Source organism: Durio zibethinus, chromosome 3 (genome assembly GCF_047325235.1).
Source record: "Durio zibethinus cultivar Kanyao isolate XHJ-2024 chromosome 3, ASM4732523v1, whole genome shotgun sequence".
In the NCBI taxonomy this organism is placed as follows: Eukaryota; Viridiplantae; Streptophyta; class Magnoliopsida; order Malvales; family Malvaceae; genus Durio; species Durio zibethinus.
This window is the reverse complement of record NC_143164.1, coordinates 31,700,582-31,772,670: the sequence shown is the minus strand read 5'-3', so window position 1 is coordinate 31,772,670 and position 72,089 is coordinate 31,700,582. Positions and strand designations below refer to the sequence as shown.

The 72,089-nt window shown below is 29.7% G+C and overlaps 2 protein-coding genes and 1 non-coding gene across 6 annotated transcripts; 2 read left to right on the top strand and 1 right to left on the bottom strand.

Annotated features, from left to right (window-relative positions):
- Window positions 1–1,727: 1,727 nt before the first annotated feature.
- LOC149519753 (small nucleolar RNA R71) lies at window positions 1,728–1,834 on the bottom strand. The gene has a single exon (XR_016341152.1). It is a non-coding gene; the product is annotated as a small nucleolar RNA R71 (small nucleolar RNA).
- Window positions 1,835–31,714: 29,880 nt separating this feature from the next.
- LOC111283736 (uncharacterized) lies at window positions 31,715–38,014 on the top strand. Of its 4 annotated transcripts, none has more exons than XM_022872336.2 (14): window positions 31,715–32,002; window positions 32,534–32,671; window positions 33,111–33,192; window positions 33,572–33,648; window positions 34,185–34,291; window positions 34,430–34,550; window positions 35,280–35,396; window positions 35,498–35,589; window positions 35,790–35,856; window positions 35,997–36,075; window positions 36,202–36,293; window positions 37,094–37,237; window positions 37,497–37,591; window positions 37,671–38,014. In XM_022872336.2, the coding sequence occupies exons 1-14, from the start codon at window positions 31,814–31,816 to the stop codon at window positions 37,786–37,788; spliced, it is 1,518 nt and encodes a 505-aa protein (XP_022728071.1). In that variant the 5' UTR covers window positions 31,715–31,813; the 3' UTR covers window positions 37,789–38,014. The 4 variants fall into 4 exon arrangements, with proteins under 4 accessions (XP_022728071.1, XP_022728070.1, XP_022728072.1 ...); XM_022872335.2 differs by having other exon boundaries at window positions 35,778–35,856; XM_022872337.2 differs by lacking the exon at window positions 37,497–37,591 and having other exon boundaries at window positions 31,717–32,002; window positions 35,778–35,856.
- A 26,567-nt stretch (window positions 38,015–64,581) lies between these two features.
- Window positions 64,582–65,517, top strand: LOC111283268 (zinc finger protein GIS3-like). Its single transcript, XM_022871711.2, has one exon. It carries the CDS (start codon window positions 64,794–64,796, stop codon window positions 65,367–65,369), a length of 576 nt encoding a protein of 191 aa, XP_022727446.2. The 5' UTR covers window positions 64,582–64,793; the 3' UTR covers window positions 65,370–65,517.
- The last annotated feature ends 6,572 nt before the right edge of the window (window positions 65,518–72,089 follow it).

Below are 72,089 nucleotides of genomic sequence, written 5' to 3'. Positions count from 1 at the left end.
ATTCTTACAAATTTTAGTTAAATATAAGTTATCTTGTTTAGCTTAGATTTAGTTTATATTGCATTTTCATCTTTTGTTCATGCTCATTTCATACATGCAGTAATTGTTAAAATTTTTTATTCATTTGTGTTCATTGTTACTCAAATGTATTTTCTGTTGATTTTCAAATCATTATATAGTTTTTTAATTGTTCATACACATTTCATTCAGATCTAGATTCATCTTTATATCTTAGAAAATGTAAACTTCGAAGGGTACAATATAGCTCACATAAATGTAGTGGGGTAAATCATGATTCATTATTTGCTACATCTTTTTTTCATTTTAGTTTTTCATGAAAATCATCATCTAGTTCTTCATTAGGTAAGTGAAGATTGAGTGAAGCTGCATATGGAGGCAATTTAGTTTTGTTGTTTCATTATTGTTTTAGAATTACAAAAATCAGTTTCTAATTTACGTTAGCTGCAAGTGTAGGTTTGTTTCTTGTTTAAAGCATTAATTTTTTCTTAACATCAATTCTTGCAATTTAGTTTTTATAACTATCTCTATTTTGTGCATCTCAAGTGGTAGGTTGTTAGCTTTTGTCCTTTTCATGTGAATGTAAACTGTCATTACCTATTTGTAAATTTTCTTCATTCCATGTACACATGTAGTTTAGACTCTAAGATTAAGCCCATTGTATTACTTCCACTTATTTTTTGCCATTGTATTCCCTTCTTTACTTTACTTTTATATTTCATTTGAATTCTTACTTGTTTTGCACTTTAAGTTTAGTTTGCTTGAAATCAATTGCCAATTAGACATAAGTTTGATTTTTATTTCACATTTTAGATTTTGCATATCATTTTTTGAAAAAATTAGTTAATTGTTTGTTTTCATGACTTTATTTTTTTTATTAATTGTTCATAGTTATTAATTGATCGAACTGACTTCAGATAGTGTATAGGGATCACTAGCAATTAGGCCAAGCATTTTCTTTAACTAATCCTTGAGGGATTGACACTCAAACTTTATAGTCTTTATTATTACTTAATGACCTATATGCTTGCAGAGTTTTATCCAATCAAGTTTTTTGCACCATTATTGAGGTTAGGTCTAAAAAGTTCTAGGTTAATGTCGACTTTCACCATATTGTACATACCTTAGGCTAGAAATTAGATTTGTTTCAGTTCTAGGTGTACATATTTAAGAGTTTTTTTTAAATGGTTTACTAGGTTTAGTGTTTGTAGGGCCCATTTATGCATTCTGTTAAGAATCATGAGTTAATCCGTTTAGATCTTGAGCTTAAGGCTACTTGCAAAAAGATTAGGAGGAAAAGACAAACCAATCCTACTACTATCACCACGGCTGAGCAAGACACAAGAGCTTTTAGGTATTATGTTGTGCACAATCTTCATGGTTTTCAACCAAGCATTAGGAAGCTAGCCATACAAGCCAATAATTTTGAGATTAATCTTATAATCATCTAGATGATAGAACAGTCGGTGTAATTTAGTGGTCATTCGAGTAAGGATTCGAATGTTCATCTTTAGGATTTCTTTGAGATATATGATACATTAAAACATAATGGTGTTATTGAGAATGCCATTAAGCTTAGGTTATTTTTATTTTCCTTTAAAGATAGAGCCAAAAGTTGGTTAACCTTGATGCCACTAGATTTCATCGCCACTTGGGATGATTTAATACAAAAGTTTATGGCTAAATTTTTTCCTCCAACTAAGATAGCTAAGCTCTAAAATGAAGTTACTACATTTGCCCTGCATGATTCAGAAACCTTGTATGAGACGTGGGAGAGATAAAAGGAGCTCCTAAGGTAGTGTTCACACCATGGGCTACCAAAATGGCAAGAGATTCATATCTTTTATAATGGGTTAGTACCTAATACTAGGATGCTTGTAGATGCTGTATTAGAAATGCTTTAATGAGTAATATTTTTGACATAATTTATGATATGATTGAGGATATGCCAACTAATAATTGTCAGTGGTCTAATGAGAGGTAACATCTTAGGAAAGCTTCAAAGGTATACAAGCTTAATGAGCTTACAGTGCTTAGTGTTAAAGTGGATTCCCTAACCAAATCTATTGAGTCTTTACATTGTAAGGTTACATCCTCAGAGCCTAGTCTTAATCATTCTAGGTTTACTTATACCTATAGTTCTATAACTATGTGCGAGACATGTGGGGTAGGATACCTAGAGAAGTCATGTTTGAATACTCATTTTGAATTAGTTTTATTTGTAAGACAGAACCGAGGTAGCCCAACAACCTTTTTTTTTTCACATACAACCTAAGATAGAGGAACAATCCTGCTTTATCTTAGAATCAGTATTAAAACCACCATTATACATTTTTCAACCTAGTCAGCACCATTACCACCAGTACCACCACCACACAGCATGCTCAGTTTTTTAGACCACCTTAACCACTTGGGTTTCAGCAGCGACCTTATCAGCAACAATTTTCATAGCAACATTACATATATCCATTTATGCCACCCTTAAATAAAGACCTTAATTGAGGATCTTTTAGGTTCTTTTATTAAAGTTTAGACTTCATTTATGTAGACTTAGAATACTATGTTTCAGAACCAATCTACATTTATAAAGAATTTAAAAACCTAGATTGGTCAAGTAGCTACTCTTTTTAGTACTCGACCCTAAGGCACCTTACCTAGTAATATAGAGGTTAACCTTAAGAAGGGGGGAAAGAACACTACAAACCAATCACCCTTAGGAATGAAAAGTAAATAGCTAATGATCAGGTCCAGATAGGTTCTCAAGATAGGGTAGATGAGGGGTTTGATAATGATGAGGCTGATAAGACTCTAATTCATGATAGGGAAAATGGCAAGAAGAATGATGAAGGTGTAGTCTATATTCATACCTAGTTACCACAGACACCATTTTCTAGTCTTATATCGAGCTCATCTAGGCCTTACATTCCTTTCTCTCAGTGGTTTCAAAAGCAAAATAAAGATAAACAATTCTTTAAATTTCTTGATGTGTTTAAGAAGCTACACATTAATATTTTATTTACAAATGCACTTGAACAAATGGCTATCTATGCAAAATTTATGAAAGACATTATCTCTCATAAAAGAAGGCTTGAGGACTATGAGACAATGGCATTCATTGATAAGTGTACATCAGTGATTTAGAAAGGACTACCTACTAAGCTTAAAGATCATGATAACTTTACCATTCTTTGTATCATAAGTAATGTGTACTTTGACAAAGTTTTATGTGACTTAGGTGCTAGAATTAATTTGAGGCTTTGGTCCATTTTTCAAGAATTAGGCATAAGAGAGGCTTAACCCATCTTGGGTACTCTGTAGTTGGCCAACAGATTACTGAAATACCCTAAGGGGATAGTAGAGGATGTCTTGGTCAGGGTAGAAAATTTTATTTTTTTTGTTAATTTTATTGTGTTAGATATAGAGGTGGATTGTGAGATCTCAATTATTTTAGAGAGATCATTTTTAGCCATCAAGATTGCATTGATAGATGTGCAAAAAGATGAATTGACTATACAAGTACAAGATCAAAATGTTTTGAAGTATCTGAATGATTTTAAGGAGTTTTCTAAGATAAAAGTAGTCAGTAGCTTTGTTCATGATGTTTTTCACCTAGAGCATTTGATCTTGCAATTTAAGGATTCTTCTTTCATCAATGAGGTAGAATATATGGATTTTAGGGAGAATGATGATGATGATGCAATTTTGATGATCTTTATCTATCAATATGCACCACCTTCTAATGTTGAACTTTTAATGGACATAGATACTCTCTAGAGTATTTAAAACTTCTATGGTGGACCCACGAATTCTTAAGCTTAAACCTTTACCTTCAGATCTTAGGTATGCTTAGTTAGGTGAGAATGACACTTTGCTTGTGATCATATCAGCATCCTTAATTAATGATCAAGAGGCATGGTTTCTTTCAATTTTACGTGATCATAAGCTAGTTATAGGTTGGTCCATTACGGATATTCAAAGCATTAGTCTGTCTTTTTACCAAATAAAATTTTGATGAAAGTTGGATTCAGGCCGACCATTAAGATGCAACGAATGTTGAATCAACCATGAAAAAAATGATGAAAAATGAGGTTATTGAATGGCTAGTTGTTAGGATCATATATCTGATTTCAGATAATGTATAAGTTAGCTTGATTCAGTGTGTGTCTAAAAAGAGTGAATGACTATGGAACAAAATAAGAATAGTGAAATGATTCTCACTTGGACTGTTACTGAATGACGAGTTTGTATAGATTACCAAAGGTTAAATAAGGCCATAAGGAATGATCATTTTCTTCTATCTTTTATTGATTAGATGTTGGACCAAGTATCTGAACATGACTATTATAATTTCTGGGATGGATATTCTAGATATAATCAGATAGCTATAGCACCCAAAGACTAGGGGAATATTACTTTTACCTACCCTTTCGGTACCTTTGCTTTTAGAAGAATGCCTTTTAGACTTTGTAATGCTCCAGCTACCTTTCAAAAGTGTATGATAGTGATTTTTTTATATGGTAAAAGACTTTCTTGAGGTGTTCATAAATGACTTTTCGATCTTAGGTGATAGTTTTGAGGATTTTCTCAATCATTTAGCTCATGTTCTAACTAGATGTAAGGAAACCAACCTAATGCTAAATTGAGAGAAATGTCATTTTATGGTTAGAAAATGAATAGTGCTAGGACATAAGGTTTCTACCATTGAAAAGGAATAGTGCTAGGATATAAGGTTTCTACCATAAGTACTGAGGTTGATAGAGCTAAGATCAAAGTGATAGAAAGATTGCCACCTCTAACTATAGTTAAGGGTATTAGGAGTTTTCTTGGACATGCAGATTTTATAAGAGATTCATTAAAGACTTTTTCAAGATTTTCAAACCTTTATACAGATTGTTAGAGAATGAGGTGTAGTTTAAATTTGATGATGATTACTTGCATGATTTCCAAGTGCTTAAAGAGAAATTAGTTTCTACTCCGGTCATTATAACACTTAATTGGTCTATACCATTTAAGCTTATGTACAATTCTAGTGACTATGTAATAGGAGTTGTTTTAGATTAGAAGATAGGAAAGCGATTTCATATGATATATTATGCAAGCACGACTTTGAATGGTGCTCAGTCAAACTATGTTATTATTAAGAAAGAGTTGTTAGTAGTTGTATTTGCTTTTAATAAGTTTCACTTTTATCTCATAGGCTCTAAAGTCATAGTTTACACTGATCATGCTATAATTAGATATCTTATGACTAAGAAGGATGCAAAACCTAAGTTCATCAAGTGTATTATCCTTTTATAGGAGTTTGATTTAAAGATTGGACATAAGAAAAGATCGAAAGACCACATGATTAACTATCTTTTTAGGTTAGACAATGGTAGCATGAACAATAATCTGGGCATTGGTGAGACTTTTTCTGATGAGCAATTGATGACATTTTAGCATGATACCTTTTTTTGGTATGCTGATTATGTTAATTTCATTGTTGGTGGAGTTTTACCTCGAGATTTGTCATTCCACCAAAAGAAGAAGCTTTTGCACATTATTCGATATTTTATTTGGGATGAGCCTTATTTGTTTAAGCAGTGTAAAGATCATATTTTGAGGTTATGTGTCTCGGAGGAAGAAGTTGATGATATACTAAGATATTGTCATGCTACTAATTATAGTGGATATTTTGGCAGATAGAGAACTGTAACCAAAGTGCTTCAATCAAGATTTTATTGGCCCATTTTGTTTTGAGACACACATTTTTTTGTTCAAAGGTACGATCAATGTCAAAAAGTTGGGAACATATTTAGGACACACAAGATGCCTTTGAACCCGATTTTAGAGATTGAGATCTTTGATGTATGGGGTATAGACTTTATGGGACCTTTTCATTTCTTCTTATGGGAACCACTATATATTGAGGGTAGTGGATTATGGTTCAAAATAGGTAAAGGCAATAGCTTTGCCTACTAGTAATGCTAAGGTAGTACTTAACTTTTTGAGTAAGAATATATTTTCTAGATTTGGAACCCCTAGAGTAATCATTGGTGGTGAGGGATTCTAATTTTGTAATAACGTGTTTGATGCATTAGTAGCGAAGTATAGGGTCATTTATAAGCTTGTCATTGCTTATCATCCATAGTGTAGTGGTCAACTAGAAGTGTCAAATCAAGTTCATACTTGAGAAAATTATGAATTTGAGTCATAAGGATTGGTCTAAGAGATTACATGATGCATTATGGGCATAGAAGACCACATTGAATACTCTAATTAAGATGCCACCCTATCAACTAGTATATGGGAAAGCTTGTCACTTGTCGGTAGAGTTAGAGCATAAGGCATATTGAGCTATTAAGAGTTTGAACTTTGACTTAAATGCTACAGGTGAGAAACGACTTTTACAACTTTATGAGATTTATGAGTTTTGTTTGCATGCCTATGATAGTGCTTGGTTATTTAAGGAAAATATGAAAAAGTGGCATGACAAGCGAATATTTGATAGGACATTTGAGCCTGGTTAGCATGTATTGCTATTTAATTCTCGTTTAAAGCTTTTTCAAGGGTAGCTTAAGTCAAAATGGACGGGCCCATTTACAGTGACACGAGTTTTTCCTTATGGCACTATTGAGATTATGGATGAGGTGAAAAGGTTCTTTTTAAAGTGAATGGGCATAGATTAAAGCACTATTATGGAAGAGAAGTTAGGGGAGGAATGGAAGTGATTCATTTTTTAGATTGATTTTCTTGAGTTCATAGTCTAGACTTTTAACTTCAAAGAAAGCACTGCTTGGGAAGCAACCCAAGTTTTATGTTTCATGTTATTTCTTTTTATGCATGTTTATGTATAGATGTGTTTGTATGTTTGTTTTCTTATACATAGTTGGTTTTAATGATTTGTACATACACTACAAGAAAATAAAAGATTAGTGGCAGTTTTGTAGTGGCATTTCACTTAAAACGCTGTTAGCTTTTGTGCTTTTATAAAACTTATGGTGTTTATTATCAAAACGCCACTAAATATTCAAATAACAGCATTTTTACTTATAAATGCAACCCAAGATAAAAATTAGCGACGTTTTTCGACTAAAATGCCTTGAATAATCTTTTTTAAAAAATTGGAGTGATTACTGAAGGCATTTCTAATAGAAAATGCCTTGAATAATCCTATTAGAAAAATGGGTAGGAGATTACTGAATGAGTTTTTTTACAGACAACGCCTTGAATAATCCCTTCATAAAAAAATATAGGTGATTATTGAAGGCGTTTTATGTAAGAAATGCTTTTAATAATTCCATTAAAAAATTACAAAGGATTATTGAAGACGTTTTTGGTCAAAAATGCTTTCAATAAATATTTTATCAAAATTTAAGGATCATATGGTTGTTAACCATAAGGTCACAGGTTTGATCCCTCTCTTTAGCTTTTTTGAGTTTTTGAAGGGATTATTTGTAAAGGATTATTTTAGACATTTTCTGGGTAAAAACGCCTTCACCAATCCATTTAAAAAATTTTGAAGAAAGAATATTAAAGGTGTTTTCGGTAGAAAAAATGCCTTCAATAATCCATAAAAAAAATTTGAAATGGATTCTTGAAGACATTTTTAGCTGAAAGTGCCTTCAATAATCCAATTAATAAATTTTCATAAGGGATTATTGAAGGTGGTTTTGGTAAAAAACACCTTCAATAATCCATACAAAAAAGTTGGAATGGATTCTTGAAGGCATTTTTAGTTCAAAACGTCTTTAATAATCCACACAATAAATTTTTATGAAGGATTATTAAAGGTGATTTTGGTAAAAAACGCCTTCAATAACATTTTATTAGAGATTATTCAAGGCATTTGACGGGCCCATTTACGGCGACACGAGTTTTTCCTTATGGCACTATTGAGATTATGGATGAGGTGAAAAAGGTTCTTTTTAAAGTGAATGGGCATAGATTAAAGCACTATTATGGAAGAGAAATTAGGGGAGCAATGGAAGTGATTCATTTTTTAGATTGATTCTCTTAAGTTCATAGTCTAGACTTTTAACTTCAAAGAAAGCACTGCTTGGGAAGCAACCCAAGTTTTATGTTTCTTGTTATTTCTTTTTATGCATGTTTATGTATAGATGTGTTTGTATGTTTGTTTTCTTATACATATTTGGTTTTAATGATTTGTACATACACTACAAGAAAATAAAAGATTAGTCCCAATTTTGTAGTGGCATTTCACTTAAAACGCTATTAGCTTTCGTACTTTTATAAAACTTATGGTGTTTATTATCAAAACGCCACTAAATATTCAAATAACAGCATTTTTACTTATAAATGTAACCCAAGACAAAAATTAGCGATGTTTTTCGACTAAAACGCCTTGAATAATCCTTTTTAAAAAATTAGAGTGATTACTGAAGCCATTTCTAACAGAAAATACCTTGAATAATCCTATTAAAAAAATGGATAGGGGATTACTGAAGGAGTTTTTTTATAGACAACGCCTTAAATAATCCCTTGATAAAAAAATATAGGTGATTATTGAAGACGTTTTTAGTAAAAAATGCTTTCAATAATTCCATTAAAAAATTACAAAGGATTATTGAAGATGCTTTTAGTAAAAAATGCTTTCAATAAATATTCTATCAAAATTTAAAAATCATATGGTTGTTAACCATAAGGTCGCAGGTTTGATCCCTCCCTTTAGCTTTGTTGGGTTTTTGAAGGGATTATTTGTAAAGGATTATTCTAGACATTTTCTGGGTAAAAACGCCTTTACCAATCCATTTAAAAAATTTTGAAGAAAGAATATTAAAGGTGTTTTCGATAGAAAAAATGCCTTCAATAATCCATAAAAAAAATTTGGAATGGATTCTTGAAGACATTTTTAGCTGAAAGTGCCTTCAATAATCCAATTAATAATTTTCATAAGAGATTATTGAAGGCAGTTTTGGTAAAAAACACCTTCAATAATCCATACAAAAAAGTTGAAACGGATTCTGAAGGCATTTTTGGTCCAAAACGTCTTTAATAATCCACACAATAAATTTTTATGAAGAATTATTAAAGGTGGTTTTGGTAAAAAACGCCTTCAATAACATTTTATTAGAGATTATTCAAGGCATTTTCTTGCTAAAAATGCCTTCAGTAATCCCATAAAAAAACTTTAGTTTAATTATATATGTGTAGTCAGTTGCAAGTTTATACCTAGAAAACATTGAAGGCAGATATAGGTTTATACGCATAAAACATTTGGTTTATATATGTGATACTACAAATTACATTTTAAAATTTACATAATGAACATCGTTGTGTTTCAATAAATTGACCACACATCCAAATTTAAAACTGATAACGTTGCCATATTAATATACTTTTCTCAAATAATCGTACTCAATATATGTGTATTCATATAAAACAAATATATACCAATAATATTAAACCATTACCCCAATTCATAAACTTAAATTATCCATTCAAAATGGCATGTTAAAAACATTATAACAAGTGATCCTCATATATTTCCATTCAACCAACAATGTCTAACCTTAAGGTTTATAAATAAATGATAATACATACTCACACCACTCTTTATGGACTTTATCAAGTTCTTTTACTGTGAAGCTTTCTTTACTCTCCCACTAAAAAAAATATTAGAAGTAAAAGTTAATAAACGAGAACATAATTAAACTTTTTTTTTTTTTGAAGATATAATGACTTTATGAAATTTATACTAACCTTGAATGGTGTGGTCATAAAATCATATAAAACTATCTCCTACATAAAACAAGGACATAATATCCACATTCAATATATCTGAGTTGATGAGGTACTTGAAAATTAAATTTAGTGGGTTTAGCAAATATTTGTCTACACAAACCCAGCATAAAAGAATAAATTTCACATTTATTGATAATGACATCCATTTTTTCTTTGCTTTCTTATCAAATGTAGATATTACCCTAAATTGAAAAAAAAAATTACTTAATACATAAATAAAATTACTTATGAAGAAACAAAAGATATATAATATAATAACATGTAATACCTCTTTATAAAAGTTTGACTTATGGGGTTAGGCATTGCCGTTAGTTGAGTTGAATTAAGTAAGTATGACGTTAAGGAATTAGTATCAATCACAATAAGCTGCCAATGACAACTGTAAAATAATAAGAATGATATATTCAGATTAGGCATCATATCGGATTCGAGTAAGGTTAGAATAATTATTTATATGAATATAACTTACTACCCATTATACGGGAGCAAATAATAATCAACCGATTTTTTCATGCATTCAATTACATGATTAGCACATAAAGTGACCATGCCACTTTACTCACTAATGAAGTTAGGGTCAATGAATCTAAATCTATAGGTCGTTTGTCTTGCCTTCACCTCTTTATATAGGAAGCTACAAAATAACAATCAACAATACTAGTTAGTAATACACCGTAATATAGATTAGTACATATTAAGTTTATATATTTGTATTTATAAGCTAACCTCATATAAGCAACAATATCAACGGTTGATATTTCATCCAGTTTACAAAATTCTTTAACCTTATCCACACCAATGTAAGAAAATGATGGTTTATCAAATAACCCTTCCTCAGACTCAATGGTTATGTAGTTTCCTCCGAATATGTGATTAAGTGAATAATTAGATAACTCATCCATGGTAACCTGAGAAAGGGTCATACTCTGAGTCTCAACATCTTGCTACAATATATAATGAAATATAAGTATTAAAACCAAATCAATAAATATAATAAACAAATTAATATTAAACTTATAAATAAAATCATACTTCATGGCTGGTAGCGGAGGTTAGGTTCCTTGCCTGACTTGCAATGGAAGCTTGTCCTAGGTGGATGATGCTATCTAACTAGCCTACAAGCATGCTATGCTACATTGTTGCCAACATGACCTTTAAAGTAGCTAGTCTTTGCTGTTGCTCATTGAAGCATTATTCGTGGTCATCAAGTTATTGTTGTTGTTAGTCAATGATTGCTTAATATTGTGCATTTATCATTCGAGGGGTTTTGGGTTGAATGCTAAAAAACTTTGATGACAATACAAATTTACCAATTCCACAAGCTCGAACAGGCTTTTCTTTAGCTCTTAGTGCTAAAGACAATGGGTTTTTGCCATACTTGGTTGCCACTTCATGGGATTTAACTTTGGTAGCATAATTATTCTGAAAGACAATAATAAGATAGGCTATAACAACAAATCTATATAAGTTAGTACAGAGTCATGCATACAACCATAATGCCAATCATACATGATATTAAACAAGCAGTTATACATACAATCTTTTTAGCTAATTCTTCGATTGGTTCATCTGCAAAAGATTCATCATTCCATAGATGTCTTTGTTTTCAAATGTCTTATCTGAAAACTTTAGTGCCAGAGTTCACTGATTTCTAATAAATTACCATAATATAAGAATCAAAATCTATGAAATGAATGTCCATAAATATTCATTTATGAGAATAAAATAAGTGTGCTCATACTTACAAGCTCATACTTCATATTTGTATATCTTTTTCTCGTTGTCTAATGGTGATATATTTGTTTGGCTCAAATGTTCCTTTGTTTTTTTTTTTTTTTACAAAAGAAAAAAATTGCATCTATGACATATGAAGATATCAAATATATTGCATAAAATCTTATAAACAAATTTTTTGATAATGGGTTTGAGTACTGAAAAATCTTCTGATAGTCGATCTCAAACAAAATTTCTTCAATCTTCAACACTTATAATATCTGTATATGACACAGGTGGAATAGCCAATACATCACCTTGATAAACGAGTGGTAAAATATATTGGGTTGTCAGCCTGCTTTTAAAGTCTCTGAATGCTTTCTCAGTAGATTGCAACACAAGCTGTTTATATTCAATTGGGACATCGAACCGTTCCTAAATAATTTAACACAATTAGTATGAACACATTGAATTTCAATTAAATGATCATTTAACAAATTTTATGAAATAGTTGAATAAACATACCACAACTGATTGCCATATACCATCTTTTAGATCATCAGGAACTCATTGCCAATTGGTGTATGTAATAGAAATGCTACTACAGATGATGGCACTAATATGAGTAGCCAACTTGGCAACTCCATCAGACACATATTGCCCACTTTGATTGAAGTCTACGTGAATTTTTGTGTCACTCACTTTAATTTGTTTATTTTGTCCCCTTCCTTTTCTTTTTTGGCCTACATGTGTGTCTTGTACATGTTCAGTAAAAGGAGAATTATATTGTTCGGAGTCTATAATACTTGGGATTTTGACCATAATTATACGAAATATACCAAAATGACTGTCTAAATTTAACACTGTAGTAATAAAATACAACCAATATCATACTACGTATAGAAACACCATTCAGCAAACCAATCAGTAATATCTTCAAAAACACCATTCAGGAAACCATTCAAAAACACCATTCAACAAACCATTCAGCAAACCAATATCATACAATACCATTTAGCAAAACAATATCATACAATACCATTCAATAAACAACAATATTTGAACAAAACTAGACAGAAACACCATACATGTAATGAAAGGTGCTTGGATGACTAAGGTTACAGTGAAATGAATAAAATATTTATGCATATGTAAATGGTAAGGAATTGAAAAAAAAACCTCTATCGAATAATATAAATAATACAATAAACAAAAAAAATAAGGACATATCGGTAAACAGAGAGGTGCATGACATTGAGTTATTAAAGGTCGATGGTGACGATAGAGATAAAAAAATGCCTAGTCAAACTAAAAGTGTTTATGGGGTTTGGTTTAATTGATTAATACAGCTTTTTAATTGTTCTTTGTACTAGCAGTTTGTGATTCTAAAGTTCAAGATAGGGAATGAATATAAAAATTATAAGTGAAGGCATTTTTCTTGCAAAAATACCTTTAATAATCCCTTTAAAATTTGACTACGAGCTTATTGAAAGCGTTTTTACTAAAAAAATGCATTTAATAAACCTAAAAAAATTTTTAAAAAATATTATTGAAGGTATTTTTTTTAGAAAATGCCTTCAATAATTTGGTACAAAAATTATTGAAGGCGTATGATGCAAAAAATGCCTTCAATAATTTTTTTTTTTAAAATAGAGTGAATTATTGAAGGTGTTTTTAGTAGAAAATCGCCTTCACTGATCTTCCCCTGATAAAATGGAAGAAATTATTAAAGGCGTATTATGAAAAAAATACATTCAATAAATTCTTTCAAAAATTTTGAGGGAATTAGTGAAGGCATTTGTAGTAAAAACGCCTTTAATAATCCTCTTAAAATTTTACTATAAAACAATTGAAGGCATTTTTTACTAAAAGATGCCTTTAATAATCCCAAATAATTTTTAAAAGAAATGTATTGAAGGCATTTTTTTTAGAAAATGCCTTTAGTAATTCGATCCATTTTTTCAATACCTTGTTTATTAGAGGCGTTTTATGCCAAAAATGCCTTCAATAATTCTGCCCACAAACATTACAATGATTATTAAAGGTATTTTATAAAAAATGCCTCCTATAATTTTGAAGATGAGATTATTGAAATTGTTTTTAGTCAGAAATACCATCAAAAAATCATCTCGTTAAAATTTAAATAGATTATTGAAGGCGTATTATGCAAAAAATGCCTTCAATAAATTCTTTTAAAAAATTGAAGTGGATTATTGAAGGCATTTTTGATAAAAAAAACTATCTTTATTGATATTCTCAGATAAAAATAGAGGGGATTATTGAAGGTATATTATGCCAAAAATGCATTCAATAAATTCTTTCAAAAATTTTGAGAAAATAGTGAAGGTGTTTGTAGTAAAAAACGCCTTCAATAATCTCCTTAAAATTTTACTACGAGATTATTAAAGTCATTTTTTTACTAAAAGATACATTTAATAATCCCAAATAATTTTTAAAATGAATTTATTGAAGGCATTTTTTTTAGATAATGACTTCAATAATTCGGTCCATTTTTTCAATACCTTGTTTATTGGAGGTGTTTTATGCCAAAAATATCTTCAATAATTCTATCCACAAACATTACTAGGATTATTAAAGGTGTTTTATAAAAAATGCCTTTAATAATTTTGAAGATGAGATTATTGAAGGCATTTTTAGTTAGAAACGCTTTCAAAAAATCATCTCGTTAAAATTTAAGGGAATTATTAAAGGTGTATTATGCAAAAAACATCTTTAATAAATAAAGTATTAAAAATTTGAGGTAAATAGTAAAGACGTTTGTAGTAAAAAATACCTATAATAATCTCGTAGTCAAAATTTATGACGAGTCTCGAAGGTGTTTTTGGTAGAAAATTGCCTTCGGTGATAAAAAATAAGTGAAGGCATTTTTCTATAAAAAATGCCTTTAATAACAAATTATTGAAGACATTTTTAATAAATGATACCTTTAATAATCTAGTCCAAAAATATTACAGAGATTATTGAAGGCATTTGTTTATTAAAAACGCCTCTAATTGTTAGATGTATAAGCGTGTGTCTTACAAATTCCAATAAAATTGTCCCCAAACTTAGGCATCCAATCACCAACTTCAAGCTTCATTTTCATTAATCTACTATTTCTTTTTCTAGACCAACTGCAATTTACTTTCTTTTTCTTTTAGCTTTTAATATTTGAGTTTTATTTTTTAGAACCCTATTTCAGCTGTTCCTTAGCTATTTACTTTAGCTTGTACTTCATTCTACTATTCTTTCAACTTTTGCAATTTGTGATATTCTTTTTGGTTTAAAAATTTTCTCCAAAACTCACCTTCTTCAAATACCCATTTGGAACCCATCATCTACTTCCCTTTTCCTTTCATTTTTTTTTCTGGGTTTCTTCTAAACTAGTTTTAACTTATTTCATCCTCAACCACAAATACTCTAAGGTAATGTTTGGGTTAGCAGCAGAGTTTTAAATACTTTGTATTAGGTAGATAAGAAATTATTTCACAACAAAAAGTTTTGGTCTTTTGTAAGTACTGGTCTTGTTATTATTTTTTGTTTAAAATATAGTAAACTTAAGTATTTTGCATGTTCGTTTTCATATAAATTATTTATATAAATTTGGTCTGATAATGAGCAAGTACTAAATGAATAAGAGTTGAATGCAAAAGTCAAAATTAAGTCAAGAGTATAGAAATGGAGTGGAAAATTTTCTCAATCTTGTATTTGAGAATACAAGTGAAGATAATATGATATTATACTCATGTGTGAAGTGTGCTAATATCGATTGGCAAATGCATGAAGTTATTTTCCAACATTTATTTGTATTGAATTTGTCTCGGGATATGTTAATTGATATTTGCATGGAAAGTCTATACCGTCAAGGTCTTCCACTAGAGTTCTTTCAACTTCAAAGGCTCCCTAACACCAACATGATCCTTTTATAGTAGATGACATTCAAGGCATATTGCGAGATACTTTTAACATTCATAACTAACATTTCCATAATCCGTTTCCAAAAAATGATGGATTTAATCAGTCCAATGTTGAAATGAATGAATTTGGTGAACATGGGATAGGTGTGGGTCACCAATAACCTAGAGGAGAAGCATCAAAGTTTTATAGGTTGCTTGAGGATATGAATGAAGAATTTTATGAGGGATCAAAGCATTCAAGGTTATCTTTTTGTGTTCATCTTTTTCACTTAAAATGCGTATGTGGATGGATGAGAAACTCTCTGACTTTATTATTAGAGTTTATGAAAGAAATGTTTTCTTTTACAAAAATCTTTAATTCTTATAAAGAATCAAAGAAGATGATCAAGGATTTGGGTCTCGAGTATGAGAAAATTCATAGTTGTCCCAATGATTGCATGTTGTATTGACGTGATAGAAAAAATAAAAAATCTTGTCATTTGTGTGGTTTTTCTCATTGGGTGCATAAAAACCTCGATGAAAGGTTGAATGAGGATGGGGATAAAGTCTATGTTAAAAAGAAGCTTCTTAAGGTTTTACACTATTTTCTATTAATACCAAGACTTCAACAACTCTTCATGTCTTCCAAAAATATAGATTTAATGAGGTGGCATCATGAGAAGTGGATGAATGATAGATCATTGAGGCATATTGTAGATTTTTTTAGCATGAAAATCATTTTATTCTAGGTTTTCAGACTCTGCATTTGATCCTTAAAATATTATGCTTGGACTAACATCTGATGGATTCAACCCGTTCAAAATGATAAGTACTTCTTATAGTACCTGGTCAATTGTATTGATTTTGTATAATTTGCCACCATGGATTGCCATAAAGCAACAATCATTTATCTTATCTATGATAATTCCCACGGAAAAAGGTCTAGTAATGATATAGACACTACTTATAACCTCTTATTAAAGAGTTAAAGCAATTATAAGAAAGAATTGAGACCTATGATGCATAAAAAAAAAGAACTTCAATATGCATGCTATTTTATTATGGACTCTTAATGATTTTTCTACTCCTGTGAATTTATCTAGTTGGAGTACAAAAGGTCTTTATGCTTGTCTATGTTATGCTACACAGACATGTTCAAAGTGGTTACCTAATGATATGAAGTTCTGTTTTATGACACATTGTCGATGGTTAGATGATAATCATCGATTTAGATTCCAAAAACATCTCTTTAATTGAACTGAAGAGTTGAAAAGATCGCCTTTACCAATTAGTAGCTTTAATATCTTGTCAAAGTTAAAAGATATTAATTTCATTTATGAAAAAATAATTCTATCAAGGAAAAAAGTGAGGGATATCTTTGAAGGTGTTTAGCCTCATATTATTTAAATTGGTGATACTGATACTCAAGTTAGTGATGTTGATGTTCAAAATGATGAGGAGGATAATGAAGAAGATGACCCCAATAAGTTTGAGTTATGAAAAAAAGAAGTATCTTTTTTGAGTTGCCTTATTAGGAATATAATTTATTACGTCATAACTTTGATTTGATGCACATAGAAAATAATATTTGTAAAAATTTTATCGGGACAATTCTCAATATAAATAGAAGATCAAAAAATGACTTAAAGAGTCAGTTTGACCTAGTTGATATTAGAATTCGCCCTAATCTTTATCCGAAGTTGCTTCCTAATGGCAAATATCGATTGCTTCTTACCTATTTTAGGATTTCTAAAGCTGAGAAAAATGTGTTTTGCAAGGTTTTGAAAAATGTCAAAGTTTCAGATGACTATGCATCAAATATATCGAGATGTATGAATCTGAAAGAGCAAAAACTTTATTGATTGAAGTCACATGATTATCACATTTTGATGTAAGACTTACTTTCCATTACTTTACATTCATCAATGTCAAAGCAAGTCACTTCTATAGTAATTGAATTGAGTAACATATTTAAAGCTTTATGTGGGAAATGTCTGAATGTGAAAGAGCTTGACAAACTTGAAGATCAAGTTGCGATTACTTTATGCCATTTAGAGAATATTTTCTCTCCAAACTTCTTCATTATTATGATACATTTGTTTATCCATCTTTCATATGAAGCAAAAGTCAGTGGGTCATTTTATTATCGATGGATGTATCATATTGAAAGGTATTATTTGTTAATAGCTTGATTAGGTTGTTATTGTTGATCATGCTATTCTAGTTAAAAAGATATATGACTAATGTTTTATACGATAGGTTTTTGGGGAGGTTAAAGTTTTATTGTCGCAACAAACACTATTTGAAAGGTTCTATTGTTAAAGGATATTTAGAAGAAGAGTGTATGACATTTTGTTGTCGCTATTTGGAAGATGTTGAAACAAAATTTAATAGACTATCGAGAAATATTGGTATGCAACATACTGACTTTGCCTACAGTTATCTTTTTGAAAGTTTTTTGGATAACCAATAGGTAAAGCTAAAATGGTAGAGTTAGATGATAAATCTTGGGCACAAGCACATCAATATGTTTTTTTGCATCATGACTCAATTGAATCATTTTGCACATAAGTTTTTTTGTAAAGACATAATTCATTCCTTTAAGCATAATTTATTGTAGTTTTTGTTATTGTTAATACTTTATCATGATGCTTTACAGTGAGTATAGAAATAATTTGAGAGCTCGTACACATTATCAACAATCAAACCCTCGAAAGCTTGATAAGTTGTTTGCCAAAAACTTTCATGAATGGTTAAGAGTAACTGTAAGTAATGCCATACTTCTTATTATGAGAAATCTACATAGAATGCTTACGGTATAACTAACACTAATAACATATATATATATATATTTATTCTACCTTTATAGGTTTGAAGTGGAAGGCTTGTTAGTGAAGAGGTGAAGTGTCTTTCATAAAGTTTGAACAGGATTGTGAAACAATACAAAGGTTTCATCATCAATGGATTTAGATTTCACACTAAATCCTAAAAAAGATTTAGAAGTACACAAAATTCAAGAGTTATTGTTACTTCATCAACTACTAACTATGCTAGTGCTAGGGACACAAACCCTTTATTGGGAAATGTTGACTATTATGGCATGATTAATGACATCATTAAGTTGGATTATTATGCTAAGTGGAAAGTTGTCTTATTTCGGTTGATAGGATTGATGTGAATAGTGCAAAGGGTATTAAGAAAGATCAGTTTGGATTTACACTTATGAATTTTTCTCTATTAATTCACAATGGACAATAGCTCATCGATGAATCTTATGTTTTTTCATTTCAAGTCAAACCAGTTTTTTATTCTAAAGACCCCAAAGAATTGGGTTGGTTTGTTGTTCTTCGAAATACACTTAGGGATTTATTTGATATAGGGTTAGATACCAGAGATGATGTTGAACATGGAACTGAATGTTATTCTTTTGCTTAATAAAACTTGGATGAAAATATCAACAGTACTTCTGCTCAGTGGGTCTACAAAGATGTTAATGTCGCATTCGCTATTGTATATTTCTTGTATTATAAATCATAAATTATCTTTTGATTTAATTAAATCGATATATTCTTTATATATCATAGGTTATGATTTCTTAACTTTTCAATATCTTTATATATGTTCTAAACTAATATTTTTTATATATTCGTTTTTATGATGCAAGTAAGCTTCAATGTAGATAAGTAGATTGAAAAGAATACATATAAAAGATATTAGTTCAGAACCATCTGTGACACCTGTTGATATTGGCTATGAACTAAATCTTTTGGAAAGGAATGAACGTATTGTCAGTTCTAACTTAGTCACTTCTAACCCTTTAACTGTTATTAGATCTGGCAATACGGGAGATTCAGGTTTAGATAATATCCCATCAATTAATTTTGCTTTAAATTTCAATACAGGTATCATATACTCCATATTTAGAATTCAATTATAATGATTAAAGTATTAGCATTTTACAAATTGATTTTTTATTTTTTACAGTTGATAACAATGGTCAATGGAGGACCAAAGGCCGAACAACTTTGAAGGAATTATTTGCACTACCTCTAAATGAGTGTATTATAGTATCTGCAAACTCTAATAGGCAACTAATTGGTGAAGAGGCTCAATTGTTGGCTGGATTTCTAGGCATGCTTACCCGTAATGGAATGAAATTGCCTATTCATAATGAAACATGGCATAAATTTTTAGTAAAAGTTAAAGTCGATGCTTTAAACTTTATTGAAGTATTAGTATAATTAATTACATATAAAAATATATTTATTTTACATTTGGTTTACTTATTTGAATTTTTCTCATTATATTATTACAGTTAAGATTTGTACTTGAAATACCAATTTCATTTGTGTTTAAGTTATTGGGAAAGAAATGGAAAGACTATAAGCATAATTTGAAAAATAAGTATTTTGATTGAAATACTACTATGGAGGCAACAATGAAAAATCTTCCCTGTAATATAATTAGGTGGTAATATGAAAAATTAATTAGATTTTGGTTCTTAAGAAAAGAAGAGGTACTAATTTATAACTTTGTATATTATAATGAAATAATTAAAGTGTTTTATGCTTTAAGTTGGTAATATTTCTATTTCTACCATATACGTAATTATTTTTTATGACAAGAAAGAGAATAAATTGGGATTGGTAGTAGAAAGCAACAGAAATATAGCCACACAAGTGGATCGAAAAGTTTTGTAAGAAAGCATAAAGAAATAGTAAGTTTATGATTTTAAACTTGTTCGAATGAATGAACTTTTTATGCCGTTAAAAAGTAAAAATGCAAATTAACAGTTATTGTTCTATTTTAATAGTTTTCATAGTTTCAATACATGATGTTAAACTTATCCAAAGTATTAAACTTAGTTGCCATAGTTGATATGTATGAAAAAAGTTATTGTTTACATCTATTTAGGACTTTTTATGTTGTTAATTGGTAAAAATACATAATTGTTGTTATTGTTCTATTTTAACAATTTGGATAGCTTCAATACATGATATTAAACTTTTCTGAATGATTAAACTTGATTTCTACGGTTGATATGTATGAAAAAGTTATCGTTTACATCTATTTAGGACTATTTTTGTCTTTTAAAGGCAAAAATACAAATTAAACTTTTGGATGGCTTTTAATAGTTTGGATGGCTTCAATCCATGATATTAAACTTGTCTTTGGTTTCCATGATCTATATGTGTGAAAGACCAAAATGCTTTTATTATTTATGTCTGTTTAAGACTATTACGTTGTTAAAGGGCCAAAATATAATTTTACGGTTATATTTCTATTTTAACAATTTAGATAGATTAAATACATGATATTAAACTTATTCAAAAATTTGAACTCGATTGACAAGCTTGATATACATGAATAAGTTGCAGTTGATATGTATTTAACAATAACATATGTTTTTATATAGGAGATTGAGATGGGTAATAAAATTGGACGTGTGAAATTTTTTCGCTTAACATACACAAAAAGGATAGATCTTACCTACATGTCAAAACACAAAAAATTATGGTAATTTGTAACATCTATTTTAACAGAAAGTAAATATTTACTCTTTTTAAACATATTATAAATTAATCATTAAACTTGATAGTTTATATGATTAAATTACAAGAGAAAGTGAAAGAGAAAATGGCTACTGAGATTGAAGTAGCATCTGATGGTTAAGTCGATATGCAAGAATCAAAAAATCAGATTTTCACAGAAGTTGATGGAAAAAAAAGACATGGACGAGTCCGAGGCCTTGGATTGGGTCCAACACCATTTACCTATTATAGACGTAGCTCTCAGAAATTTACGTTCTTAGCAAGTCAGTCTTTGTGAGACATTTTTATATTGAGAGAAGAGTTGCAAACTATACAACAATGTTTCCAGCAAATGGAAGCATAAAGAAAATATGAGCATGCCAAAATTAAAGAAGAATATGCTAAAATAGACCAAGAGTGTGCAAAATTTCAGTAGTTGCATGATCGATTTAATCATCTTATAATTTTGTGCAACAATAATTTTTATGAACTAATCTCGGTGGTCCACCAACTCAGATATTATATTTAGTAAATATTTATATTTTTTAATATAAAAAAGCTTATTATTAAATGTTAAAACTTGTATTATATTATTTAGTAGGTTATTGAGCATGCTAGTGACCAAGGTGAAAAAATTCCTTCATCAAATGGCAGTCATCCAAATGTATGCAGCTGTTAATTTCATACATTTTAAATTTTTTGATTAATGTATTAAAAAAATTTGAATGTTATTACACTAATTATTAAACTTGTGCTAATTATATGCATATTTGAACATGAATTAAGTATTTATTAATTTCAATTTCTGAATTTTAGTTCATTTTTATTTCTTTTAACATTTATTGTTAATGAAAATAATAAATATTAAAAGAATTTTTTTTAAAAAAATAAATTTCTTAATTTTGCAACATTCGCGTTCAAAAATGCTGCTAAATTCTAAATTTGGTAACATTTGTACCATAAAATATTACTAAAGGTAGCGGCATTCTTATAAAAAAAAGATTGCTAAATTAATGGTATTCCTATCATAAAAACATTGCTAATTTAGTAGCATCTTATCATATAAACGCTACTATATTAGCAGCATTTTTTTATACAAACACCACTAAATTAACAGTATTTTTTAAATACAAACGCTGCTAAATAGTGACATTTTATAAAAAAATGCTGTTATTTTTTTCGAGGCATATATGGTCGACACTCTTAGTGGCGTTTTTTGCAAACGCTGCAAATCTTTTAGTGGCGTTTATAAATGCCAATAAACATTGAAAAAAATGCCATTAAAAACTTAAACCACTGTAGTGATAGTTGTTTTTGTGTTCATTTGATTTTTGTACATATTGATATAGTTTCTTTATGTAGTTTTTCTTTGTTTTGTAAGATTGAATAAGAGCTTCAAATGGACACACTAGTTTCAGCTAAAGCTTGGATGGGACATTCGACCACCATACCTTCATGTTATTGGGGGAGTTTTCTTGTTCGTCTCTTTATGCTTTATTATTTGATGCTTACACATTTAGGATAATATGTTATTTAAGTTTAAGGGTATTTGGGAATTTTAAAAAATTTTGTAAAATTTTTTAGTTTTCTTTGACCTTGTTTTAAAATTGAGCTTAACATGTAATATCATTAAATCTTTATTATGCTTTCTTTGAGTAATTCTTCATAAAGCCAATGATAGGTAGTGATTGAGAATGAATATAATTTTAGAAAATGATTAAATATGTGTGAAATATGAGATGATGCTTCGGTTTAACGAATTCTTAAATATGGTATTCATTCGTGAGTGATGTTTTGAATACTAAATTACATTTTTATCTAGCATTGATTATGTGAGCATGAGATTACTTTTGCATTGATTTTTAGAGTTATGCTTCATGATTCTAAAATTTGTTTTGATCGTCTCTCAAGGTGAAATCTTAGAAGACACATGATGATTGAAATGATATAGGCCATCATTGGATCGTTTAAGCCTTTCAAGCCAACCTTGACATATTATTTCCATAGTCACCCGATTTGTGCTTTATGATTCCTTTTTTTAATTTTGAAACCACATTACAAGCCTATAGCCTTAATTTGTATATTTTCTATCTTTTTGGTTTGTTACCTTATATGCATTAAGACATTTATGTGCATTTGTGAGCTATGCATCATTAAGGTGGAAGGGCAGAGCTTGGAAAGTTTGGGAAATAAAAAAAGTCAAGCTAAAGAAATTTAAAAAATAGCACAAAAAAATAGCAAAGAAAAGCAAAAACAAATAAAGTGGTTAAAAAGCAAAGAAAAGAAAAAAGAAAAAAGAAAAAAAATGGGTGCAAGTAAAGTTTAAGGGGGTGATTCCTTATTCAAGCTTACCTTTATTGCCTTAATAGCTCATTGATGAATGATTCTAGACATGTGATGCATTGTTGGTGTATTTGAACCTATATGACTTTTATCATACCTTGACTTTAGCCTTACATTACAAGCTTAATAAAGTCTTAAATGATCTCAAATTATGTGTTTATCTACATTAGTGAAGAGAGAAGTGATAAACAAACTTATAGAACATGAGCATGCTTTTATTGATCCTTGTTATAAAATATTCATGTTTTGCATAACATTACTAGATTTCATCATAACATTACTAAATTTTATGCAAGGATGTGTAAGAAATGTTACATGCTTATGGAACCATACTTAGGAATGATCTTAATCTAGGTTGATTATTGTATACTAATAGTTATTCATGATTTTACTTTAGTTATATTTATTGATCAATCCATGAGGCATTTGTGTACAATGAAGCATTGACAGTATAATGTGATTCTTGCTCAATCTTATTTTGCTTGAAGATAAGCAAAAGCTTAAGTTTAAGGATTTGATTGCATTTAAATTTTAGCTTTTTCATGCTTAATTTTAATGCAATTTGACTTATATATTAGCTTGTTCTTTGGCATTTCTTGGCAAAAATACTACCAAAATCAAAATTGTCTTATGTGTAGGTGCAATCAAAGAAAATGAAATATTTTGATTAATTGTGACACAATGTGGAGGACTTTGGTACAAATAGTGTCCATTGGTCATATTGACACTTACGGAGTTTTTTTTTTTTTTAATCTTTTCTTGCTAGAATTTTTTTAGTTTTATTTTCATAGAGTTCATTTAGTAAAATGCATGATAAAATTGCTCATTAAGTGGAATTTTTTTTACAATATATATATAGTTGAAAAAGCATGAATTATGGACGTGTTTGAAGTGAGAAATATGAAAGAGAATGATGTGGCACATTTGAGTGAGTTGGCTGGCTACTTGAAGTAGATCTGGATAGAGGTTCAAACCAACTAAATAAGAAACAAGCATTAAAGGAGAAAGAAATGGCCCTAACGCACCATAACCAGCCATATAAAAGCACCTAGTGCACATCATCAATAATCATACAGTGGCCCAAGCATGCACCTCAGAACCTAAAATTTTTATGAGCAAAAGTGTTGTGGCACCAACAGAAAAGCAAAAAGATTTTAAAAGCTCAAACGTACACCATTGGTAAAGGCTCTAGAGAAATTTTTTATGCCTCAAAATCCTTCCCTTTTACATATAAATAGGGGAGAAAACCGACTATAAAGAGCTCTTAATCTAGGTTTACATTTTTGTTTTTTTTTTCTTTGCATTTTTTTCATGTTCTTAAATTTTTGTAGCTTCTAAACACTTGTTTTTCATATTTTATTGGTGAAACTCATTGCCAATTTACATGTTGTTATGAATTTTCTTAAGATCTTTTCAAATCTTGTAATGAAATTTGAATATTCAACCATTTTTTAGCTCCAAACAATTTATCTTCATTTAATTTTTAACTTATTTGTGAAATTGATTAAGTTAATATTCAATTGGTTTTTGTATTGAATCTATAGCAATTCTTGTTAGTTTTTGTCCAAATTTTTTCGTAGGTTCCTAAGCTACTGGTCTTCAACATATATAAAATTTAGATTGAATCTTGAAGCAAAGAATTTTAGATCAAAACTGGAAGGTGCGGTTAGAGTAAGAGCAAGTGCCAAACACGAACATTCCTTTTTGGCATCCAATTGCTTTTCTTATAGAGTTTTGTTTGCTTTTTTTTCTTTTTAGATCTATAGCTTTATGTCTCACTTGATAAATCTGGATTGTTTTTCTTGATTTCATTTGAAGTTAGATGTTATTTGGATCAACTATTCATGAAAAGATGTTGTTGATGCATATCAAAAAATTGTTTTATATTTCACTTTGATGAGTTAATTTTACATTTGGATTTGGAGATTTTCTTATGTATTCTTGTGAGATACTTGTTAATATTGATGCTCTTAATTCAGTTGATTTTTTGCTAAATTTTTTTTAAGGATCATGCAATTCAGTTCATGCATGAATTGAATATTTTCTGTTTGTGAACATTGCACCACTATTTTTTATTGCATTTTAATCTTGCATTTTATCTCTTTAATTGTTCTTATAAATTTTAATTAGATATAAGTTCTCTTGTTTAGCTTAGATTTAGTTTATGTTGTATTTTCATCTTTTGTTCATGTTCATTTCATATAGTAGTTGTTAAAATTTTCTATTCACATGTGTTCATTGTTTTTTAAATGTCTTTCTTGTTGCTTTTCAAATCATTATATAGTTCTTTAGTTGTTCATACACATTTCATTCAGATTTAGATTCATCTTTACATCTTAGACAATTTAAACCTAGAAATATACAAGGCAACTCATGTAAGTGTAGAGGTGTAAATCATGATTCACTATTTGCTATGTCTTCTTTGCATGTATTTTTTGCATTTTAGTTTTTCATGAAAATCATCGTCTAGTTCTTCATGTAGGATAAGTGAAGATTGAGTAAAGTTACATATGCAGGCAATTTAGTTTTGTTGTTTCATTATTGTTTTAGAATTACAAAAATCAATTCCAATTTACGTTAGCTGTAGGTATAGGTTTGTTTCTTGTTTAAAGCATTTTTTTTCTTAACATTAATTCTTACAATTTAGTTCTTATAACTATCTCTATTTTGTGCGTCTCAAGTGGTAGGTTGTTAGCTTTTGTCTTTTCCTGTGAATGTAAACTATCATTGCTTATTTGTAAATTTTCTTCATTCCATGTACATGTGTAAGCGTAGACTCTAGGATTAAGCCCAATGTATTACTTCCACTTGATTTTTGCCATTGTATTTCATTCTTTACTTTACTTTTATATTTCATTTGAATTTTTACCTGTTTTGCACTTTAGGTTTAGTTTTCTTGAAATCATTGCCAATTAGACATAAGTTTGATTTTTATTTCACATTTTGATTTTGCATATTTTTTCTCAGATAATAGTTCATTGTTTGTTGTCATGATTTGATTTTTTTTTATTAATTTTTCATAGTTATTAATTGATTGAACCAACTTTAGATAGTGTATAGGGTTCACTGGTAATTAGGCTGGACATTTTCTTTAACTAATCCTCAAGGGATTAACATTTAGACTTTATAGTCTCTATTATTACTTGATGACCTCTGCACTTGTAGATTTTTATTAAATCGTTAGTTCATATTGCAATATGCTTAAATTATTCATAAAGGTGGAAGACAAATGTACCCTTAAGCATCAAGGTCGTTTAGAGATTATCATTACATATTTGGTGCTAAGAAAAAGAATAAAATGGGTAGATGCAGGAATGAAATGTGGTGTAATTCTCTAACACCAGTGAGAGTCAAGCTTTTAACTTTAAATAAGCGCTTCTTGGGAGGCAACCTAAGTTTTACTTTTCACATTATTTTCATTTGTTCATTGTGTAGCTTTTGTTTAGATTTCTTTATAAATATTGATGTTTGTTCTTGTTGTAGGCTTTTTTTTTTTTTGTTGGTGAATAAAAGCTTAAAGCCAATAGCACATGCTTCAGCTACTTGCACTTTACATTCAATCACCATGTTTTCAAGATGATATGAAAGTTCCTATGTTCTTCTTATGTGATCTATTTCTTTTTGTTTACACATTAAAAACAATGTGTTCTTTAAGTTTGAGGGTATGAAAAAATCACTCAAAATTTTTGCAAAAGTTGTCGAATTTTCCTTGAGTTTTGCCTTGAAATTGAGCTTGACTTGTTGTAACTTGAATCATAAGTATACTTTATTTGATTTGTTCTTCATCAAACCAATGATAGGCAAAAATTGAGAATTAATATAGCTTTAGGAAAAGATTGAATATTATGTGAAATATGAGATGATGTTTAGGTTTAGTGACTTTTTAAATATGAGTTTCCAATTGTGAGTTAATATTTTGATAATTGAATTGCATTTTTTATCTAGTGCATAACTATGTGAGTATGAGCTTTTTTTTTTTTTTTTGCATTGATCTTTGAAGTTATGTTTCATGTTATAGAATTTGTTTTAATCATTTTTCAAGGTAAAATCCTAAAGGACCATAATTAGGGAAATAATATAAGCCATCTTTGGATTATTTGAGTGTTTCAAACTAACCTTGATTTGTTCATCCATAGTCAACCTGTTTTAGCCTAATAATACTTTTCTTGTTATGAAACCACATTATAAACCCAAGCCTTGATTTGATATTTCTTATCTTTTGGTCATTTACCCTAAGTGCATAGAGACATTTATGCATCATCTTTGAGCTATGTGTTATTAGGGTGGAAGAGTAGAGCTTGAAAAAAGAATGAAACAAAAGAATGAAAAAGAAAATAAGAAAGCAAAAAGAGCTTGTGTTCTAAAAAAAAAAATAATAAAGTGGTGAAATAGCAAAGAAAGAAGAAAAATAAAAGTATGCAAAAAGAAAAGTGTAAAGTGATTCTTTAGAAAAGCTCTTACCTTTTTTCACCTTGGAAGCTCAATATTGAATTATCCTAAACAAAGTAATGCATTATTAAGGTACTTAAGCCTCAAATGACTTTTATCATACCTTAACCCTAGCCTTGTATTACAAGTTTATAAAAGACCTAAATGATCTTTGATCATATGTTTATTTACATTAGTAGAGAGAGATGTGATAAGTAAATATATGAAACTTGGTCACACTTTGTTGATCTTTGTTTTATTTTTTTTGTTTTTGATCACCTAGGTTGATTTTTGTAGATTAGCCCATGTTTATGATTTTGCTTCAGTTATATTCATTAGTCAATCCATAAGGCATTCATGATGAATGAAGAGTTGGAAGTTAGTAAAAATTTTTGCTCAATCTTGTTTTGCTTGAGGACAAGCAAAAACTTAAGTTTGGCGGTTTGATTGCACTAAAATTTTAGTGATTCATCATACCTTTTTAAGGCAATTTCTAGTGAGTATTTGCTTGATCCTTGAGAAATTTGGCAAAAATATTTCTAATTTCATAAATATTAAATGTGTAGATAAAAATATGGAAAATGAGGAAAATTGGAACTTTTGGACGCATTGTGGATGCATTTTGGCACAAAAAGCTCTATTTAGCCAAACTAGTGTGTATTTGCTTAAATGCCATACTTGGGAGATTTTCCTACCTTTTTCTTCATGATTTTCTTAGCTTATTTGAGCTTAATTGAACTTTATTTCAAGCTTTAATTTTCATATTTTTATTGAGAAAATATTTTTTTTAGCTCACTAGTGCTTTGTTATTTTTGTAGTAATTTTTACATGTGCTAGTTTGGTGACTATTGCATTAGTGTAATTTTAAAGCCACATTTGGAGCTAGAATTTTCCAAAATTTTTCATAAACAAATTGGCAACTAAATGATCCTCATTTGGTTGCAATTTGAAGAAGAGAATTAGTTACAATTGGCTTCTAAAATAAGAGCAAAGGAATTAATCCAAGCTGTGTGATGCATTGGTGATGATCAAGGATGATTGGCCCCAATTCTTAGATTCAAAAAGGAAGCAATGGGTAGCTACATAGTTGGCAATGTGGAGGCTTGTAATTGGTTATAATTCTGACTTTTTGGAGCTTATAAGATTAAAAGAAGGAAGATTGAAGTAAAGTAACAAGAAGCAAGCATATAAGCTAAAGGAGTTAGATAAATGACTTGGAAGACTCTAGAATATGTGGCAGCTTAGCTAGCATTTTCCTGCAATTTTAATGGTTGAACCACCTCACCCTTAGCCTATAAATAAAAGGGTTGGCTGGCCATTTAGAGAGACTTTTTTCAAAATTTTCTTTTTTACTTTCTTGCATTTTACTTTTTTTTTTCTTTCTAAGTAGTTTCCTCATTTTTTTAGAGCGTTGTTTGCAAGAAAATTACTTTAATTTTCCAACAAAATTTACTTTTCTTGCCTTTATTTTATATAACTTTAAGATTCTTTCAATAAAAGTTCAAGTTCTTTATATTTTTTATGCAAGTTCATGCAATTTTCATTGAATCTCAAATTTGTTTGGCTAATCTTGCATCTGACCTAATTATGATTTTTCTATTGGATCTAATTCAATTCTTGCAACTTCTAATCCATTTTTTATGCATTCTTGATTCATGTTTCTTTAAATTTAAAAAAGATCACACTCAAATTCATTTTACAAATTTTCAAAAAATTCTAGAAAGTTTCAGTTAGATCTAGTAGTAAAGTTGAAGCTAGAGTGAGTGACAGCACTTGAAAATTCTCTTTCCAAGCTAGGCAATCAATCCACTGTTTTCTTACTTTGCACTTCTTAATTCATGTGTTTTTTTTCTTAGATTCATTTTCTTCCCTTAAATTTCATGTTGTCCAATTCTGTTGGTTACATTTTGCTTAACTGGTTTGTTTTTGTTCTTCACTACGTACAATTTTAGATCAAGTTCATTGAGCTTGATTTTGTGTTGTTTATTGTGATTTCTTTGTTTATTTAGATAGTAATTTTGTAGATCTATTTTACTTCCAGTTCATTTGATCTATAGAAGTGTAGATCTATATTTTTCTCTTAAATTTTGATTTTTTCATATTTGAAATTTTTGTTTCGATTTGAATTCTTATTGTTGATTTTGCGAATTTGATCCTTTTATTGTTCCTCAATTATGTTTTTATCTTTGCTTACTTACTGTTCTTGAAATTTAGAAATTGTTTGGATTAAGTTTTAGGAAGTTTTTAGATCTAATTTCATGTGGAAGTTAGGAGGTGGTTAATTCGGTTACTAGTTAGTTATTTTCAATTATTACCTGAAAGCTACTGTTTAGTTGTTAATTGAGCTTTTTATTTTTGGTTTCTTAGTTTAGATTTACATTCAAAGCATGTTAGATTCAATTCAAAGTACTTTAGCTACTGTTTTGATAAAATTTTCAAGAATGGTTATTTTATATTTAGTGAATTTGCTTCTAGTTATTTGCATTACTATTTTTTGGTTTTCTATTCTTGTTATTACTAGCTCACTCTTGTATACTTCTTTCAATAAATCAACTTTAGATTGGGTGTAACGATAATAGGCATTTAAACTAAGCCTTTTCAGCTAATCCTTGTGAGAGAATATTTTAACCTTTGATCATTATTATTATTTGTCCGGTTTATATATTTGTAGATGTTGGAGATTTTTGGAGAGGTTTATAAAAATATGAAAAACCCTAAAATTTTAAAACCCAAAATCCTAAACTCTAAAATCTTAATCCCTAAAACCTTAAAATTCTAAACCATAAAATCTTAAACATTAAAATCCTAAGCCCTAAACTCTAAAACCCTAAATGTTATACCCTAAACCATTAAACCCTGATCAATGAAATAATTTTTTTTATATCTAATGACAAATATCTTAACAAATTGATCATTTTCAAAAAATCAATTATAATTATTAAAAAGGATCAATTAAGGCATTTGGTACTTTGAATGCCTTAATTGATCCTTTTTCTAAATAATATTTACCCTATTAATTGAGGTGTCTATGTTTGCAAACACCTTAATTGATGATGTTTTATAAATTAAAACAATAATTAATTAAAATATTTATTTTTTTTTGCTACTAAATGTATCATTTGTCGTTTGAGTATTTATTATTAATAAAACAAATTAAAAAAGTATCATAATATATGTCAATGAGATTATAATAATTATATAAAAATTAATATACGTAGATTTTCTTCAACTAAAAAAGTGAATTTGAACACAGAATGCCCTAAAAATAAAAGAAAACCTTAGATATTACACTTTCACAAGTATCACACTTTATCTTTAAATCCAAGATTCCGTAAACCAAACACTCCCTTAAATTAAAAAATCATCCAATGCCTATCCTTTCTCCTTTGTTTTCCTTACAAGGAGCTAATTTTTACCATTAGATTCAACCCTTCAAGATCATATCACGGTCAAGACTATTTATAGCCAAATGTTGCATTTTTTAAAAAAAGTCTATTTTACCCATTATTGAAAGTTTTTAGTTTTTAGGTTTTTTTTTTATAAAAAAAAACAATGTTTCTTTCTTCATTTTTGTGATTTTAAAATATAAAAAATCTTGAAATATTATGAAATTATGATTTAAAAGTTTTTGTGTAAATCCGATAATGAAAAAATCAAATTACAAAATTATCTCTAAGGGATATTTCAATGAATTCACACTTCTCGAGATGCAGCAAAAATTTTTAATGCATACAAAATTATTAAATAGGATAACAATATGATTTAAAACGTTTCGTGAAAAATTGATCTTAAAAAAATTAAATTAAAAAATACTAAAAAAATATTTTAATAATTTTACAATTTTCAATACAAATAAAAAATTTTAATATTTCAAAATTCATCAAATAAAATCAACTGAAACTTTTCATTAAATTCTGATCTTAAAAAAATTAATATATGAAAATATTTTTTAAAATATTTTAATAATTTCGTAACTTTCAAAATTCGAAGTTTTAATGCACTAAAAATTATTAAATAATATTTAATCTTGATCTAAAAGTATTTACATCCCGCTGCGGCCAGCTGTTCTTCCAAGCCCATGTACAAGCTACGGTAGCTTTAACTATCGCAATCCGAAAGGGGAAAGAGAGCGCGGGAGAAATGTCTACCCTAATCGAGATAGGTGAAGAAGAACGACAACCTCTTCTCCACAATCCTCGTACCCATGGAAACGAAGAAGAGATAGTCGCTTCCTCATCATCCATCGAACCAGATGCTCTTAAACTTACTCTCAACGACTCTGGTCAACGGCTTCTATCTCTCGACGTATTCCGTGGCCTCACCGTCGCGGTATGCTCCCTAAAAGAAACCTATTATTCAATTTTGGCCGAAGTATTATTCATATTTGGTGTGCCAGTTGTTCTTAGGATTTTTTTGAAACAGTTATAGCAATATGAGTTGTATTTAGTAGAAAAGCACTGTGATAAATTAGCAGCAGTTTGGGTAGGAAAAACAATTATTATTATTATAATCATCATCATCATTATCATCATCATGGGGAGGGCGTCGAATAATAATGGAATCGAAGACACGTGGAAAGTTTTAGCATTTGAAGTTTTGCATTTTTTGAGAATTTTGAATGAGCTTTCTGAATATGATTCTATATTTTACTGATTACGAATTTTAATAGTTTATTTTAATGCATTTGTTGGACTTTTTTGCCCTTTTTGGCTGATCCTAGTTTTTCTTTTTCGGCATATGTTATTGTTTAGTTGATTAAGGAGCCGAGGGTACAATAATGTGACATTTTTTCTTTATTATGTGATTATGATTTTACTATTACTTTTCCTTTCCACTCAATGCTCAATATTGCTTTTATAGTTGATGATTTTGGTTGATGATGCTGGAGGGGCTTTTCCATCTATCAATCATGCTCCATGGTTCGGCCTGACTATTGCCGATTTTGTGATGCCATTTTTTCTTTTTGGTGTTGGGGTCTCTATTAGCCTGGTCTTTAAGGTATGCAAAGTTCGCAAGCTTAGAACTGAATCTTATGGGGCAGTGTTGTTTAATGAAGTTATAGGTGTGCAATTGAGCACACCATAATTGACATTTTACTGTTTATTTAATTCTTCTCCTAAAGTCTTGTCTTATGATGTTGAAAGTATTATTGTGAAGTCCTCTAGCACATATGAACTTTAAATTTGTATGCAGTATTAGTTTTTATCTTGTTCTACTATCACTTTTTTTTTCATACTACTATTTTGATTAACTTTTGTTCTTTTGCATGGACTAACGAAAGCTTCTAGCTGTGTTTAATGCCCAGTTAACAGTAAAAACAAATATGCATTCTGCAGACAATGCACACAAGCATGCATATATCTTCATAATATAAAGAACCAACTGTGGAAGCATGTCAAAATAATTACATATGGTCATTATTTGTTTCACAATGCAGAAAACTTCGAGCAAACCTTTGGCTACAAAGAAAGTCATATTGAGGACCATCAAGCTCTTTCTGCTGGGCTTGTTTCTGCAAGGTTGCCACTTTTGCCTATTGTATTCTTGACAAGTCACTGTTTTATCACTTTCTTACAAGTCTAGACTGGAGTGATCCACAACTCATGTAATTTTGGGATATCTTGATGGGAGATTTTTAGCTTATTTTGTGATGGTTCTTATTTTATCTGGGATTTTACCTCAACTAAGTAACCTTTTGGTCGTTAAAGACTTAAAAGTAATTCCAAGCTCTCAGTTAATATTGTTATTTATGCATGTTTATGCTAGTTCAAACTTCAAACATCCAATTTTTTTGCCTTTTTGATAATTTTGAAGCAAAAGGTGATAAATGTGCATATTTTGTGTCTAATTAGTAGAGCTTGGTGCTGTAGATTTTGATCTTTTGGAATATGCTTATAGGTGGGTATTTTCACGGGCGTAACAATTTAACATATGGAGTAGATATGGTCACGGTACGATGGCTAGGTGTACTACAGGTAATACTTTTTAATTGTAAATTATCTTGATGTTCTCTTTTGTTTTATTTCTTAATTTTATTTAATCAATGATCTCCACCAAATTATTCATGTGAATTGTGCTATGTGCTTGATAAATGCTAAACTGGAGCTAAATATATTATTTATCACAAAGAAGACCTTATAGAACTAAATTTGGAATTAATGCAAAATTATTGTCTTTCCAATGTGGAGGGCAGCTATTTGAATCATTTTTCCAGTCACATGCTTGAATGTTTATTCAACAAATTAAGGCATGCAATGCTCCTTACTGTTTGTCTAGTGCATGCTCATTGACTTTTGCATTGCACTGGAGCACTGCACTCAATGATATATTTCATCAGCTGAATTGTTAAATATAAGTTGCTTTTGCCTCCATAAATTATTTCTTCTATTATTGTTGGCAAATTCATTATTGGAATATTATGTAATCTGCTGCATTTACTAAATGTATGAATATTGACTTTCATGGATTTATTAGGCTAATTTGTATCATTTTCGTGCTTTATTGTCTACAGAGGATATCAATTGGATATCTGCTAGCTTCAATATCAGAAATCTGGCTTGTTAAAAATGTCTTGGTTGACTCTCCAGCAGCATTTGTTAGGAAATACTTTGTTCAGTGGTTAGGAAACACCATGCTTATTGAAATCTTTGTAGAGATTTTCCCTCCTTTTGGTTTTGATTTATGTTGACGTATCTACTTTGATTTATAGAATTTTGAAAGCTATAATAACAACTTTTACCATTTCTATTTGTGCAGGATTGTTGCTACCCTACTATTATCATTTTACATGTGCTTGCTCTATGGCCTTTATGTTCCAAACTGGGAATTTCAACCTCCAAGCCTGAACCTGTCCACGAATGGATCCCATGCTCAAATTGTGAGTTAAATTATGTATTTATTCTGTGGCACTTACTGTCAAGGTTTTGTCAGTTTGCAGTTTAATGTTTACAATTGAGATTTTCAAGTTGAATATCAGTAAGTTGTTTGACGTGACTACTTGCATTTTTTATTGGTGAATATTGTTGTTAGGATTAAGATATATTTTATTAGTGGATGTGCTGATCTGTAGATGTTACTTTCAGTTGAAGTGCCCTATCTTTTACTGTGCTATCATATTGCCATGTACTCTTTTCCATAAATGCAAGAAAATAGTTTTGTTTAAACATGCCTTCTATAATATTCTTGTTTCAGGGGCTATAGAATTAAACACTAATTGAACTTAACTTTTATAGCAAATGTTATGAACATATCTGGTAAACATTTCATATATTATTGGAAGCCAAAGGCTGCTGAATTGTATTTCAATTTGCCTTTCTTTTATAGAGAAAAAGAAACAAATTACGTCATTGGAATATAAATGTATGATTTGAGAATTTACTACTAGATTTAATCTTGATAATAGGTAAATAAGATTATGAAGCAAACTTATTGAAACCATAGCTTTTGGGATAAGAAAATTAGTAATTTTGGATGTATTCTGTTGTAGTCTTGTGAATATATCTATCAGAAGCTAATAAACTCTGTTATCAAGCTTAAATTCTAGTTTGTACTTGTGCCTTTCCTTTTCCGCATGGAACTTACTGAGACTATGATGTTTTTTCAATAGGTACAGTGTGGAGTCAAGGGGAGTCTTGAACCTCCATGCAATGCAGTTGGCTATATCGATCGGTATTTTCTGGGTGAAGAACATCTATATCGGCATCCTGTGTACAGAAGAACAAAGGTTATTCCATTATTGCTCTTTTGTGTTGTACTTCTGCTGCTGACTTTTGGAACACCCTGTTTTAAAGTCTAAATAGGTCAATTACCCTTTTTCATTCACAGGAATGCAGTGTTAATTCTCCTGACTATGGGCCTCTGCCACCAGATTCACCTGAATGGTGTCTTGCTCCGTTTGATCCTGAGGGCATCTTAAGGTTAGATGATCACCTTCTTCTTTGATCTTATATTTAATTTTTCACAATTGCTGTTAATTATGATCATCAATGATGTAAAGACTACTCCTTATGTAATTTATTCTCAACGTTACACACAACTGAAGATCTTTAATATGCCCTTCTTATTACTCGGTAATATAATTGCAATTCTTGCTTTTTCCCTTGAGGAATTTCTGCAGTTCATTAATGGCTGTCCTCACTTGTTTTGCTGGATTGCATTTTGGACATATACTTCTGCATTGTAAGGTATCATTCTTCTTATTGTTATGTAGGATGTCTGCATCTATCGGCTAATCTAATCATGAACCTTGCTCGCCACAAAAAGGGATTATGCTAATGATATTGTGTGCTATATTCTGAATGAGCTTTAAAAATATTTTCTGCAGGGGCAGATGCATAGAGTGCTTGTGTGGTCTATGTCTTCCTTTACGTTACTAATTTCAGGATTGGGTTTGGAAGTGCTAGGCAAGTTGTCTCACATAACTAGCTGGTTCAATATATGATTTTCTCTCATATGAAAATACAGTCAGCATATGATTTTCTTGAAGTTTCCAGTTTGTTTTGTCCAATTGCTGACTGGTAGTGTAACAGGCATTCCTTTCTCCAAACCACTGTACACGTTGAGCTATATGTGCATCACTGCAGGAGCATCTACCTTGATCTTAACCATTATCTTTTACATAGTAAGTTCATCTTTTAGTGATTTGCTTGTCATCCTAATGTTTAGTGCTACAAAATCCCATTTCATGTTTGTAAAAGATATATTTTACCTGATTCATCCTGAAGGCTATTGTTCTTATCAAATTATAAAACATTTCAATCCAATCATTATTGAAGGAAGCCATCACAATTGCTTTCTAAAATGCTATTCGCAAGACTGAAGGCAATCTTGAAGGAAACACAGATCCATCCATCTTGGATTTCTTTCGGTCAGAATTTAAAATTTGAAATAGCTTAGACAGTTTAGAAAGTCTGAGTATAAATGACATCATAGCAGGTTCTCAAATTGATTTTATTGGAAAACTTAATTGATGTGAGAATAGGCAATGCCTGGTTATAAAAGGAAAATTCTTTGACTAGTAGAAGGCTATTATGAGCCAAATTTCCTTCTTCAGTAAATCAATATTTTGGCTTAGTCACTATACATCTTTGGAACCTGCAAAAGTTTTTACTTACTGAAACCTATTAATGTGACCTAGAGATTGATTTTCTCAGATCCCCTTTCTATTCCTCTTGGAAGTTCATGAAGGTATATAGCCAAAGCAATTCTAGGCCTTTTTTCTTTGTTTGGTTTTGTGGGCTTTTCAGTGCTATATAAGGTTTGTTGTAAGTGCAAAAGATATCTTAGTACAGTTGAACTATGTTTTATGCTAATAACGTGAATGATTGCATTGCTGGCCTAAGGCCTTCTGTAAACGAGATTATATTTCTGAAGTAATAAGGAATGCAACTAAGGGCAGTTGTTTGACTGTATTTGTTGCAGGTAGATGTCAAACATTTTGGAAAACCTGTGGTGTTACTTCAGTGGATGGGAATGAATGCTCTCATAATATATGCTTTGGCTGCTTGCGATATTTTTCCAGCAGCTGTTCAAGGTTTCTATTGGGGTTCACCAGAAAATAACTTGGTATCTCTCTGTTTTCTCTTCTGGGTTCCTAGTTTCATATCCTTGCTCTCTTTGCAATAATTTACATAAGGATAGGTAGAAAACTGCAAGCTTGACAGAGCTTTTACTTAAGAATGCACTACTGAAGATCTGCATTATAATTATCATCTCTTGACTTCTTTTAGGAAGTCATGGTGTAACTTGAAAACACTGCTTGCACATTGCATGCAATTTCTACTGAACATCTGCAAGCTAATGTTCTTTTTCTTTCATGTGAAAGTTGTCATCAAGCTTGACGCTGAAAATATGTATAAGTTACTGGATGAAAACACTGCTTGGACATTGCATGCTATTTCTAAAGTTGATATTTCGAGTGTAAGACATAATCAGTGCAATGGTTTGCTTTGTCGATTTATCTGTTTGATAGACTTATAAGTGTTATCATGAAATGTAGGTTGATGGCATGGAATCATTGTTACAGGCCATGCTTCATTCAAGCAAGTGGGGTACCCTCGCATTTGTATTGCTCGAGATCTTATTTTGGTGCCTTGTTGGCGGTTTTTTGCACATGAAAGGCATATATGTAAAACTCTAGGAAAAAAAAAATGAAATATAGAGTCAAAACGTCTGATATGTTTGTTACCCATGTATATATTTTGCTACACTTGTGCTAGGATACATTACTCTTGAACATCAACTGCACTTTTAAAAATTTCGAGCATAATTTTTTGTTTTGGCACTGTAAAAATTTATAGCAGCCTTTCCCTGATCTGATCAGGTGACGGAACTCTGACCTTCGATTGGATGTTTTTCTAATCTGTAAAATAAACAAAGGATAGGACGAGCACGAACATGGCGGGAACTACCCACAATTGAAAGTTGGTCTCCAACCTTATGGGATTTTACATAAAATTTCTCTTGAAAATGTCTAGCTATATGCTGCCAAGACTGAAGGTGCTTGTGCTGGGCTGTTGGATTGTAGGATTGGAACATGATTATGTAGGAAGCCATTTCATCGCAAGCTTAAAAGGTGTTTCGAGGTAGAGACAACAAAAATCTTTCAATAATAGCTCATTCTTATTTCTTTTCAATAGGAAAAAATGGGTGGGAATCATAAAGCAAAAGCTTTATGCTTGCGGGCTGCGGCTTCTTACTATTCATGTTAGGCGACAAAAGTGTTAGTCCAAAAAGCAAGGAAGTTCACATGGCTTAAGCTGAGGAACATTATTTCGTCTGATATTCACTGTAATAGCATTAACAAAGATTTACCAAAGGTTGATTTGCCGTACTAGAATGACTGACTTCGGACCAATCGTTGAATTTTTGGGATCCCTTGATATTACCTTTGTCAATCATTGGATGATATGCAGCACTGGATTTTTCCTTTCAACATGCCTAGCAAATAATCATTAAATATTTTCAATGAATGATGATTGGTTCAAGTGATTAAAGGTTTTTCTACTATGGTATATTTATTTTCTTCCACTCAAAGACACTAATAACTTCTTTGTTGGTAAAAGAGATTTTCTCTCTTTCGGCAAAAAAAATGTTTGCTTGAAGCATTTCTTTTTCCCAGCCTCAGATTCCATCACCATCATCAGGGGTAAGCTCTCAAAAAGACAGATGCGCTCTTTAGTCATCTTTTCTTTTTACTATACTCTATAAAAAACCAGATGCTTGCCCTATTTCCATGCATCTTCCAGCTGCCTTTCTTTCCTCCCCAAAAACTCGTTCCCATCATTGAGAAAGGAAAAGCATAAAATGGCAACTGAGAAAGCCAATGCTGATCAGACCTTGGACACCCAGACTTACAGCACTGAAGAGAATTCCACAGAGCGATCAGCATCTAGCCATGAATCAGCTAAGTTCCAATTCAGTAAAGCACTTGCACATAGAGCAGTTTATGGCTCAAGCAGCAGCCGCGGCACAGGAAGCAGAAAGGTCAGAAGCAATGATGCTAGATCATTACCAAGCAGGCTAAGCAAGGTTTCATTGGCTGATGATGATTCTGAGAACTAGCTAGGTTAACAGAATGTTTTATGTTCCTTATTAGATCATGTACTCCAGCTCTAAGTTAGATGCAGAAGTTTCATTCTGTCCCATGAAAATGCTGATAAACTTGTGACATTTTGATTGTTTGTTTTATGAAGCTAGAAGTAGGGTGCTGCAATATCTCAAAACCCAATTCCTTGGTAAAAGCTAATGCCTTAATAGTTAATTCTAGATCCTGAATCTGCAGCTAAATTAATGACAGAACTTGTAGATCCATACTCTCCGTGTCTTTATCAGCAGAAGCTTATTAATTCTAAACTAAAGCTAATTGATTCATGGTGTCATTTCCTCTTTTCGGCATTGCGAAAAAGATTGGTATATGAAAAAGTTGAAACTTGCAGTAACAAAAACATCCTTATTAATATTACAAAGTAGCTACAAATTTCTGCAGAAAGAGGAAGGAAAAAGTGGAAAAATTAAGGCTTGACAGTCCCAAGAACATCATGTTTAAATCACCCAAAAGAACTATGGCAATCTAGTCCACATCAAAACTTCAACCAAACTTTAAGAGGGCAGCGGCGCCAAATATTGCATGGGGATTTCAAGCCAGCGTTACAGTCTAATTAGTTATAATAATCTTATAGAACACAGATACTTTTTTGAATTCTGAATTTAAGTAAATTTCTGTGTAACACAGGACATATTAAAGAGGACAGGTAACAGTGGGTAAAAGATGGAGAGAAAGCAGGATCAGGCTATCGTTGATTTATTAAGTAATGAAAATTTATGGGCCGAAGACATGTGACATATTAAAGAGGGCTGGCAACACTGGGGAGAAGGTGGGAGTAATACGTCCAGTTCAAGCCTTTTGTTTTCCCGTGGGTCCGAAATAGAACGTTTCTCAACCCATAGGACAATCTTCATCGGCTACAGGCAAACCATTGAACCCAAGTTATCCAACCCCACATTCTTGATTGGGCTCCTTCTAATGTCTCGTCTCGTCTTTTTTTTTTTTTTGGTTATAAGAAGATAATACAAAAATGCCTCGTATTAGTTCATAGAACTTCTATGTTGAAAAGAAAAGTTTGAGCAAATAGTAGTAATTGGCTAATTGTATCATAGAAAAATAAAAAATAGCGATAATATATAATATGAGGTGGGATTAAAGGTTTTATGAATTAGGAGGTAAAAATGGAGAACAAGATAGTTGGCCGTCGATAACTTGCAAATTAATATTGTTGAAATAATAGATAAAGAATAGAAAAGTTTGAAATTAAAAGAGGGGTTTTTATTTAGAATTTATATTTGTTGCATTGTTAATATATATATTATACTATCAGTGAATTAGATGATTTTATCTCATTAATGAGGTGGATCAAATTATTTCACTTCATTATTAAGTTTTTAAAAGAATATTAGTATTTTATATATTTATTTTAAAAGTTAATATTTACTCATTAATAAAGTGGTATCATCTAATTCACTAATAATATATAGTGATTTGTACACTAACAATGTATTAAATATAAATTCTTTTATTTATCTTGTGTTAATGTTTTGGAATGTGTTTAGTCCTCATCCATGTATACATATAAACTTGCATGTGGATGGCATTATTCAAAAGTTTTTAGGGGCATTTGGCTTGAAGAAAAGTAAGATTTTTGTCAAAATTTTATTTTTTGTAGTTTGATTCCTCAATTTAGTTCACATAATGTGATTTATGATATTTTTTAATATTTCCAACAATATTAAAAAGGAAAAAAAATAAGGTGAACAAAAAAACTTTCATCTTTCAAAGGTTTGTTTTTTAAATTCTGAAAGGACAGTGAAAATTTTACCCTATTTGTTCTTACTTAATTGCACTTTCAGACTATATTATCCTTTTTAATCTCCTAAAATTACAAGGTAAATGTAATTTTTATTATTTATAATTTCAACAAGTATTGCATTTTTAAGATAAAAATGTAGTGAATGTTTAAAATATATTTTTGAAATTCTAAAATTTTAACAAAAATCTCATTTTTATAATAAAAAATGTAGTGAATGTTAAAATTAGATTTTCAAAATTCTATAATTTTAATAAAGATCTCATTTTTAAGATAAAGATGTAGATTTTAGAATTTTAACAAAGACCACATTATTAAGATAAAAAATATAATAGATATTGAAACTATTTTTCAAAATTCTATAATTTTAACAAAGATTGCGTTTTTAAGATAAAATATAGTGGATTTTAAAAATATATTTTTGAAAATTTGAAATTTAAAAAAAAAAAATCAATTTGTTAAAAAAACAATGCTGTGAATGTTGAAACTATATTTTAAAAATTCTGTAATTTCAACAAAGATTTTTTTATGATAAAAAACATAGTAGATGTTGAAAATAAATTTTCAAAATTCTAAAATTTTAACAAAAACTATATTTTTAAGATAAAAAACTTGGTGTATGTTAAAACTATATTTTCATAATTATATAGTTCCAACAAGTATTGTGCTTTTAAAATAAAAAAAATGTAGTAAATATTGAAATTATATTTTCATAATTCTATAGTTTCAACAAAGATAACATTTTAAGATAAACAAATGTAATCCTTATTTCTAATTATAATACTATTACATATAAAATTTGAAATACATTTATTTAATATTATTACATATAAAATTAGTTTTGGGACACTTTAGAAAAAGGGTTTACCACCCTTACAAATGCCCATTTCGACCTTATCACGAAGGTCAATCCACGTATTTCTCTATGTAGCAACAATCAATGTTAGCATAGTAATTAGGATTGTAAAATTATCTTTGTTGAACATATAAAAAAATTATTTTTCAAAATTTTTTAATTTCAACAAAGACAACATATTATTCACATGTAACATGTTATGAATGTTACGTATTATTCACATGTTATTAAGTTGTCGTGTAATATTCATATGTCATCATGGGCAATATAGTAAGACATTTTATTGGGTAATCTTACATTTTTCTAATCCAAACAAAAAAACCTTACATTTCCTTGGTCAACAAAACTAAAAAATCACATATTCCCTTTTAATATCACTTTTTCTTCAAAATCACTTTCTCATCCAAAATTTAAAAATCCTTGAACCAAATGTACTATAAGACAAAAGAGCCTTTGATTAATATGCTTGGTATCGTAGACAAGTTTTGGTGTGTTTTAGTGTTGCCATAACTATCCCATTACAGAACAACAAATAAGACCTTGTGCATAAGATGGTTATCCTGAAGCAGTGGGTGGGCAACATGAACTATAAAGCTAAACAGATATGCGATCACCTTGGAGCTTAAAAGCCTGGTGGGACATTCACGTGTGAGCTTTGTGTGAACATGTTTGAATGGGTTGGTAGAGCAATGAGGCTTATTCTAGCATTATTGGGATTAATTAAAAGATCATCGTGCATTAAGTTGGATTGAGTACCGCTTGGATTGGTTTAGGAAAAAAAGTGTTACCATTTCAAACATTTGAATGTTTTTGGTTACAAACTTCTAAATGTTTCTATGCTCTTTGTAGGGAATGTTTGGCATCAACTTTCCACCATCATTTTGGATAATAGGTAGATAAGGACTTGTTAGTCTAAAGTGAGCAATTCTTAATCACACTTGGTGTTTAGGTAAGTAGTTATCATAAGGTTAAAAGCATGGCATGGTGTCTCTTTGGGACACGGTAAACTAGGGGATGGTCGAGGCCAACGGGCTTTGTATCATGCTTATGTGCTGAACCATGGGGATGGGTATTAGCATTCATTATGCCCCTTGGTTTCCCCACTATGAGTCGACTAATGAGTAGCCAAAGATCATTGGTTAGTGCTTGTATAAAAAGGGTACCAATAAGGCTAAGAGAAAAATAGGCTAATAGGTAAACAAGCTATTAGACCCTTACTGGTTACTCGATAGCATGTGTGGAAGTGTGCTAGCAGCACACTTGAACACTTAATGAGATGTGATAATGATGCTAGGTGTCCATCATGTGTGTAACCAGTCTAATGTGAGGCTAAGTGATGTATTGAGCATGGAATTAAATAGTAGCATAATAGTGGAATAGTGGTCGTTATTTTGTGGTAGCGCTTTCGGCCGTTACCACTATTTAAAAAAAAATGATTATGAATTTGAAACTCACTCAAAACGGTGCATTGCGTCTACAACAGAACACCATAATGGGCAATAGTGAAAATAATGGTCCGCTATTGGCATTATTCCCATTTTTCGTCCATATTTCTTATTTTTAAAAGAAAAAAATCAATTAAATCAACTCAATTCACCCAAATTCATCCTCAACCAAGAACAAGTGTTGAAAGACAATCAATTTAAAGGTAAGAGTAAGTTAAAATTACCTTTTTTTAAAAAAAATTTGCTAGCTTGTTGCAAATTGCTGTCGAAAAAAAATCTCTGATGACCGATTTGTAATTGGGAGACCAAAAGGCTATGGGCTGCAGGTTGTGAGTTGAATGTGTAGTGAAATTGGTGGTGAAGGAATAAGGTAGAGATCGGAGAGTCAATCAAGAGAGGTAGAGAGGGGAGGATTTTACTGATTTATTAATTTTTGAGTTTAGGTCTTTGTGAGAAAGACAAGAATAAAAAGAGTGAAGAAGAAAGGCTAGATCTTGGAGGAATGGAAGTTGGAGTGTGTGAGCACAGGACACTAAATTGAAGGCTAAGGTAGAAGGGTTGGGGTGGGTGAGTGGGTGAAAGCCAAAAGGAAATGAAGACTTCACATAAAGAAAAAAGGAATAGGAAATTTGGAGGGATGTGGAGTGAGTGGGTTTGATAAATTGGTGGGCTAATTGGAAGGGTACGTTTGGAGGGGTTGAATAGGTGAAGGGAAATATAAATTTTTGTAACTTTGTTATAATATTGAATATGATTTTCTCTCTAGCAAAAATTTGCTACAAAATAAAATATAAATTCATTGTTCTAATTTTTAAAAAATTATGAATAATTTTTTTAAAAAATAAAATATAAAGTGTCATAAATTATTTTAAAAATTATAAAATAAGAGTTTTTATGATTATTATTATTATAATTATTACATTTTATAATGAATTGTGCAAAATTAAAAAAAAAATTCACAATCGCGATTACTGCAATATTTTCCGTTATTTCTATAATCACGACAAACACAACGCAATCGAAAATATGACCGTAATTTAAATATATTGTTTTAAGCCTAGTGTTGCTCTTGTGGTTGCAAGCCGAGTTGTGCTTCAAAGTTCCAGGCATAAGAGTTGAGGAGTTTGTGTGCGGGTATGGTGTTGGATTCTCATCATGTTAGAAAGAGACATCCTAATGAGGATTGGGGCTTCACTACCATATGAGTTTTTGAAGGGTGAGTGCTCTGGATCCTGGTGCTTCGATATCATTACCTGGTTGCTCGAGGATGCCGGTTAATGATAGCAGTTGATGTCCTCCCTCTATGTGTTTTGGAATGTTGCGAGTGACCCTAAAAGGTCGAGTCAAAATAAGCTATAATGCGGACGCTAATGTATATACGGGTTGTCCATGTAGAAAAATGGACTTACGAAAGACTGATTAACAGTAGTCTAGGTGCAGCACAATTTTTTGGCATAAGGAACGCCCAATTCATTACACTTGGTTTGGTTTATGTACTGATGTAGTGACATAAATATTAAATTACGTGATTTGTGGAATTAAAGTTTTTGGATAAATGTCAAAGGACCATGAACCCACTTACAGCCAGAGAGCAGCCATTGCCAACGAATGTGATAGCCCACCAATTCTCTTACTATATATATATATATATATATATATATATATATTATATCTGCATAATTCTTTTCTTTTCTTTTTTAAATGGAAAAAATAATTCATGATAAACAAGAAAAATACAGTAGGCAATGCAGGGTCAGCTTAGTTGGCATTAATATATAATATAGGATTCTGATTCATAATATCGAGAATTAAATCTTGGGATATCATCTCAAGCTGAAAATTCTTGATTTGAGGGCTAAGAAATGTTGGTTTCCACCAAGAAAGAAAGCAAAGCCAATGGTGAACTTGATTGACCTTTGCCATAAGCGCTAGCTCAATCCATAGCCATTTACATCAAACTTGGTGCTGCATCATACTATACTGCACAACTCAGGCTTTAGTCCCTTCATATAAGAACTAGGGGAGCTTGGTGGGCCATCTCCAAGGATTCTGAAATCTTTGGATATTGTCATCTAACAGTATTCATCATGTGTCTTATCCAACAAGTAGGGTTTATAGCACCTTTCTAACTTAAACCAATTTAATCTCCCTTCCTCTTGTTTAAACTATGGGAAGTGATATTAGGTAGCAGTGTCTAGACTGTAAGTAGAGATGGTATATTAGTCTCTAGCTTTGTTCTTCACGGCCATTAATGGCGTGATTACCGTTGAAATTTTATGAAAGGGATGACAGATTTCTAACCACATGCTTCAAGAAGGATATAATTATAAAGCTTAACTACCATTAGGTGAAGCGACCATGAGTTACAAGAAACCGACATGATCATGGTCAATTTTAGAGATTAGGTAAGGCAGCGACCGATTAAGTTTTGATCCTCAATTGATGCCAGGTCTTATGTCTTCCTATTACAGGTTGTTCATTTCAAGTCAGTTTTGACCAAAAAAAAGAAAAAGAAAGAATTTCTATCAAGGCAAAAATTAAAAAACAATTAAATGATCATAATAGTATGCCTATTGATGATATTTTGAATGGAGGTGAGTTGGACGATGAGTTGGAAGGTGAATTGGATTTAATCCGCATATATATTAAGGAAAGTAAGGTCAAGATGCGTCAGAGATTGATCTCTAGGGTGAGCTCTGACATTCAAGTAAGGTAAGAGTGTTAGGGTTAAAAGAGAAAGAAGAAGAATTGTAGATAAGGCTTAAGTCTGGAGGAATGTATTTTTAGATTTACTTTTACCTTATGTATGAGATATGAGATGGTGATATGATTTGAGAAGATGATAATTGATGACAAATTTATGTAAAATACGAGAAAAGTTTATATAAATAAGTATAGATTGTATTTAATAATTTTAAATAAATTAAAAATAAGTTAAATTATTATGAGAAGATGTGTTGATAAGACGTTAATTTAAATGATTGAAGGAGTAAATTATTATGAGATGATGTGCTGATAAGACGTTAATTTAGATGATTGGGCGAGTTGTTTCTATGGGCAAAAAAGTCCTATTAGACCAAAAAGTCATGTATTATAATGAGGAGTCCGAACATCCTTCCTCTTTTGCAATGATGTGATAATAGGACGTATGCTGACTTAACAAGTGTAGAAATCGAGCTTATCGACATGATGATTAGGCGTAACAAGGTCATATGTTGGTTCGGCAAGATTAAAACTGGGCACCATTTTTAATCCTAGGTAATTCTTAGCCATTATGCTAGGCTACTTGATTTTGCTAGCTTAACCACAACCATTACTCTTTTATATGTGTTCCGGGTTATGTCGTATTAGAGGAAATAAAATCTAGATGTCGAGATGGTACATCCACTGGGCCGGCTTCCCGATTAAACCTTTTTTTTAGGTTATTAAATTTTAAACACCGATCTTTCAAATTTAAAGTTTAACACTTTATTAATATGTTATTAAACTGACTAAATTTTATTTTTTGCCTGCAAGGATTAATCGACATGAACAAGAAGTAACAAAAGTAAACCTCAAGTGGGCAAATCTAGTTAGTTCATTAGCTCGATGCATGCCCTTCAGCTTCTCTCTGCCTAAAGGAAAAAAAAACTAAATTAATGTTTTAGCCAGTGACTTCTGGTTGATGGCCATCTGATTTCAGGATTTCACACACTAAAAATTTACTTTTACCATCCGAACTGAGTGGCTGAGCAGTCTATTCATCTGTGGAAGTAACATGCACTTGTCCAATACAGCTCTGAGGTTTTAACTTATATACATGTTTTAGGTGGCCAAAATGACGATGAAGTCGCTGGTCTCAATTTTCATTGAGAAGGGTAATAAAACAGAAAGATGGCTCCTGCAATATTTCATGAAATAGAGATGGTAAGAAGGATGAATAACCACCAATGGACGCTTTAGGAAATATTTGCCTAAATGGATGCTCTATGATGTCACAATGGTTAGTCAAAAGTGAATAAAAAGAAAATAAGGAACTAGGCAATTTGAAGACTTAAATTTGACTGGTAAGAACATCAGGAATAAAAGTGGTGCTTGCAAACTCCAAGAATTCTATTTTTTCTTTTTTTTTTGGGCCATTCTTTTAGGCGCCCACTAATGTGAACTACATTTGCACCTTCCATCAAGCTCGAATTGAAAAGGAAAAAAGTCACAATAAAAGTCCCCCACATATGAATCTTTGGAACAGATGACGCATTTTTAGTTTTTGAAAGCCCTTTCAAAAGCAGAATAAAAACTAAAGAAGAGACAAGAAACTAGAAAAAACTCGAAGTGGGCCATTACGTGTACTTCGATGTCTCGAATCCTACAAAATATTTACAGTGAAAAGCCATGAACTCCCCCCCCCCCCCCCCCTTTTTTTTTTTTTTGCTTAAAAGAAGGGATTAAAACCTTAAAGCATTTCTTTTTTTTGGTATATAATTTCGCTCCTAATGAAAATAAGAACCCCCACACTACATAGCAAACTGAAGATCGTCCTCTATAAGAAATAAGCTAGAGCTCAGCAGCTCATCTGTGCTCTAGAGAACCACTGGGGTACTGCCAGCAAAGCTAGCTATATTAATCCTCCTAAATATCTTCAAATGAGGCTCTTAGCTAGGTTTACATGAAATTGAAGTGAACAATGAGCTCAGAGGATGATCCTAATTATAACCTTGTGAGGCCGATTAGCCACTCAATGATATTTTCCATTGAATTACTTGAATTTAAACACGGAAGATGAAGGGCACCATTAACCGTGGTGGGGACTGGGGACAGAGCTAGCCTGTTGAGGCGTTTCAGCTGTATTTTCCGGAATGATGTAAAATTGGTTTGTACGAAGCATGGTGGGAGAGGAAGCAAACTAAGGAGCACACATGAGGGCCGGAACAAGCCATACTGTCTCACTAAAAGAAATGTGGGAGCATATAGCCTAAAAGCGTCGAGAGGATGCCGTACAGGCCATACAATTCTAACTTTTAATCAAAGCTTCAAACTAGGATGCGGCTACACAGCATATAGGATTCTTTGTACGATTCAGCTGGCATGCCAAACATTGTCTGCGGTTTTTCCTTATCGGCTGTTCGAGTGGATAAACATCGTGGAAAAGTTCTTGTTACCATCATATGTTAGGTCAAGACATCTAAGAATTAATATTCCTAATTGCTCTGCCTGCGATTCCATGGCCTTGAAATTATAGATACAGATTCATGGACTTGCGACTGTTGGCTAGGAGCAAATCCAGTTGAAAGGGGTCAGGAAAAGTTAGGGGAATTAGATTCAGCAAGGATATTGCTGAAGATATATTCAAATAACCCTTCAAACGGGTTTTTTTTTTTTTTTTTCTTTTTAGTGAAGTAACTGAATAAAAAGGGGAATGCATGTCAGTTAAATCTGGATTATGGAAGACACTGTGATCATAAAAAACCCTCGTTGAGGGGTGAAGGGTGCGAGTATGTGCATGCGCACGCTAGTGGCAGACAACATTTTTCATCGACGAGCCAGCAATGTTTTGAAACGTGTCGCCGTACACCGACTGTCATTATCCAAGTACAACAAATGATTTATGTCTTTTCAGAGTCCAATTGGGAAAATAAAAGCTCGTATGTCATGGTTTGTTTAAACCTGACCAAAATCCCATATGACCCCTCCCCCCCCGCCAAAAAAAAATAACAAAATAACAAAAAGAAAAAAGCCCCCTACACCCGAGTAGCTGGACATGTCAATTGGAAAATGAAAATACTCAAACTGAATTGTTTTTAAACAAAATAATTTTCCTTGTAATGACGTTTTGGTTCATTGACAGAAACCCTTCTAAATGTCACCACAATTAACCCAAAAAAATGGCAAAGTGAGATGGATATTAAAGGTTACATCAATGTGAAATTTTGCACTATGGTATGATTTTGTCACTCAATCCTCTTTTCTGAGTATTCACATATAGCTTATGACTTATGAGCCTTCTTTAACTAATTGGTAGCTTGGTTGATAGAAATTCTTTTGTAGGATTCTTTGAGTCTCGTAGTTTAAGCCTTTAAGGAGCTTGATTTGAAACCTGCCCTCTGCCTATGCTAAATAAAAAGAACCGAGGTTAGGATTGCAAAAGACAAAATGTACGAGATTAGTAATATATCAGGTGAATAATTCCCAGGGTCTTCTCCCTCGAAAGTTATTATGGCATCGAAGTCAATACCTACTAAGTTTTACTACAAAAATAGTGGGTTTAGGATGTAGAAACAATTTTTTTTTTTTTTGGAAAAAGGGAAATCTAGAGGATGATTTTCACCTCAAAATATCTATCTTTCTCCAAGATTTGGTTGCTTTGTCCTAGCTTATATATAACTCGTCGTTTCTGGGTTGTTTGAATCGGAAAGACCTTCCATTGGGAAGAAGCGGAGGTGAAGATTTCGTGCATTGATGTTACGGGGGTCTAACCTATATGCGGAGGGCTAGCTAGCTTCAGCTTTATACATCACAGAGATATATTAAGCTAAAGATTATGAAAGAAGCCAACCTAATTGTTTGACAGCTATGAGAATTGTTTCATGTATATCTCAAACCTAGCTAGTCCGCTGATTGCTTTATGAAACCTGGACATTTCATCGGAGCTTCCCTATTCATTCCTCCAATCCTAGTCAATATACGCTAACACGAGCTACTTGGTCCACACGAAGGACTAATTTTCCTCATAATTAGCCTGCAGTCCCCGTTACGTTGGGATTAAATATTTTTTATTTTAGAATATAAATTATTTAATTTTTTATTTTTAATAAAATTTATAATTATCTAATTAGTTTTGATTATTTATAATAAAATGTCATATGTCAAATTTTATAAAACAATGATAAGGTAATTTTAATAATTTAATATGTGGTTAATTTTATATATTAAATTTTAATACATAATTTAATAAAAGGTATTATAGTAATTTTGAAAAAAAAAATCACATGTCAACTTCCTATTTGAAGCATTCATAATGGTGTTTACGTAATTATGGTATAAGGGGTATTATATTAATTTTGGTCAAATATGGTAGGAGAGTTATTTTTGTAAGTATTGTATGAAGGGTATTGTAGTAATTTTGATTAATTATAGTAGAAAGAGTATTTTTATAATTATGGTAGGAAAGTATTATAATAATTTTGATTAATTATGAAAAAGAGTGGTATTTTCATAATTATGGTAAAAAGGCATTATAATAATTTAGATACATGACAAAATCATATGAAATAAACAAATGGGTATTATAATAATTTCTATGAGAATTATTTTAATATATGTTATTTAACATTTAATAAGTAATTTAATAAGGGTGTTATAGTAAATTTCAAACAAAATTCCACATGTCAAATGTCAAATTTTAGCCAATTATATTAGGATGGGTATTTTTGTAATTATTGTAAGAGAGTATTATAGTAATTTAACTAATTATAAGGAAAGAAATATTTCTTAATTATGGTAAAAAAGAATTATAGTAAATTTAAGCATGTGTTGACATTATATCACATAAACAAATAGTTATTATAGTTAGGGCTGAGCAAACGGTCGATTAATTTGGTCATAAAAACCAAATAACCTACTTAATTGACTTAATCTATTATAAAAACCGAACTGACTGATGTATATAAGGAAAATCAAAAAAATAAACCAAATTAAGGTGATCAGTTTCGGTTAGTTTTCTTGGGTTAATCGGTTCTAATTTTTGTTTCCTACATTAAACTTTAAATGTAATTCATGTAATGATAGTTAAGTATTCAAATACTCAATACATAATCTAATAAATTCAAACATTGTTAATAATACTCAAATAAAAATACAAATACAACATAACATAAACACAAACTTAAACAACACTAACAGTCCATAATTTATCTAACACTAGCTGTCCATAACACTCCGTGAACACAAACTTGAACACAAACTTAATTTATCTAATACTAGTAGTCCATAACAATCTATAATATTCTAGAAACACAAACTAATAGTCCAAAAACCATGATAATAGTCCATAACATGCCACTGCCAATCATTGAGCAAGCTTGAAAAAAAAAAAAACCAAAGCATAAAATAAGAATAAAGCAAAATGAACTGTTTAACAACAATACTCAGCCAATTATATTCAAGAATATCCACTACCAATGAGATTGCTCAACATTAATTATAAGGTAGTGAGCTTTCTGAACAACAATATTTAGCAAAAACACAAATGAAAAATAACAAAAAGTTTATTCATGTTACCTCAATTTATCAATACACTTTACTAATCAATTATAGGATCCAATACAATCTTGGATAAATCTAAACATACATAAAAAAAAGTTAACTATAAAGATTCAAAGAAATAAGAATTAAAAAAATAATGGTAAAAATAAAATAATTAGCCAAATCAATCTTATCAAGTTGTTCCACTTCATCCTCTACGACATTTGGATCAAAAATTAAAGATCCACATAACCAATCTTTAGCACAAATAAGAGCTTGCACAAGTTTAAGAGTTAAAGAACTCCTATATGCATCAAGCACATGACCACTAGTGTTAAAAGCGAATTCAGAAGCAACCGTAGATATGAGAACCACTAACACATCATGAGCTAGATGGGAAAGGATAAAAAACCTATGACGATTGAGTTTCCATGAAAGAAGAACATCAAAGTCTACCCCTTCCTTAATAGCATCGGGTTTCTCATTCAAATACTTTTCTAACTCTAATTTATTCTCTTCTCTACCTTATTACTTCTTAAATCTCATAAACTTAGCCATAACAACTTGTGAGTCACATAAATTCCCAGTTCCAAGTTTATAGGTGGATTCTATAACTTGACTCGTATGGTTACTTTCACCAACTTGTTTAGATTGAGGTTGTAACATGTTTTTGTATTCATCAAATAACTCACCAATTACTTCTTTCACTTTCTTTATCATTACTAAAGTTTGATCATACAAATACATTTTCATAAAATAAAACTTCACAAAAGCAAGTTTTTTTCTAGGATCAAGAATGTAAGTAATATAAAGTAACATATTCATTTTCTCCACATTAACTCTATACTTGTTGTACTTATCTTTCATTTTTTAGCTATTGCACTTAACTCAACATCAACATCAATTGCCAATCTTGTAAAATACCATAAACACCACAAATATCTTCGAGAAAATTATTAGCGGTGACATATAAAGAACCTAAAACTCTAACTATGAGGTTGTAAAATTTTTGTAAAAAAAAGCATAATCTTCTAACACATGCCCAAGCATTTTAATCAGGCACCCTATATTCCAACACAAGCTCACTTCTATAGTAAAGATTAACATCATCAAAAGCCTCAAAAGCCCTTTCAAACTTTTGAGCTTCTTTCAACATCAAGTAAATGAAATTTCACCTAGCTTAAACATCTAAGCACAATAAGCTCTTACTTTGAATATGTTCATTAGCAACACACACTTTAAACTTGGCCAACCTAGAAGATGATTGTCTTACATATCTAATAGCCTCTCTAACAAAAGCAACTAAATCACTCATTTTCTTTAACCTATCACTCACAATAAGGTTAACAATATGAGCAATGCATCTTAAATGAAGATATTTGCCTCTTACAATACTAGTTATTACATTGTTAAATTTTTTTTCTCAAGTATGAGATTGTAAAATCATTAGAACTAGCATTATCAACTGTAATAGAAAAAACTTTATCAATCTCTCAATCACATAAGCATTTTTCAATTACCCTACCAATAGCCTCACCTTTATGACTAACAATGGGATAACAGTTTAATATCCTTTTGTTAAGTTTCCAATCATTGTCAATAAAGTAAGCAATGATATATATAATTGACTCTCTGCAATAAGGTCCATGTGTCATGGTAAGAGATACTCTTGTAGAAGACAATTTCAAGAATTGCCTTAAAGAAGCTTTTTTATCCAATAAATTTGATAACAATCCCTAGCAATAGTCCATCATGATAGTACATGAAATCTAGGACATGCAATAGCCATACAATGCCTAAATCTTTTCACTTTCATAAATCTAAAGGTAACTTATCTATAATTATCATTTAAGCCACATCTCTCTTAATAACATCTTGATGAAACTTTCAAGTACCTAAAGACCCATCTTTTTTTGAGTTAAAAACTAATTCTAGTTGGGAAAGATCACCATTACCACAAAAAAATTTCATACAATAACCTATATGATTCTTTAATATAGATGTTTCATTTTTTTAAGGTGAGCATAAAATTTTCTATCTCAATAATTGCATCTAGCTTTGAGTTCACCTTTGTCATTAGTAAATTTGATGAAGTGGTCCTATACCTCTGACCATTGTTTGGTCATCTTTTTTTTTATTTATTAGTCACAACTTCACTTTTTGTTTTATATGTGTCTACTTAAGGGATTGATTGAGCATCTTTTTGTGTAGGATTGCGATTAGTCATTTTATTTGACATCTTAAAAAAAAAAGAAGTTAAGCTATATATAAACATAAGCAAATGAATAGCATTTCTAGGACATGTGAAGTCAACCCAGATAAACATAAGAAATATAATGAAATGGGAGTGATTGCATTTGCAATAGACGAGAGAATTTGCAAAAGAAAACTAAAACTATTAACGTGCCCTAAAAACATGAGAAATGATTTTTACAATTAAATTTCATTCCAATCATGCTTGGAGTATGCAAAAATTTTTCAAGAAAAATGACATTCCATATATTTTACAAGCAACTCTTAAGAAAATATGTTAACCTAAAAGTCTCAATGGATTTAGACAAATCAAACATGTTACCTTGAAAGTTTCCTGGATTTGGACAAATCAAACAAATTTTCAGAAATTTCTAGTAGTTGTTTCATAATGAGAAAATCTATGTTAAGCAAACTTAAATTTGTGAATGTGATAAGTAAACAATCCATTTTCATTCCTTTCCTAATTGTTAGCAAAACCATATAAAGTCCACATGGTTGCCAATTTGAACCCGATATAAAATAAATTCCCTATTGCAAATGGATAGAAACTAACAAGTAAAATTTTATGGATAAATCAAAAAACTAATTCCAACCAAAATAAAATTTCAAATTAAATTGTACAGGCTTGGTCCAAATATATTAACTATTGGAAAAAGCGTTCCACTATTTTGGTGAATAAAGGTAAATTATTAAGCTTCACCAATGAAGCAATAATATTCATATTACAAGTTAATATAGATAATAGTGTATGCTTCTCATTGCTGAATGAATAATTTATCCCAATAAATTATAAGTGCATAATATCATTGTTTGTTCCCAAAAGTTACAATTAAAAAAAAAACATGTATAATGGAAATTTCAACAAATCTGATATAACAAGCTATAGCCATCATGTATATGAATGGAATAAACTAAAATTGAAGGGAAATTTTCCAAAAGGGACAATGCACTTTGTAATTTTTGTATTAGTACTGATGAGGCACTTTTTCAATAAGGATATTTGAATAAGACAAAAACAACTTTGCAAATGCCTCAAATCTTTTTCCCAGAACAAGCAAACTATCATATATGCTAATAAATTCCATATTATTTCTCAAGTACAGATCATTAGATAGGAAATGCATAAGCGATTTCACAATTCCATTTTTGATAAATTCAAAAGTGGAAACAAACTCTCTACCATTAAGCTTTAGCTTAATTTAATGCAAAATACTATAGAACTTCTCCTCAAGTTGAGCAAGAGTTTTAAATTCTATAATAGGGATGTTTATCAAATCTAAAATAATTAAAAATCAAACACTTCAAACAAGAAAACCAACATTTTAGTATCTATAAAATGCCAAAAACAAAAAATGATCTTTTTACTAACCTCTAAGAATCTAACTTCTTGCTATAACCTTTTGAGTTTAGCTTGTATCCTATGCTAGTGAAAAGAGCTAAAGCTTAGAGAGACTATGAGAGGAACTAAAGAAGAAAGAAGGCGGAGTCGCAGAGGTACAAAACGATACAACAGGTAGCAGTAAAGACACAACATATTAGAGTGTTAAGAGAGAAATGAGAGTGGATAAAAAAGACAAAAGGGAGAAGAAGAAGATGTGTAGTAAATCATAGTGTTGACTATTGAGATTGGAGTGCGGCAAGTCGGCAGCAGGTAGATTAGAAAGGGAAAACCATGAAACATAGGGAAAAAAAGAGATAAGAAAATGTGGATAGTGTAAATAAGTGGCTAGGGTTCAGCAACAAAAAAAAATCTAAAAAATAGATGATTATAAAATTTTATTTAATTATTTATCTTATATTAAATCGAGTATTTTAATTTATTCATTTTTCAAAATTTAAACCTGAAAATCGATCGCTTTAACTATTTAAGCTAAACGTATAACCAAAATACCCATATAACCCAAATTAACCGACTCAATTTACCTAAAAAATAGTTTTTTTAGTTTTTTTTATTTTAACTGATTTTTGCTTTCCCCTAATTATAGTAAGTATCAAGGGGATTGTTTTAATATGTATTATTGATTTTGAAACACAATGTCAAATATCAACTTCCTATTAAGCAGTCATAAAGGTACTTTTACAATTATGATAATAGAGGTATTATAGTAACTTTAATAAATTATAAGAAAGGTATTTCTGTAATTATGATAGAAGAATATTATAGTAATTTTAGTTAATAATAAAAGAAGAGATATTCTTATAATTCAAAAATAAAAGAAACTATATATTTGTAATTATGATATAAGAATATTATAGTAATAATTATAAAAGGATAGGTATTTTCATAATTATGGTATGATGGCATAATACTTAATTATAAGAGAAGATATTTTCATAATTATAGTATGAGAAAATTATAATAAATAATTATAAAAAGGAATTTTTTGTAATTATAATATAAAAATATAATAGTTAATTTGATCGTATGTTAATTTTTTATCAAATAATACTAAATATAATTTGATAATTTCTTGGCTAATTTTTATCAATATATGTACATATCAGTGAATATAAAATGCTCCAACAGTGCAATGGTCAACTCAATTTGGTGAAGTTTTCCCCCTACTAGCTGTCGATTAGAGTACTGAACTATTACTAAGGTTATATATCCACAACTAATATAGAGAAGCCAATGATATTCATAACTGTTTCTTTGCAATAAAAATTAAAAATGTTGAGAAATGTAGATAAATAATTGTACTATATTTCAATTTCTTTTTTAATTTTTATTATAAAAAATAATATTCTAAAAATAAAAAATAATTACAATTATTAAAATTTAAATTATAAACCTATTAAATATCATTTTTTAAAAATAATTATAAAAATTAATTAAACTAAATATATTTTTTTTAACTTTAAATTCATGTACTGAGAAAAAAACATAAAAATTAGATAATAAGGTGCCTAAAGACGAAAAAGTTCCTTTATGATTTGTAAGAGTTGGATTAATGGTCTCACCATGATAATTGAATTATGCACGCCATTAAGCAAGGTGCATGCAGGAAATTTGGTAAATAAAGGAGGTAGGAGGGATAAGCTTAACATAACATCTTACCTACAGACGATGACCATAATACCCCATCTTTCTTAGGCTCTTTTCACCATGGATCTTCCTCATTAGGATTTGCTCCTATAAAAATTATGCCTAGATATCGTAACAGTTTTGGGATTATTAGACGTTTAGAATTTTAAACTGAGAAAAATAGGAGGGAGTCACTACTAATTTTTTTTTAAGGTGTGATTGGTCACCTAAAAGTTTATCTTTTAAATAAACTATAAAAATGAATTTAAAGTTTATCAAAAGATAATTTTTGGTTTACGAAAATAGATTTTGAGTTCAGGAGTTGGTTATGCTTGGGGAAGGATTAACATCCCCATAATGTCCATAAATTGGTACAAATTAATCATGTGTTATTTCTAGTATTCAATGAAATGGTTTTGATTTAAAATTTAATACTAATTCCCTTCATTTTTTATTTTTTTAAAAGAAAGTAATTTTATTAAAGTTTTTTATTTAGGAATATCGAAAAAATCTCGAAGTTAATGAATTATCTTAAAATTTTTCAACATCTAGGTAGAACTTTAAAGATAACGTTTTTTACTGATATTCGCCATGACATTCTTTGAAAATAAAAATAACATTTTTTAATGAAGATAATTGTTGGTGGCTCTCTAACATCTAGGTAAAGTACTAAGGATTATTTCGTTCAGAATGTTATTTTTGTTTTTTTTTCACGTTTTAAAATTAAACACATTTTTTATATGAAAATGCCAACAATAGTATTGTTAGATAACAAACGATAATTATAGGGGTAAACATGTGAATTGAGTATAATCAATAATATATAGATGCATTAATAGATGTTATGCGTAATGATGAAATGCAATTTTGAAATTTAGGTTCTTAAATATAATAAGACAATCTTGACTCCCTAACATCTAGCTAGAGCTTAGGTATAACTATTTATATTTAAGATCCCATTATATCATTATATTTTTTATTTAAGTTTTAATCTCATTGTTATGGTGAATTAAGGACTCGCATGAAAAGCTTAATGAAATAAAGTTTCTTAAATATCCTATTGTCTAGGCCGCATTTGAGAACAAGTTATTTCAAGTGAAATTTTCACATGTATCCTTAGGATTTTGGAATGCTCTTGATTAAAAATTAGGTCGAGGTTTTAAAGTTTGAATTATTTTTTGGTGATTGTTCGGGGTTGTTTACCAAATTTAGGGTTTAGGTTAAATTTAGGGTTTTGGTCAATCTTTCAAGATTTAGGATCTCATTGTAGGGTTTAAGATTAAGGTTTCGAGATTTTGGAGTTTTGGATTTTAGGGTTTTGGTTTGAGTTTTAAGGGTTTTAGGGTTTGATCTTAGGGTTTTAAGGGTTTTAAAGCTTGGATTTTAGGGTTTGGAAATTTTTGGGATTTTGAAATTAAAGGTTTAGAGTTTCGAATTTTGGGGTTTAAAGAAAATACAAACATCTCTAAAAATCTCTAACATTTTGGCATATTTTCGAAACAAATTTGGTTTTTATAATTTTTGAAAATTAATTTAAAAGTTTTCTTGTATTTTTATTTTTTTTTATAAAAAAACTTATTATTATTAGCACTTGCTTTTATTTTTTATTAGTAAATAATTTCCCAACATCTAGGCGGAACTATTTATTATTATTATTTTAAAATGATTTTTATTCCCTCCATTCATTAGGTAGGGAAGATCTTTTTTATTAGTCTATTTTATAATCATTTTATATATGTTTTATTATTATTTATTTCTTATTTAACACTTTGGTTATTATTCTTTTAAAAGGAATATATATATATATATATACACACACATATTAAAAAAAATCAAAATTTATGAAATTATTATTTTTTCATTATTGTTGTTATTATCATTAGTTTTTATTCTTTTATTTTATATTATTTAATAAGGTTCATTTTTAAAATTTTTCATAAAAATTATAAAAACTTTAGCTTTATTACTCCTTATTTATTTTTTGTTTATTTATTTATTTATTTATTTATTATTATTATTATTATTATTATTATTATAAAACAACAAATATTTATTCTAAAAAACTAAAGGTATTAAACATGTATAAGTAATAATAATAAAACTAAAATGATATAAATAATATATAAAAAAATAAAAAAAATTGAACCGAATCGATAATGGTCCGGTCAACACCAATTTGGTTGATTTAGTTGGTTCGGTTCGATTTGGTCCAGTTCAATTGGACCGATCAGATGCTGAGGGATGTCGAGTTGCCTGGTTGAGTGCGTGGACCCTATATCGAGTTAGGGCTGATGCGTAGATCCTTCTATGGTTCAAAACGGCTTTGTTTTTTTTTTTTTTTTTCTATAAAACCTAAAAAAACTTTTTTTGGTTCATTTTTTTGAGCTCTCTCTCTAAACAAGAAGGGGCTCCCTAACTTATCACTGACAATTGCACTAGCCATCATCTGTTTAGCCACTGGCGAATGTCGACTGCTAGTTCAATCACTAAAATATTCTAAAATTTGCCAAAAGGCTTGCCTTAGCCCTCTAAACTTTGATCCGACCTCTTTTTTGCAGGAAACAGCCCCGATCGGTATGGATCAGGGTTTAAAGTTTTAGTGTTCTCTTTTTTTAAAAAAAAAAACCAAAATTGATGATTTCTTTTCTATTTTTGTAGGTAGGTTGTCATTGACGGTTCCTCTTTATGGGGAGGATTGTGTTTTTTTTGTTTACGTGTTATTTTTTTGTGGATTTTTTAATTTTTTTTCATGGCTAAATTTTTTAGGTTGGTTTTTCGGTTTTTTTTTTTGGTTTCCTGATAGGTAATAAGAACTGGGGCGGTGGGTGTATAGGCTAAGCGCAAGGCTAGTGGTGTGTGGGTATGGGCTGTGACTCTGACAATGCTGGTGAGGGTGGATGCTCGAGGTATTAGGACTGGTGCCTAGGGTTTTTAGGGTTAGGGGATGTTTGAGTGCTTGAGGTTTGGGTATGAGAGGGAGATTAGGTGCCTATGTCCCCATGAGTGTGGTGTTGTAAGGGCTCTTTATGGGGCCGAGGGGCAGGTGATGGCTGGTGCCAGGGCATGAGGGGTGCTAAAGGACTGGCATGAGGGGTATGGGTGCCAATGGAATAGGTTAGGTGGTTGACATATGCACAAGGTGCAGGGGCTTTAAGTATTGGTTACATGGAACCATTGTCTCCCTTTTTTTAATTGTTATTATTATATTTAATTAATTATTAATTTTAATATTAATAAATAGAACTTGAAAACAAAATTTAATTTAATAGACCTAGACAAAATTCGGTGTCTACACTAGACAAATAGTAATTACCCCTAGAAAATTTGTATGACCAAGCTATTTTTTTGTCATGATTGCTTGAATCTTTAAGTAAGAAATTGTTACCATAGTAGCAAAATTCTTCACAACAATCATACTTTTGCTTTTCAGGTATAATCTGTTGGTAGTTTAAAATGTGGTACATTTCATATTGAATAAAAAGATTTAATTATTGATGAATAAAATTAATTTTTATATTAATTTTATTCGTATTTTAAATAATTATTTTTAATAGAAATAATTATCATATGACAAATGGTCCTAACTATTTGAATATAAATAAATTATTATTCATAAAGATCATGATTATACAAAAGGTCATAACCATCTGAATAAAAATTTATGTCTATTCATTTATTATAAACAAATATTTCAGTATAATCATTTTCACTACTTCTGATTAGCGTGATTTAGAGATCAATATTAAAAATTAGCGTGATTTAGAGATCAATATTAAAGAAGGCTCAAGATGTCAAAAGATTAATGTTTCTGTGGACCAAAATATTAATTTTCATAATGATCTTCATTAGAGGTATGTATTTATTTTTTTGCATAATTGCTGGTAAAAAGATTGATAATGAGATAGACACATTAACAATTTATTTCATTAGTGTGTAAAGTCTAAACACAATATGTAAAATATTAATTACATCGCATAAGTTTATGCATATATTAAAATTGACTCCACAATTGGGTTTAATTAATTGTATTATATTTATTTGAAAAATCGATACTTTTAAAGACTGTGATGGAAAATAGCCTGAAAACATAAAAGAGAAAAACATGAATTGATTTATGACCAAAAGAATTATCACTTGTTATCAAGTAATAGATTAAATTGGGTTCTAATGGAATGACCGATTGTTTAGTTGTCATATCTTGGTTATATATATGACAGACAAATTGTCCCATGGTTTTTATGAAAACAATAAAAAATGGGTAAAGGAATTTACCATGAGAAATTAGATATAAGTAGAGAATATATATAAAAAATAAAATTTGGCTACAAGATTAGCTTTATTATTAAATCATGGCACCAAATTTGAGATAATAAGTTGAATTAAGCTATTTCTATGCTTCTATCTCTGTTGGTTGTTTGTAAATCAAACGTTGATATATATATTTTAAATTTATTATTGGTTCAAATTTTGACTAGTGTTTAATTTTCATGAAAACCAATTAAAATTAAATGTGAATTATTATTATTAAGATATGGTGTTTCATGGATTAATTGGTTGATAATAAACCAAATAATGGTTATTATAAAAAACATGTGCAGTGTGACATGTATTTTGCCTACTGTGTGTATTATACTAGAAGTGATTTTACAAAATAAAATTTTATTGTGAACAATCATAAAGTGAAAATCATAAAAAGTTGTCAAAGAATTAATCAATGGTTACAAAAAAGCATTGCTGCTTTTCGCATATGAGATATTGATTCAAGAAAAGGCATGTCATTAAAATATTGAAGCTTTGTCAGTTACTAGCATTTTGAAGGATGTTCATCAATGTCTAATTAGGCATGTTTATAAATTAGAAAAGAACATGCAAATTCAATATTCCAAAGGCACCAATACATGCATATGTTTAATTCCATTTTGTTATGGCATAGAGAACATTGGTATAGTTTGCCACATATTATGAAAATGAATTGAATGAGATGAAATTTTCTTTCTTATACATATAAGAAAGATATGGACTATGGAGATAAAATGCCATCATCCAATTAATACATTATTGGTTAAAGACAATAAAGATATTTTTGCTTCTCGTACCTAAAAAAATGGCCTTTTGTAGGCTGTTAAAATGAAAAGTGAATAAGTTTTCAAGGTTTTCAATAATTTCATGACAATGGCAAGGATGTGACTAGTTGTACATCATATTAACATATGGGCTTAGATAATAATATTGATTTGTAAAAACCGTAAGCCTTAGAGTTAACCAATCAATGATTTAACCAATGCAAATTTTATCATGATTTTTTGCATGAAATATGAGTAGAACTCATATTATAACTATTGTTTATACTATTTTATGAAAATGATTCATTGGATTCATGTTTCATGACTTGCATTGATATGGTGATCTAGATATGAACATATTAGTCATAAAATAATTACGAAAGTATTTAAAATTGGAGTTAAATATACTATGGACTCTTATTATACATAGGCTTATTGGTCCTATGAGTAAAGTTTGAATTTATTATATATTTGAAAAGTGGTAAATAACATAGATATATAGGTTGCACAATGGTGGAGAAATAAAGTTCTTAAAAAATTTTAAAATCAAGTTTAGAGGTTTCAATAGTTATGAACTTGGAATTGGCCATTGGGCAATTAGTACATGCCTTGGAAACTAATGATAACATTTGAGATAATTGGTTTTCACTAAAAGCTATCATTATAAATGAGATAACTTCAATAGCCAAATCTACATGATTTGTAGGTATGATGTGGATTATTATAGTTGGCTTGAAATAGTTGTAAGCCAAAATTGATGCCACAATTTTGATCACGTTGTGGTAATTTTTTGTTATGTATATGGTCAATTCATGGATTGTACAAATTATTTATCATCTATGGTTCTATATAGTGAAAATTTCAAAGTATATTTACTTTGAAAGCCATAAATGATTCAAAGATCTTGTAAATATGAAAACTTTGATAATAGCAAAAGGAATGCTATTTGATCCATTTAGGTGATGGAAATGGTTTTGTTTATGGTAATAAAAAATTATTAATAGTGTTTATGATGAAATAGATTCATATAAGTATTTATGAATTGACATAAAAAGTCTTAAAAGGAGACTATAGAAACATGATTATATTTGAAATTTGCTTATTGATGTAAACTCTTATGTTGAGTTAAAATATAAAAGTTTTAGAACTTTTATAGAAATATTAATCTATTTGCTAGTTATCTTTCACTAAGAGTAGATTTATAGGCCTCGTATTTAAAAAAGAAATATCAAATAATGAAAAGATAAATTAAATGAAAACTTGATTAAGTATATATGATACCTTGAACAATTGAATGAGACATTCTTTAATAAAAGAATGCACACTTGCACATGGTGGCAATGATAAATAAAAATTACCACCATAGTGTTGTTGCAAGATTTTAGTATAATTTTATGAGCAAATTATACAAGCTAACAAGTTTAGACACTTATTAAAGTAAAATCATAAAAAGGTCCTTAAAAATCTTAGAAAGACTAAAATGGTTTGGTTTATTTATTGAGTTTATCTGATTGTACTAGAAGTATAATTGTATTAAAAATATATAAAAGTATGGAAATAGAATGGTTGAAATTAAAGAATATAGAGTTGTGGTCACAATCAAAATCAACTATTTTTTAAAATGATAAAAATGGGCAATAATGTCTGGAGCATATAAATGATATACAAAATGAACAGTTTGGATATATTAGCTTCAAGTGATTATATTAAAGATTTAATCTCAAGTGGGGGTAATTACCATAAAAGAAAATTGAATTCCAAGATATTTAGTTAGTAGTACTACAAGTAGAATGGATTTAAACCCTTACTATTAGACACTAATAATGGAAACCCAACTTTGAATTAGTAACATTTAATTACGAAGTTTAATGGGTAAAAACAAGTTATTGTTATATATCTATTAAGCACTAGTAAAATCCATTCAAATTTTAGAAACTAGTGTGATCTATTGTGTGGGAAGGATGAGTTTTTATACTCTTAATAAAGTTTTAAATGTCTAAAGCAATGGAGACATAATGGAAACCCTACCTATATAAATATAGAAGTAGTGCTACTTCAACAAGAAGAGTTGTTGTCTCTCTTGTAAATGTTTATGAATAGGATAAGCTTATGGCTATAGTAGTGTTAAAAGCAATTATAAACCTTTGACAGAAGAATAAATAAGTATTATATGTGTTATATCTTGAATTTTAACACTAGGAGTTGAGATTTAATTTGCGGATACCATGAACTTCATTAGAATTCTAAAATATATACACTAATTGAATGTTTAAATCGAGAAATACTTTCTTATATTCATAATATTTATATGTGTGAAAGGTAAAAGTTAAGTACTAACATTCCAAACTAGTGGAGGATTGTTGGTAGTTTATAATGTGGTGCATCCCACATTGGATAGAAAGATTTAATTATTGATGAATAAAATTAATTTTTATATTAATTTTATTTATATTTTAAATAATTATATTTGAATAAAAATAATTATAATATGACAAATTATTATAATTATTTGAATATAAATAAATTATTATTCATAAAGGTCATGATTATATAAAATATCATAACCATCTAAAAAGAAACTTATATTTTTTCATTTATTATAAATAAATCTTTCAATATAATTATTTTTACTACTTTTGATTAGAGAATTTAAGGTTTTATTACATTTTAAAAGCATAATTGCTTTTAAGAAAATGCTTCTCACACCTCAAAGCCAAAATTTATTTGTATTATTTCTCTTCTTTTATTTATTTTTTCTAACATAACCAACTCAACAGGCCAATACCTGGAAAAATGAATGAACTAAAGGTGGAAGATCAAACCAGTCCGGCTATAAATACAGGGCATTTACAATAATATATCACACACATAATCATAGCCTTTCTCTCTAGATTACAATGGCAGAGAGCTCAATCTCGACCAAGTCATCTACAGCTGATATGACACCAGATGAACAATCCGACCAGAAACCCTCTTCATCACTGAAGCTATTTGGTTTTTCACTAACTGAGCAAGACGAAAATTTAGAGAAAGCTGAAGATTTTGGAAAAAGCAGGAAATTCGAGTGTCCATTTTGCCACCGAGTATTTGCCAACTCTCAAGCACTAGGGGGGCATCAAAATGCACACAAGAGAGAGCGTCAAAGAGCAAGGCGAGCCCAGTTTCACAGCCATCTACGGTACTTAGCAGCTGCGCCTGTTTTAAGCTCCCATGCAGGAAGGTCGATGACGCCAACGTTTCCTAGAGGGTCCACTAGCAACAATGCTGCTAAATTTGTGTCACAACCAGGTTATTGTCCATCACGGCAACTGCTGCTTCCCTCAACTCCTTGTCAGTACCCTCCTCGAATTTACATAGCGCAGCCAATGCATTTTTCCACACCAGCCCCGGAATTGAATGAATTTTCTGGTAAATTGACAGAGGCGGACATAGGCGTTGATCTTCATCTTAAACTTTCTCCTTCAGGTTGTTAGATAACCCCTCTATAGCAATGTACCAAGGAGTTTAATTAATCCTCTCTGCTCTGTTTTTATATTTCCTTTGTATTTCCTTTTTCTCTTTAAATTGGTCGTGAAGCGTCGTGTTATCTTTTGTTTGAAACATCTTTCAATGTATTGAAGAGTTCAGAGTCTGATCTTTCCATGAAATTCTAGTTGTCAACAATGAAGCACGGATATGGACACCATAAACGAGTATAACAAGATAGGGGTAAAACAATATCATAATTCTTAAAAAATAAAGACATGTATATGACAAGACAGAATGATAAATAATATTTTTATATAGTATAATTGAAAATTAAAAATATATGATTAACATTGAATTGATTTTAAAAGATAATTAAAAAATTAATAATAAATATGATAAAAATTTAGTACATATTCTATATTATCATAAGCATCAAAATATAAAACACAAATACCACAAGAGTTCCGACATGTCTAACATCGCAATGGCTTCTCTTATGCGAGAGATGAGAGATGCTATGACGTTGAAATTGTAAAAGTAAATCTTTGGGAATTGATAATTAAATTACACAATTTTCTGTAGATAGCAGACATCGAGAATGTTATGTGGGACAAAATCGACGCAACGTTACAAGAAAGAAAATGACAAGGGTCACTAAGGGGCCATTTGCATCAGGTATCCAAGACCAAGACCCGGACGCTCGTTTTTTCACATCAGATTGGCACGATCGACTCCAGTATACGTATCCGTCAAAACGGTAGAAATCAATAGTTCCGATGTTGATCTGCTTTGTTACTTTTGTCTAGTGGATAGGATAAGGAATAAGATGATAGAATTCCAACTCTTATTTTATATTTTAATTTTTTTTTAATTATTAAACCAAAAAACTGAAGATTTCTGCATTGTTATTTATATGAACAAGTTTAGCAAAATTGAAACTTGCATTTTTTATTTTGTATAATGATTCAATGAATCATTATTTTACTAATTACATATCCGAAGTTAGATATATAGTAGATACACATAAAAAAAAAAAAAGGAAAATTGAGTCTACATAAACATGATCATGGTGAAATTTTGGGGCCATATTAGAATATTGATTAATTTGATAATTTGTTATTTTTATCATATTCATTTCATGCCAAATGTTTATAAAACATAAAATTATTATGTCATAATTTAAATATTAAAAAATATAAAAATTTATCTTCGAATATAAGAATATTTTTTTATAGTTGTCTAAAATGTCATATCTTATTAATTTTAAAATTTTTATATTTTATTATTTAACAAAAAATAATAATATTGAATCAAAATTAATTGAGAAAAATATTTCCATATTTAAAGATCATAAAATGTTATTTGATTTAGGATAAATATATTTTTAAATAGTGTTTAATATGTGGTAATCACTTCAAAAATTAAAATAATCTACACCTGGTGATTAGATTACTATATTTTGTAAGCACTCGGTCATCCTACGTGATAGTTAGCACTCAATAATCCTACATGATGGTTATCTTAGATCATCCAGAGCGATTAAATCACTATATCAGAGGATGATCTAATTCTCATATAAAAAGGTGAGAAACTTTTATTATCAAGATCAAGTGATACGTAAAATTAAAAATAGTTAATATTACTCATTTAATATGTGATTAAAAACTTGCTTACTTTTAAAATTTTAATTATTTTAAATTATACATTTTTATACTTTAAAACTAATATTTATTATAATAAGTTCAAAAATAATTTGTGTTTTTTTATAAATATTATAATATAATGTAGTCCTTTTTTCATTTATTGTGAATTTAATAGATTAATTTTATTTTCTAATTTAAATATTTTTTGCATAATTTATACTATAAAAATTAATTTATCTATTAATAAATATACTTATTAATTTAATAATTTAATTACATTTTATTATCAAATAAATAAAATATTACTAATATTTTACAAATTATTATCTTTAAATAACATTAAATCATTAACTTGTGTAACTGTTACAATATGCATGATTATTTTTATACTTTTAAACAAAATAGTATTTGATTTTTATTAATACTAAATAAAGTGATCTAAAATTACTAAATATTAATAACTATTAACAAAAAAAAAAGCGATTTTAACTTACAAGTGATAAGATTATTTTGGTATAGACACCTAATTTTATCTGGGATATTTTATCTTTTTATTTTGAACTCGTTTTTGTAATTGGGTCTTGACTATAAATTTTTGAGCCTATTATACTGCTCATTTTTAAATGCTCTAATATGAGGCCTAACATGGATCCCATAGTGAGGCTTGTTACATAGACTTGAATAAATACCCAAAATGGTCCAATAAAAAAGTTCGATAACAGACTCATCCTTAAAACCTATTAATGATCCATTGTTGACCATTAAATATTAAAATTTTAAAATAAATTAAAAAATAATATAAAAAAGGAAAACTTAACCCTAAAAAATAACATCTTGAGAGCCCAAATGAAAATTCAAATAAAACAAGTAAAAAGAGCTAAAAAAAAAGAACCCAAACTTTGCCACAAAACTAAGCCGAAATAAAACTCAAGGCCCAAAAGTCTTAAGTCTTTTTTTTTTAAAGCCTAAGATATGGTAGGAAAGGAGTCCATTAGGCTTAAAACTTGTACACATGAACACATGAAAAGAAAATTGAGAAAACTGCATGAAGGCATGGAAAAAAGAAGGAAAAAATTGACAAAAGCATGAACCAAAAAAAAGAGGCATGCATTCATAGGGACCAGAAAAAAGAAAGGAGAAGGTAGCATTCAATAAGAAAAAGAACCAAGAAATGGGGAAAAAGCATTTGTAAGTAGTAGAAGAGAAGGAAAAACCAGTAGCAAGAAAAAAAAACCAAGAGTGAAAAGGAAAAACAAAAAAAAAAATGATCATGAGGAATAGAAATGGAGTTAAAAAAAAAGAAAAAACTAGCAGTAAGTGAAAAAAACTGTAGCAAAAAAAAAAGCAACAAGAATGAAAAGACAAAGAAATAACAAACTAGAAAAAAAGTGGCAAAAACAAAAAAAAAAAAAAAAAAACTCGTGAGAAAGCAGTAGTTGGAAGGAAAGAAGTACGCCTTAACAGAAAAAAACGAGATAAGACAATAAATAACAAAACACTAAGCCTTATACCCCGTACTTTGAAATCGACTGTATGAAAAACAAAATAAGAAAATCAAGTTAGGTTTATAGTTTGAATCTTCATGCACTACTCATTTTTATCAACAACCATTTATTGGTTACATTGGTTATCTCATTTTCAGTATGTGGTCTATATAAATATGTAGAGTTATTGTTTTCTTGTTTTGCATTCTTGTTTATGCATATGGTTCACTTGCAGACCATGGCTACAACCTTTTTGTTTTGCCAGTTTTTGTTGTGTGTGATACATTTGCAAGAGTAATTCTTCAACATTTGCATGGTTTTTTTTTTTTTTCTTTTTCCCTACATCTTCATTGCTTGTAGGGAAGCTTGGTTGTTCATATTTTTCTAGGATATACCATGCTTAGGAGGGGTTTTAGATTATAAAAATGGTAAACCTGTGTAATTACAGAAAAGTCAAGCATGAGTTAGCATCTTAAAATATGGAGCATTGTCTTATTGGTAGGGGTACTCTACGCTTCTTGGTTTAGAATAATATAAAAAGACATCATGGGGAAAGGAAACCAAAGCTTTGCCAAAGGGGGGTCGAGTACTATATGATTTGTTTTTGGTTCCTTTATTTCATCATTTTTAGATTTTGTAATGGCTTGATTAGGAACTAAATAAAAGCATAAGAAATAATAATCCAAATAATAAAAAGCTTAGATCATATGAATGTTTGAATAGGTTTTTGCATTATTGTTGATATTATTATTTACTATTATTGTTGTTACCAATATATGATTATTTTAGCTTGTGTTTGATTATTGTTATTCAATTACATTACATGTGTTATGTTACAATCGACATGTTTATACTATCTTTGACTATGCATTTTCATTGTTATTTATATTTTTAAGATTTCTTAAAAAAATTAACAAACAAAGCTATAAAAAAAAAAGATTTTGAAATCCCTGCTTAAATGGTAGAGGGATTTCAATATCAAGTTTTAAAAATTTAATTCTACCTAGATGTTGAGGAATTATCAAATAATAATAGTAAATAAATAATAAAAATAATAATAAATTTTAATAAAAAAGGAGAAAGGAATAATATTAATTTTTTAGAAAAATCTTAAAATGCAAACTTACTCCGAAAATTTGCCTAGAGGTTAGAGAGTTTAAAAAGGTTTATAATATGTTTTAAAACAACCCTAAAAGTGAAATCCTAAAATGAAACCTTAAACTTTAAAATGAAATCTTGAAACCCTAAATCTACTCAAAACCCACAAAACATTCCTAAAATTCCAAAGATTTGTATGAAAACTTCTCTTGAAGTAATATGTTCTTGGAAGCTACTTCGAAGATGGGGTGTTTAATAAATTTTATTTCATTAAAATTGTTCATATAATTCTTTAATTAAAGCAATAATAAGATTAAATAAGAAAATAAAAATAAAAATGAGATCTTAAATATAAATAATCGCACCCAAACTCTGCCTAGAAGTTGAAGAGTCTAAGTAATGTTTTTATATTTAAGGATCCAAACCCAAAGTTGCATCTCATCTTTTCTCATCATCACTTATGATAAACATTTACATATATTCATTTAGATCATTGCTTTTACTCATTATACATATGCATGTATTTTAATTATCGCTGCTTATAGGTAATTATAGCATCTTACATTCTTTACATAAAAAATTCTTTGAAAAATTGATTTAAAAAATTAAATTAAAATAACATTTTGAGGGAAATGATTTTCAGTAATCTGCCTAAATGTTAGTGAGTCATCAATAATTATCATTTGCAATTAATGTTATTTTTACTCGTAAAGGAATTTTATGGTGAATCTTGGACAAAAAAGATTATCTTTGAATTCTGCTTAGATGTTGAAGAATTATAATGTATTTTTTTAATCTAAAGATTTTCACAATATTTCTAAATAAATATTTTTAATTGATTTTCTTTTTTTTTAATGAATTATTATTAAATCTCAAATAAAAATTATTTTTATCCAAAACTATAGATAAAGCATAATTAATTGGTACCAATTTTTATGGGTGTTATGGGGTGTTAATCCTTCCTCACACGTAACCAACTCTCAACCCAATCCTATTTTTGTCGACCAAAATTATTTTTTTGATTAACTTTAAAGTTATTTTTCTATTTTATTAAAAAGATAATTTTTTTGGGTGCCAATCACACCCTAAAAAAAATCGATGGTGACTCCATGTTTTCTTGATTTTTGAATGTTTTCGTGTAGTGATCTAGTCTCTGGACTAATATGTTATGATAGTTTGATGACTCTATTATAAATTTTTTAGAGTCAGGCTAAAAATTAATTATGTGTTATTTTAAGTTTTGACATTTAATGGTTTTAATTGATATTTAATTTTAGTTCCTTTCATTTTGATTCTTTCAAAAACATTGCATGATAGTTAGTATCCTATTTTGATTTTATCATTTGTATTTCTTTTATGTTATTTTGGGTGATATATTTTTTTACACACTTTGCATATTCACTTGCTTGCATTAGCTCTAAACCTAAACTCTGTTCTTATTATGAGAAAGTTAAATAATTATGCTATTGTTAGGTGATAAAATATGTATTTGCTAGTGAAATGCTTCTACTCAAATTAAACTATTTTCATTTGTAACCTATAATGGGTGAGGGTCAGAGTACTTTACTAGTCCATAATGGATGATAATATGAGGAGCAATCTCTAAACTTTTGGAGGTGTCACTTTCCAATCCAGCAAATAGTGAGCTTTAAGGGACAAGCCTCAAGTAAAGCCACGCCAATCTTTTTCATAGAAACACAAATTATGATACGTGGGGAACACTTTGATACAATCTATATTTAAGGGTAATAATAGTGCAAATAAAACTAAGATAAAAAAAAAAACAAAAGTCCAAATAGAAAAAAGAAAAAGGCAAAAGAAAGATTTAGGATAAGTAAGGAGTTTATTATCTTTTGGGAATTCAATCACTGCATTCTGCATTCATCGTTAAGAAGATTCGTATGTTTTGGGATGTTCCATTTTGTAGATATATTTTATCATATTTAGGCATTTAAAAAAATATTGTATATAGCATGCAAATTAGGAATTGTTTTATGTCATTCATTTAGCAAGAATAATAGCATAACACTTTGGTTTAAACCCTTGAAATAAAAATATTTGTTTTAGTGGGTATAAGAAGTTAAAAATATGGAAGATTAATTAGAGGCCCAAATTAATGTGTTAGAATAAAATTAAGAGGAATATGGTTATGACATTTGAAAGATGACAAAATAGCTTGCTAAGTTGATGAAAACAATTGATAGACTTAAGGAACTTAAGTTAGTACCTTCTCAAAGATCATTACCAATTTAAGCCCAAGTAAGTCCTATATATGAACTCATAGAGCCATGATCAACTAATTCCTACTAGGTCTAGTACTTTTTCTAAGCATGTTAAAGCATTCAATGGTTTGAGCAATAACCAAAGTCTAGACAAGATCATGAAAATGATGAGTGATCTGACTACGTAAATATCTTAGCTCTAAAATTTGATTTCCAAGATGGAGTCGTCATGTTCCATACAACTTTCACAAATTGTTTCATACACAAACCTACATTCA

What these genes read in the sequence shown, in the direction of transcription:
- LOC111283736 (XM_022872335.2), top strand. Translation starts at nt 31,814, where the DNA reads ATGTCTACCCTAATCGAGATAGGTGAAGAAGAACGACAACCTCTTCTC. An exon ending in GCTGGGCTTGTTTCTGCAAG is followed by an intron (nt 33,193 to 33,571) that starts GTTGCCACTTTT and finishes ATATGCTTATAG; the next exon opens with GTGGGTATTTTCACGGGCGT. An exon ending in GATCCTGAGGGCATCTTAAG is followed by an intron (nt 35,590 to 35,777) that starts GTTAGATGATCA and finishes TTTTCCCTTGAG; the next exon opens with GAATTTCTGCAGTTCATTAA.
- LOC111283268 (XM_022871711.2), top strand. Translation starts at nt 64,794, where the DNA reads ATGGCAGAGAGCTCAATCTCGACCAAGTCATCTACAGCTGATATGACA.